The sequence below is a fragment of the Manis pentadactyla genome, chromosome 10 (assembly GCF_030020395.1).
Source record: "Manis pentadactyla isolate mManPen7 chromosome 10, mManPen7.hap1, whole genome shotgun sequence".
NCBI lineage: Eukaryota > Metazoa > Chordata > Mammalia > Pholidota > Manidae > Manis > Manis pentadactyla.
In genome coordinates this window covers 96,147,295-96,215,895 of record NC_080028.1, presented here as the reverse complement: position 1 = coordinate 96,215,895, position 68,601 = coordinate 96,147,295, and the positions used below count along the sequence as shown (strand labels likewise).

Sequence of the window (68,601 nt, the reverse complement as noted above, 5' to 3'; positions counted from 1 at the left end):
CTCTTCCCACTCAGTGTCATTTTCTCTCCCTGCAGCCTTAAGTTAGGGACAGTCCATCAACTTAGAAGAAAACAGCCAAAGGCGAGCTGGTCCCACCGCAAATCCAGTGAGGGGCTGGGCAGGGGGTCCTGGGTCCACATGCAGAGGCACAGACTGCCTCTCCCCTCGGCGCCCGCTTGCCCATCTCGGCAGCCCTGATCACATCTGCGCTTGGGTTATTCACATACAGCTCTCTCCTCACATGCAAAACGCTTCAGGACCAGAATGTCTGATTCACACTGAGCATTTCCAGAAGCAGGTGTTCTGTAAGTATGTGCTGGTTGACAGTGCAAATGAGTGAATTTGTGCTAAAACTTCGTCACCAGCATTCTTGGGAAATAGAACATTGGGAGGGACTGGCAACTCTACCTCGGGGCAGCAGCCCCTGAGGCAAAGAGGCTCTCCCTTTTCCTTAGAAGGGAGGGAGACATGAATAAGAGCAAAGTAACCGAAATTCTAAAAAGATAGCAATCTCACTCTGCTGCACTTTGCTGTTTTCTATAGCACTTTAACCTTCTAACATACTATTTTTGTTCATGAGTTCTCCTGTTTATTGTTTGTCTCCTCTCCCAATTTCCACCCCAGGTTGGAATGCCAGCCCCAGAAGGGCAGGACATTTTGCTCATCTTGTGCACTGTTATACCCTGTCCCCCGTAGAACAGTGCCTGGGATAGAGTAGATAGTGAATAAATGAATGGATGAATGAATGGTATCTACTGAGCATTTGGTCCGAGGCAGACCCCTTGACACTGCTATGCACTTCACATGTATTATCCCATTTAGTGCCCTCGACAGCTCTAGCAGGTAGCTACTGCTATCATCCCTGGTTTAAATATGAAGAAGGTGTATTTAAACAGATTATGTAAGAAGCCCAAGATCACCAGGAGCTGGCAAAGAGCTGGGTTGCCAAGCCAGCCTTGGCCGGCCTGGGGCCACCTGGCCACTACTCCCCAGGAAGGCTGCGCCCTGGAGACCTTCTAGGGAAGCCACGCCCCACTTCATGTTTTCTGATTGATGTTTTTCTTTATCTCCCTTCCCACCAACTGCCAACATGCCCTCATTCCACCCTTCCCCCACCCCATACCAAAAGATACCTCTGCCCTGAAGTACAGCTTCTCCTGGCAGGAGAACCGGATGCCTGGGGGCAGAAAAGGGACTGGGGAGCCTGGGCCTGCCTCTCCCGGACCAGGCGCTGCAGAGCTGGGGCAGGTACTGTTCCTGTAGCATCCACTCTAACACCTTCCACCCTGCCACCCATGGACTGTGTGGGAGGCTCCCAGGCCCAAGTCCAGGGAAGGTAGAATCCCCAGATCACTTTTCTGTGGATTTCCTGCTGCTAGGAGCTGAGCTAGAACATAGGGAGACCCCCGCCCACCCCAAGGTGCCAGGGCTCCAAGACACTGTCTGCTCTCTAGGCTGGCCTTGCAGGGACCAGGCAGGGAGAGCCAGGCCCCCTCACCATCTGCCTCACTCCCCAATTCCTTCTCTGCCCCCAAGCCTCCGTGGTTCTCCTGCCAATAGAAGTCTCCCAGCTGAGAAGAAGGCTGCACTTTAGGGCAGAGTTATCTCCTTGGGGGTGGAATGGGGTTATGTGGGAAGTTGGTAGGAAGGGAGATAAAGAAAAACATCAACCAGAAAAGATGAAATAGGGTGTGGTTTCCCTAGAAGGCCTCCTGTGCAGAGCCTCCCCAGAGAGTAGTGGAGAGCTGGCCTAGGCTGGCCACAGCTGGCGCTGGCTTCTGCCCAACCTCTTGCCCCTAAGTGATTCCTGGAGAAAAGAATGGCAACCTAAGAACATCAGGAGCAGGAAGAGGGCTGCAGAGAATGAAGGGCACACATGTCCATGCTCAGGGAGACAGGGGGCCACATATCCCCACCCAAGGATTAGGGTGGCATGGAGAGGAAGGGAAGGAAGTTAGGTGTCTGAGCAACAGCTGGAAGTGAGTTGTCATGGGAGGCAGAGCTGGACTGGGGTTTGTCAGGGAAAACTGTGTCCAGATGTTGGAGAGGCAGCGCCGTGCCTCATGAATGGGTTTCTGCATGTGGCTGGGGCTGGCCATCTTCATTGGTTTTTAGATCAGGGAAGGAGGCGTATCTCTGTTGTAAGTACACGGGGGCAGGGGACATGCTGTCAGGGTGTTCCCAGGCAGGGCAGCATGCCAGCTTCCACCTCATCAAAAAATCAAGCCTGGAATTTCCCTGAAGCTCATTTCCTACCATTTAATTCTGTCAAGGACCTTAGCTGCCGAGTCTATCTCCCAAAGTTAAACACTGGGTGCCCGCAGGGAGCGGAGCCTCTCAGGGTGCTTCCATGCCCTTGTCCACCTCTCTACCCACATGCACCCCCTCCTAATACAAGGCACATGTGTCTTCCCTCGGGGGTCCTTCTTCCCTCCCCTCCAAGAAGGGATTCAGGGTTAAGAGAGCTGCCCCTCTCACTAAACATGTGACCTTGGCATAGGTGCTGGACCTCTCTGGACCTCCGTTTCTCATCTGTAATATGGGTGCTGCAACAAATACCATGGGGCTCCTGGCAGAATAAAAGAGATAAAGAATGTAAATGTGTTTAGCCAGCGCCTGGCACATGGCTGATGGCTGATGTTCCCTTAATGTCTACTCATTCATTCCTCCCCTCATACCTCGGGAGCACAGCCTTCTCCCCATACCTTCTGGAGACAAAACACCTGGGCTGGCCTGTTTCCCTCCCACCCCATGCATCAGTCAATCAGTCCAGCATGCAGAAAGTACTTATTGCCCCCTGCCTCTAAGAAACCCATGCAAATGCCAAGTGCAAAAGAGTCAGAGGGAGACACAGCCAGCTGGGGAAGGAGGCTGATCACCCAGAGAAGGCGGCTTCATTGTGGTGCTTCAGCATAGCCCAGCAGCTGGTTCTCAACTAACCCATGCGCACTGTGGACAAGCCAATCTCAGGGCCAACAACCACGAACTGAATGCACAAAGACTAGCATACGGAAACTGGATGCAACTCCTTAATCAGCAGAGACATAGTCCTCAGGTACCTGGACACGTCCCTCCCGGAGCCCTCAGAATGTAATCACCGAGCAGGGAATCAGAACAAGGCCAGGGCATTGGATGCACTTAATGGATGAATGACAGACAGCCTGAGGCTTCCACACCCCTTTGGGACACTTCTGTCTGGTGGCCTGGCCCCTGATTTTTCAGGACAGGTCACCAACTTTCCTGTACCACCTGGAGACCCAGCACCTTATTGTAAGGAGGAACTTCCCTCTTGTGCTGGCATTTTCCATCAGGCAGAAGACAATGCAGTTACTTCATTAAAATGCCATGGCAATCTTATTTGCTCCTCTGAGGTTTCACCCAGGTCTCCTTAATTGGATCTGGGATATTCACAGACAGTCAGTCTCCTAGGTAATTTCTAAAGAGGGCTGATACCCTCTTCTAAACCGGGTTTCTCCGTAATTGAATTCTCAGAAGGCGATGTTAACTTGAAGGTACTTGGCTGTCAGGCCCAAGTCCCACCCACATGGGGCACTGTGAAAGGGACATAGGAAAGAAGTGTAGACCCAAACCATTCCTACCTTTAAATGGTGTACAACCCATAGGAAAAAACACGACAAACACATGTGGTACAAAGAACAATCTAGCGCTGGACGGTGTGCCTGACCGTGTGGGTCTGATGAGTGTTCAAGTTCCAAGGAAAGACAGCTTGGGGTGGCCTGGAGAAAGCTGGGAAGGCCTTGGGAGACTCTGTGGACAGCTGATTTATGTAAGAAAAGCGGGGGGGGGGGGTGGAACATTCCAGGGGCAAGCTATGCGTTGAAGAAAGAAAATTGGATGGTGTGGATGGAGGGGGCAGAAATGGCAGATGGAGAGCCTGGCCCTGTCACAAATGCCTGGCCAGTTCCCTTTTCACCCACACTGCTCTGGCTGATCTTTCCTGTACAGGAACTGAGTGTGTCGAGAAACTCAGAGCCCTGGTGAGGCCCTGCAATTAACACAGACCTGGCAAATGCCCACCTCCCCACCACACGTACACACAAACAAACACACACTCATCCAGATGCAGAGTTGATGGTCCGCTTCCGTCCGGCGGGAAAGCCCAGTCGGAGACAGAGGGCACACAGCCTCACCCTGCACGAGGAGGGACACCCTGGGCCTTCCACCTGCTGTGCTGCCCATGTGCCTGATTCAGCCCGGAAACCAGCCCCGGGTGCTAGACACAACACAGTCTCTTCCCTTCACTTAGCCCCTTGGGGTTCTCAGAAGTGATAAGAGGGAGTTCCCTTGTCAGGGGCTTTCCGAGTAGCTTAGGCTGCTGCCTCCCTCCTCCGCCCCCACTTCCCTGAGTAAGCTACTAGCCCAGGCGACAAGAGCAAAGCGGAGTTTGGCATGCCATTTCCTGAAAGGACTTGAGGACAAGACTCTCTGTGCCCATTTTAGGAGTGTAGGTTCAGGGACAAGACATTCAATCCATCCAAAGCAGAACGGTTTCTGTTAGCACGAGTGAAAGCAGGAGCTCAGAAGGAGAGGGGGACCCCAACTAGACCCCAAAGCTCCCCTGTTAGTCTCTCTGTAATTCCACTGGGGTCCTTTCTGAAGGAGCTCCATCGTGGAAACAAGACGACTGCCCCTGTGCTTCCTAAGACCACTGATCTGTCGGGAGAGCTGCAGTGGGGGGCTGAGGTCTCAGGAATGTGGGGGGTCTGTGCTCCTGCTGACCCTGGCTGTCTGTGTCTGGGGCCAGCCCCCTGGGGTGGTGAGCTGGCAGGCCGGGCTGCACCCTGGGAAAGAGGGAGTGCGCCTGAGGGAGCCAGCCGTCAGTTCATGCCGTGAATAACGGGGGCCTCATCACCGGCCCAGAGCAGCGAGGGCAGGAGTACCCGCACAGGGCTGACTAAGAGAGCAGGTCGGGGCGGGTGGCTGATGAACAGGGAGGCTCTGCCAAGCTCCCACACAGCAATTCCCCTGGCCTTCTCGTTGGTGTCCCTCCTTTCCAAGCCCTTCTCCCACAGGACTCTGCTTCTCAGGCTGACACAGCCTCCCTGCCCACATCCATTCACCTTATACCAAAGGTCTGTCCCTGGACTCCTCCCCACCCGCTCGGGGCCTCAGACATCCCTTAGCTGGAGGCCTGATCTCAAGAGGCATTTGCCACACCCCTTCTTAGAAATCCTTATCTTAATAAAGGCCTGTCTCTCCAGAACAGGGCCACAGCCATATCTCCAGCCGCAGCACCTTTACATGCCCCACAGGCAGAAGACACAATAAACACAGCTCTCCCTGAATGCACGCAGATGGCAGTTATGATAGTGACTGTCATTTTTGCAGGTCCAGCTCATAGGCCAGCCCCCACAGGGTACTTCCTGAGCATTTCATGTGGAGTTCTTTTGAGGCATTCGAGGCATGTTCTGGCTCTTCTGGCCCTGCAGGTGAAGACAGTCCCTCCATGCCCTGGCCCAGCTTCTCATTTTCTCTCGGCCTTCTCCAGCCATCTCAGTATAGAGGCTGAAATCCAAGATCAACAGAACACCAGCCTGCAGATATGCACGGGTCACAAAAGCTGCTCACTGAGCCACTAGGTCAAAGGAGAGTGTTGCATATCCTTCTCTCCTGCCACCACTAACAGCTGCAGCTCTCAGGTATCAGGACACCCAGGCTCAAGGCCTCAGGGAAGACTGCCCAGCCTCAGCCTGTTAGGTGGACTCCTTCTAGTGTGATAAGAGGTCCCCTAACTCCAGTGTCCACCACCCCAGGGGTGCTGGTGCCTGAAATGCACACCCTCGCTCACATGGTCTAAAGTCATCATCTCAATTTCAGTGAAGAAGTTGCCAGTACAAAACCAGACCAGCATCCCAGGATTCTCCCTCAAGATTCAAATCATCAGAGGTAGGAGAGGGTCTCAGGACTTCTCAAAAGCTCCTGGGTGAGCCTAACGCGAAGCTGGGGCTAAGAACCAAGGTGCAGAATGTCACAATTCCAAAGCAAGGGTGACAGGAGGGTTTAAAACAGAAACCATTAAGGCCTGAGTTGGAATCAGCTCCTTCTTAGCAGCAGATCTCAGGGGAGGAGGGGCAGGACCTAGATGAGAAGAGTTCAGAAGGAAGGAGTCAACGGTCGGAAGGCGAGGAGTGGGACACGGGGAGAGAGGGACCTGGGCCTGTCCTGGGGTGGGCAGGGACTGCTGAGGCACTGAAAAGCAGAATGGAGGCTGGTTAAGAACTGGGGGTGCTGGGGCTAGCTCCTCTGGTTGGCTGCATGACCCTGAACAAGAGAATCTATGCATCTGTGTTGGTTTTTTCATAGGGAGAATGGGGTTAGTGCCCCTACCTGTCTCTGGGCTGTAGGAGAAAGGACTCAAGACAGCAGTGTGTAACAGGGCCTCGCAGACAGCAGCTGCTCAGCAGTCTTAGCCATTGTTGCTGCTGGGATTTGGGGAAGGGAGTTTTTCCTAAAACTCTAAAGAAAAGGCCTGTCGACCCCAACATCATAGAAATCAATGTATTTGCAGATCGGAACCCACCCGAATAAATTAACAGGGGCAACTACAAATCTAGATTGCCTGGCACAATTTTTGGACTCTTGGCATCCATCCTTCCTCTGGCCTTAGCTGCGTGGAAGGCCAGGATGGATCTCAGGGGACCAGCAGCCAGCAGCCCTCTCAGTGGTGGGAGTGGGGGTGTTCTTGCTGTCCCTTCTGCACATAGGCTTTTTCTGGGCCTTGCAAGAGGCCCAAACTTTGCCCTCTGGCACCACACACAGAGGGGAGCCCTGGGCTGACCTCCACCCTGCCCTGGCCTGCCCTGCTTCAGCCCAGATGGAACTCTCATAGGCTCCAGCTTCTGGAAATCCTGCCCCGGAACCTAGTGCTGTCTTACTTGGTTTCTGGCAGCGGCTGGCCTTTCAGAGGTCTATGGCTATTCTAGCTGGCCTCAATGGAGCTGGGCTTCCTTGCCAGATGCTCCTTTTGTTCTGGGCAGGGAACCTCATTTCTCCCTGTAGGAGATCATCTGCCTTAGAAGGCCAGAAAGGGTGCAGGGGACATTTCTCTCAGTTGGTCCAAAGGCACCCAGACCTCCAGCATCTACACTTGGAGGACAGGTCATTACGGGCTTCCCCAGGCCGGGTGGGGGCTGTTTACCTGCTGGGGGCAGGAAGGCTCTGTCCTCTCCCTGCTCCCTGCTCCCTGGAGGGTGACTCTCCCCTGTGCTTTGTTTTCTTTCCGGTGGAATTCCTGCTCTTGAGGACTTCATGTTCTGTGTTACTCCCGCCGCCGCCACCACCATTCCTCACATCCCGTTTTCCTCCTGTCCAGACAGTGCTGGCCATCAGCCAGGACCTCGACCATTCATGGAGAGGATGGGGGCCAACGACAGCAAAGGGGGAAAGCAGGAAACACGAAGCTGACACTCCTCCTGGGTCAGGGCTTCAGCCTCTTCTGCAGGGCCTGCAGCCTGTCCACATGCGTGGGCAAGCCCTTCCCCCTGCAGTGGGGAGTGTAAGTCCAGGGACGTGAGGTGCACACATGAGGAGGCCCCACACAGTTGGGGACATGCCCTACAACCTCGGACTTCATACTCCCCAATCAGCTTCTCGCTGGATTTGGTGCAACACCCTCCTAGCTCTAAGGGAGGCAAAGAGCCCAGACAGTCAGGTGAAGATGGAAGCCAAATTCCTATGTGGTTGTAGGCCAGGGAGTGAGGGGTGGGGGAAGCGGCCAGGACTGCTCAAACCATGCCAACTCCCCTGCCATGGCACATCCTGTGGGGGTGCACAAGGTGGGGGAAGGGGCAGGTGTGGAGGGAGACAACTCTGCCCTGCCTCTCCTGTCTGAGACCCTGGCCACATGCCAGTTCCAGGGAAGAGCCCAAGTCTGATCCTGGGGTGTTAAATGTGCCCCGGGTCAGCCTGCCCTTCCAACCCTGGAGCCCTTTGTCAGCCAAGTACCTAGGCTCCCCTGGCCCTGAACCCCCAGCCCCCTTCCTCCAGCACTCTCCCCTCCAAAGGCAGAGCTATAATGTAGCTCTGCCCTGCTTTAATCAGCGTCTGCCCTACCCCCACACGTCAGCCTTTACTCACACAGTTCTGTTACTTCCTGACACAGATGTGGGGGTGGGTGGGTCTGGGGGTGCACAGCAAGGCCCCCCAGGCAAGGGACTCAGGAAGAAGCCATGTGATAATTCAGGGTCCTGGAAATGGAAAGGCCAGTGGGCACCCCCAGCCTTGAGTACCTGCTTTAGACTGAAGGGGTTTTGTTTTTTGCTTTGTTTTTTAAAGAAAATTATATGACTTTATTTAAGGATATAGAAGAAGATAAAAATAAATGGAGAGATACCATGTTCATGAGAGGAAGACAGGACTGTAAATAAGTCAACTGTTCTCCCCAGTTACTCTGTAAATTGCAGGTCAGACCAATTAAAGCCAAGCATGATAGTTTTCCGCAGAAGCTAGCACATTTATCCTAAAATTCAGATTAATGAGTAAAAGGCCAAATATAGTGAAGAAAATTCTGAAGAAGTAAAAGGGACATGTGTGTAGATGTGTGGGGGTAGGGCAGATGCCGATTAAACCAGACTCCTGAACCCATCCTGTTTGTATACAGGAACTGGTATATTCTTAGTTCAGATCACTGGGGAAAGGATGGCCTAACCACCAAATGGTGTTGGAACTATTAAAATGGAAAAAGAAAACCCAAACCTTATCCTACACCATCATCCAGAATAAACTTAGATGGATTTTTTGCTACCTCAAAAAATTTTAGAAGAGAATACAGGCTTGTCTTTGCAATCTTAGAATAAAAGTGATTTTCCAGAGACCAAAATACACAAGGCCCAAGGGAAAGATTGATGAAGATGACCTTTTAAAACTTTCATACTAGAAAGTACACTATAAAAAAAGATTGTGAGATGGTCAGATAGGAAGAAGATATTTGCAAGCCTATAAAAGTGACAAATGTTAGTGTGTGGAATTTAAAGATTCCCTTTAACTCTTTAAACTGATCTTTAAATTGTTAAGAAAAGAAACCAATCAGAAAGATGAGCTAAGCATATGTATGAGCAATTCACACAGATATGTAAAGCAAATAATCAAAATGTATATACTTTTATGTTCAGTAGTAATCAGGGAAGGTAAATTAAAAGAATGAGGTACCATTTCACAACTATCACAGGTGCTAATGTTTAAGTCTGCCGATTAGGCATTTTTCTAAGAATGCTTGGGTCTTAGCTGCTTAGTCCAAGTTGCACAGGAAAGAGCAGCTGAGTGGCCCAGCACATGGCCAAGGCTGCCCAAGCCCCGTGTCCTCCTTCTCCCTTTCCCATTCCCACATGCACACCGTGGTCTTAGGAGGCTCCTCAGGTCTCCCCACCAGCTGTGCTGTGGGTATCCTTAGTAGGGGTCCCCCTGAGGAGGTGGGCACAGAACCATCAGACCAGGGCCTGGCTATGGTGGAGGGTTCCCTGGTTCACCGGGCCCTGCAGAGTGTACCTCTCCCGTCCGTGAATGGGTTGGACACTGGTGTGGTTGGGACATGATGGAACCAGATGAGACCACACCTGCAGACATCCATACCTGCCTCTATGCGAATGAGCAGTTCAGGGGGCACCTGATATCGTGGCCACCGTGAGCATGGAGAACTCCCTAGATACAAGTTCTTAACATGGTGCTAGTGCCTTCGTCAGGCATCTGCAGAAAACCCAATTCCCCCAGCACCGGACATGGGCCAGAGCCCTTGGTGGCCCTCCTTGGGCCAGCCCCGCTGAGCTTCTGGGTTCCTTACCTGAGGACCTAATTAGTTAACCCCACCTCCAGCACAGGAGTCCTGGTCTCTACCCTCAGGAAATCAAGAGGGTCAAGAGAGAACACACCACGCAAAAAAAAAAAGAGGAAGAATACCATTCTCAAAGTCAACTGAAACCTACGAATAACTTCTCTCTATGACTAGACACAGTGGGTCATTTCATTCAGGCCATCTTTTGAAATCCTAACAATGTGGTTATGAAAGTGGCAGCATTCTTCCCACTTGGCAGAAGAGAAAACTGAGTCTCAGGTAGGTGAAGGAAGTTGCTCAGAGCTTCCTGCTAGTCCTTGGGCCAAGTCTGCCTCTTTCTACAGAAAGTTCCTGATTTGCACCTGTGGTATCTGTCCAGGCGGATGAGGTCCTAGACAGGACAATGACTTGCCCCCGACAACCCAGGCAGCTGGAGCCAGGACCGTCTGGTCACGCTGATGACAGGATAAGAATCCTGTGATCTCCTTGGGCTGACCCTCCTAATCAAGGTGGGCCCTCTGGGGTCAGAAGGGTACAGCAATGGGGACCTGGAGAGGTAAAGCAGAGCTCCAAGGGCCCCTGAGCAGGCGGGGGTAGGGGGCGCAGAAACAAGGCTTTGGAGAAGAGAGTGGGCCCAGGAAACCAGGAATTGGGGTGGGTGTGGGAAGTGGGCAGAGTTGGGAAAGTCCTTCCAGGCAGGCCCAGCCTACACGGGGTGGAGGGCGCTGCTTAGGAAGGTGATGCAAGGCAGGCCGCTTGAAGCAGCACGGTGCTCACCCTCCATGTCTGAAAATCACATCAAGCCCATCCCTGAAGAGTCGGAATATCTGCTCTAGGAACAGCTGTGTTGGAGGAAGAAGGCAAGGCAGTCATGTGTGCGACCTCCTGACTAGGCTCAGGGCCTCCTGCTCCCCAGCTCAGGACCACACGGGGAACATGGAAGGTTCTGGGCCCCAGCTGAGCCAAGCAAGCCAGCAGCCCAACTGCACTGCTGCTCACCAAGCCAGCTGAGGTATCCAGGGTGATTCAGATGGAGAGACATGTGGACAGCCTGCTTCCATATGGCAAGGAAGTAAGGGAGAAGGAATGGCGGGTGACTCGGGATGTCACCAGCGGCAAATTCCATCTGTACTACGTCACCCACGCTGCTTCATCCCTGGGACCTCTGCCACCCTGGGGTCAATGTCTCTCTGGGCATCTGCTCAGTAAGACAGTGGTGTCCAGAGCCAGGATCCAGACTGGAACAAGAACATTTTTTCAAGGAAATGGGAGGAGGATATAGAAAGAGCAGAGACCTGAAACACCCAAGCCAAGGCAGAGATGGGATGCCTCAGCCAGAAACAGAAAAGATTGTTCCCTAGAGATGAAGACGTGGTGAAGGACAGGAGTGTCTTCTTTCTCACCCTGTAGGGCTCTGTGCCTCCTGATCCCCCATCCATACTGCCCTCCCTGCTTCTCTGCCAAGGCCATCTGCCTTCCCCCCACCCTGGATCCCAGCATTATTCCCTCATCCTCCAGGAAGCCTTCCCACCACATTCAAGCCTTTATTTTGAGAGCCCAGGTCTTACATCTTAGCACCCAGACAGTATTACATGTTTAATTACTACATGTATGTTAATCCTCTGTCCCAGCATGCATGTTCCTTCAGGGAAGGGGGAAGTCTATATTTCTCTGAATCACACCATCGGGTGTTGATTGTCAATAAATACTTTGGGCCATTTGGGGAAAGGCAAGATTCACACAATAGCCAGGGTTCAGAGAAAGTTAAGAAGGGAGATTGAGGAATTTAGAGAATGAGGAACAAGTTCTGGTAAAGGTGAAAGTGAATCAGAATTAGAGAGCCACAAATGTGGGTAGAGAGAAGAGGACAGTGGCTCTGGGCTGCCCTGCAGGCCTCACTGCCTCCTTCTGGAAGCTCCATCACGCTCTCTAGTCACACCAGGAATTGCACACTCCACCCTTCCCTGTGCATTAAACTTCCCCTTTGGCCACACTGGGCCCTAATCGTTCAGCCTCTTTCACCAAGAGAGGAGGTTCCTTCTTGCTTGGGGGCTGTGCCGACCTCTGGTGCTCACTGAACACCGACACTATGAGAACCCCTCGCCACCCAGGGGATGCTGCCCCCTCCCGTCCCCTTGGGAAATATGGATAAATGAGACATGGCAATGGCCACGTTTAATTAATGGCAATGATAAGTTTAATTAACACAGACATGGCTATAAGACAAGGGGCATGGATAAACGTGCTTTAAGCGTTAGAGGGTACTTCAGGGGGCTCAACAGGAGATGGGGACATGGGAGGCAGAGTATGGGTCAAGAGGGCTAGGACTGTAGAGCAGATGAAGCTCAGCTCGATTTTCACCTGTCAGTGAAACAAGCCCCCCTCCTTCAGTGGGGTCCACAAGTGACCGGCAGCCCGGAGAGGAAAATCTTCCCCAGATCGAAACCTGCAGTCAGCCCATGGGGAGCGTGTCAGGGTCAGGGTGGAAGCAGGAAGCTCCGGCCTGAAATGGACAAGAGGGGCGAGAGTCTGTCTTTCAGGTACCAGCTGATCCATGGCCCAGGCACTCAGCAACCACACTAGAGGGAAGTGAAAAAGAAAGCCTACATCAAGGAGCTTGCATTGTATGTAATTACCAGCTCAAGCTGTTTGGGTTCCTGTCCTGGCTCTGCCCCAGCCGAGAGCAGCTACCACTAGTGAGAGCCTAGAACATGCCAGACGTTTATAGACAATATTTCCTGTAATCCCACAACCACCCTGAAGGATGGGCATGTTTATCCATCTATCTACAAATTCCTATCTGCATAACTATCTGCAAGTCAGAAAACTGAGACTCACAAAGGTTAAGTTTCGCCTAAAGACACATAACCAGCAAAATGTCAGGTCCCACACCAGGCTGGGTCTGTCTGCTCTGATGACCACCGTTGTCCCATTTATGAACAGTGATGTTTGAGGCCACACAGTGACCAGTGTGGCCTCAAATGCTTCATGTGGCCTCAAATGCTTCATGCAGCCTCTCTGGACCTCAGGGTCCTCGCTTGCAAATTCTAAGGCCTGAATTAAACGGTCCTTAGCACCTTCCTCCTCTGAATCTCTGTGATATAACTGGAGAAAAAAAGCAGCCTCAGAGAAGCAGGGCCATGCTGGGGGCACTGGGGTTTTAGAGTTTCAGTAGTTCTAGAAGACACGGCGGGTGGGGGCTGGAGAAGGCAGAGGAGAGAGGGTTATGGAGCAGAGGAAGGGGATGTCAGGCAAGGTGCCACTGTGAGGAGGGACCCTGGACAGACTGAGGCGGCCTGTGTCTGTCGGGCTGTCCCAGGGCCATGATCTTAATTCAGTGAGAAGGGACAGAGACACACAGCACAGGCCCAGCTCACTCCTACAAGAGGGGCAAAGGGAACCCAGCCCAAACATAGGCTATTTTTGGTGCTGTGTTGTTTGGAGCTCAACCAGGCCAGAAATAGTGCTGTGAATTAGTAGGACCCAGGCCTTCTCCCACCCCCGGCTCTCCCAGTGAAATCACCAAGAATCAGGAGGCCTGCTCCAGCATTCCAGGGAGCGTGTGTAACTGACAGGAGGCAGCACTCTCCTCCCCACAGGAAGGCTGGGACCTGAGCATTTGACTGTAAAAGGGATTCTGCAATTGAGGAGAGGGAAAGGGAGACTGAGTCACAGAGAGTGAAAAAGAGAGTGGGAAATGGGGAGATCTCCTGGGGCCAGGACCAGAGACCAGAGGGAAGAATGGGAAAGCAGGGGACCAAGAATTGAATAGTAGAGAGCAAGAAGAGGAAGTCTCAGAGGGAGAAAGGGAAGATGAGGAAGAGAGAGGGTGGCTGTGTTGGGAGCAAAAGAGAAGCAAAGGGGAAGAGCAGAGGGCAGGCAGGAGGGTGGCTGGAGGGCAGGAGGTGAAGGGTTAGAGGGCAGACAGGCGCAGAGGCCCAAACTGAATCAGGGCTACCAGGGGTGGGGGTGGGGACAGTCATGGAAAATATGACTCTGTTCTAGTCACGAACCACCTGCGGAAGGACAGATGGAATCTCTTTCCCAGCTGGCTGGACCTGGAACTTCCCCCAGAAATCCATGGCCCTGTAACTCACTCTTATCTCTGACCCTCTGAGAGTCAGAGGCAGCTATTTCAACATGGGTACTTTTCTCTTTCAGTTCTTTTGACCCATTACAAAAGAGCCAAGGCTTGAAAGAGGAGATTGGGTCAAAGCTATTCATGCGGGGTTCAGGGAAAGGGGGAAAAGTGACAGTCCCTGAGTCAGGCTGGGTTCTGAGAATGGAGGCCCGCTGGGGCCGGCAGGTGATTGGGCTGCACGGTGCTGTGTGGAAGGACTCCAGGGGGCAGATGAGGTGTGGGTAAGGCCACCTCACTGACAGTGGCAGCGGGGACCATGATTGGGTCCCAAGGTCATCTGGCAACCCCAGCTCATCAGAGAGTCAAAGGAAGAGTCAGAAACCGCAGCAGGGGACTCAGTTACACTAGGCTTTGCCTCAGTTTCTCATACCCACCCACCACACGTTCCCTCTGGTTTGGGAAAAAACAGTCCATTCTATTTCAAAGTAGAGCATGCCCCCCTCTGTCCCTGACAGGACACAGACATCTCCCAGACCCCCCTGTGTCCAGGAACAGAGTGTCTTCCCTGGAACAGCATCAGGTCCAGGAGCAGGGACTGAACTGGTCGCTGCCCAGGCAGGACCCAGGCTGTCCATAGAAAAGAGCAGGGGTTTTTACAGCTGAGGCCTGGCAAGGGAGGGACAAAAGGAGGGGAGGAGGCTCAGCTGAAGTGGCTGGAGAGAACAGATGGCTTTTAGCTGCTTCTCAGCCACCTGCTCTTCTAACCTGGGGCTTGGCATTCCCAGCCCAGACTCCCTGGTCCCTGTTCCCCTGTGATCCCCAAGGGTGGAGGGCAGGGCACAGGGCCGTTTCTCAGGGGAGAAGGGTGGGGGGTGGCACTTCTGTGTTCTCCCTCTGAGAAAGGCAGGGGTAACTGCTTCTCATGGCCTGCTGCTCTCCAAACCAGACGAAGAGAGGGCAAAATACATAAACAAGTAGTTATGTGGGAAGAGCCTTGCACTGGGAACGGGTCTGTGATCCTGACTTTCCAACTGAGGTTTCCCCTTCTTTCCCTGCCACCCTGCATCCCCACCTGATTCCCAGGAGCAACAGAGCAAACAAAGGCAGACGCAGAGTAAAATTGGAAAGCCATCCAGCTGTGGTTGCCCTTGGTATCTGTTTACTAAAAAAAATCCAAAACAAATATCCCCAACGCTTCCACCCACTTAAACTTCCTGTGATTCTGCTATTGGCCATCTCCATGGATACACCCAGTGGAACCCCACCACCTACACAAAGCATGACAGTGTGTGGGCCCCCAGATCTAGTGCACCATCTGCCCCCACCCCCCACCAGGACCCCTCTGGCACCATGCCAGCCACTCATCTGTCCACAACATGCTGGCCACACGGCCAAGGGCGCCTGACTCCACCAAGCACCCAAATGCACTAGTCTGGTCCCACACACTCACCTGTAGCCCATTTCCACCCTCTCTACAATTCCTCAGTCACTCTTCCACCCCAAACCCCAATGCCCTAGACGCAGACCACCCAAAGCTGCCATTAATTGACTCTCTCACTTCTATTCCTACCCGGTCCCGCAAGGGTCTGTGTCTGGAAAAACAGGATAGGCATTATTCTCCCCAGCCACAGCAGGCGGCTCAGAGAAACAAAACTTACACATTGGCTCATAACACCTTGCCAAAGCTGCCTTGGTAAAGCTGGTCCCTTTCAGCCTCCACGCCTCCCTGCCCCCGACCCAGCGCACCTCAAACCTCAGCTAAACAGGGCTGTTGACACAAAAGAGGAGCCCTGGGAGCACCACGGGAGTCTGGACACGTGGGGGAGTCAGCCGTGCATCATCGACGGGCAGGCAGCCCTCAGCAGGAAGGAGGAAAAGACGGAAGGGAGTCCTCTGCAGGGCTCCTGTCCTAGACAGTCAAAACCCAGACAAACACGTGGCAAGCTCCGTGCCCTCCGGCTGCTGGGATGAGGCCAAGAGGAGGGAGGGATGTTCTTCCCGGGGTGAAACACACTGGCAGACAAAAGTCTGCTGGATTGTTACTTCTTTGATAACTCTGTGGTGACCCATTTCTGCAAAGGAAAGGGAGAACTTGTGGACTGTTTTTCCCCAAGTTGAGCACACGCGGGAAGATAACCCCAAACACTGGGTGTTTTTTGGCTGTCTGGCACTGCCAGGGGTCAAGCTGGCAGAACAGCCACAAAGAGAGAGGGACATAGCCAAATCAAGGGAGGCTCCCAGGCCAAGGCACTCAGGGTTTGCTCGATTGTTCCTGCACCCGCTCACACGTACACACTCAGGACAGCACGCACACACATGCCTCAGCAAGTCCTGTGGAGGGAGGTGCTCAGGGGGCGTGGCCTGCTGTTCAGACAGACTTCCAAAGCCAGAAAGTGGGTGGGGCTGAAGCATGAGTTCATCTATTTCCTGTCCACATCTGTATAAAAGGAGGCAGCAGTGCGCTGAGGAACACAGCTGTGTTGTCCACAGGGTCCAGATCCCTGTCAAGAAAGCCACACCCCTTCTCACGCTGCAGAGCTGCCAGCCCAGCACAAAGGACAAACTGCCAGTCACAAGGCACCTTGGAGAACTTCAGGTAAGAGAAGATACTTTCTCCATCTCTCACTTCCAGCTAAGGCAGAGAAAGCGCCCTGGCCCCTCCACAGAATCTCCTCCATTCACGATCCCCACAGTCCTGAGCTGACCCCGAGGCAGTGGTGATCACAGGGGCCCAGGAAGGTGTGCAGGCCCCACCGCTGACCCTTCCACAAGAAACAAGGGCCTCGACTCTCCCTCCATCCCTCTCCATTAAGATCCTCCCTCTCCCTTTCCACCTCAGGAGAGGGTTATCTCAGGCCTGCTAACTTGCACGAGACAACAGTTGTGAAAGCTGTTAAGACAATTACAAAGCGCCATGATGTTATAAGTTTGCCGTTCAGCTTCCTGGCAGGAAGATAGATACACAGGAGGGTGGTGCCTTCAGTTTCCAAGATTCCCACAGGTGAAAACTTGTTTAAGACTCCCTGGGGCTGAGACTGAGGGTAAAAGGCTCAGAATCTGAACCCCATGGTTTCTTAATGAACTTTGCCCTGGCGTCCACTTATCACCTGCCAGCAGCAGACATCGGGAACCTGGCCCACGGCCGGGGTGCCAACTCACCTCCGCACGTGCTCTTCCTCCAGATCTACTCCCTCATCAGATCCTTTCCCACTTGTTCTAGGATGAGGATGTCTGCAGCCTTTGCCTGCCTCGCCCTGAGCCTGGCCCTCATCTTTGGTGAAGGGTCTGCCTCCCACAATCGCCAGTCTCAGGCAGCCCAGCTGGCCACAGACTTTGGAGTGAAGGTGTTTCAGCAGGTGGCACAGGCCTCCAAGGACCGCAACATGGTTTTCTCGCCCTATGGGGTTGCCTCGGTGCTGGCCATGCTGCAGCTGACAACAGCAGGAGAGACCCAGCAGCAGATCCAAGCAGCGATGCAATTCAAGATAGATGGTGAGCAACGCAGCAGAGTGGGAGGCAGGCGGTCATGCAGTCTTCCTAAGACAGGGCTGTAACCGACCCAGCACAGGAAAGGCTGACTCCAGGCTTAGCCGGGCCAGCTCCTGTGCTGCCATGCCACAGGGACAACTGTGTCTTCTCCCACCACACCCTGTGTCACTTGGCTCTTAGCAAGTGACAAGGTGTAAGGCCAGTGGATTTGTTGTGAAACAGCTTTGCCTCACCACTTATTAACTGCGTGACCTCAACCCTTCTAAACCTCAGTTTCTCATTCACAAAATGGGGATGATAAAAGTATTTGCCACATAGGGCTGCTGTAAGGATTACGTAGAGTTATGCATGTGAACTGCTTAATAAGAGCTGTTATTATTATAAGGAAAAGTTTAGGGTTCATGACTTAAAAACAGAGAAAGATATTATAACCCAATCAAAGGGTTAGGACTTTTGAGATTTTTTTTGAGGACATGAGAGAGATGCTGAAGATTAAGGTTTGGTATAAAATCTCCCTCCAGAGATCCCTGGGGGAGCAGAAGGGCCCATCCATGTGGGCAGGGTGGGCCTGTCATGGGGGAAGTCAGGCTAGCTGGGAGCCCTTTGTTCCACATGAGCCTAACACGTCCTTTCCTCCCTGCCTGGGCACAGAGAAGGGCACGGCTTCTGCCCTCCATCAGCTGTACAAGGAACTCATGGGGCCGTGGAACAAGGATGAAATCAGCACCGCTGATGCCATCTTCGTCCAGCGGGACCTGAAATTGGTCCAGGGCTTCATGCCCCACTTCTTCAGGCTGTTCCGGACCACAGTCAAGCAGGTGGACTTCTCAGAGGTGGACAGGGCCAGGTTCATCGTCAATGACTGGGTGAAGAGACACACCAAAGGTGAGCAGGCAGGAAAGGGAGGCTTAGTCCCAAGGGCCTGCATAGAAGGGGATTTGGAAATGAGGCCGAGTACCCCAGCCTCTCCCCCACCAGCACCCACCTAATCTCTTCTCTGTAGACAGAAGGTCAAGTGCTTTAAGATTCACAGCATGTTTTTCATAATTAGGCCTCCTCATCTTAATTATAGCCTTCCCCAAACATGAGGACAGTTATACACTAATAACCAGGACAAAGAGCATATACAGCCCCTCAAGATTGCAATGCAGGGAGCAGAGTGAGGGGAAAGGCAAGTTTCCGGGTCTGATGCTGGACAGGCACTCAGGGCCAAGAAGCTATGGTGAGCTGGAGAGCTTTCTGAAACTGTTAGGAAGATGGAACAGATTGGAAGCAGCTAGACTGGCTCACACTCCCAATCTGTCTGCTGATCGGATCCCTTCAACAGGTGCACATCCACCTGAGGACTGGGAGCTAAAGGGGACCATGTAAGAGAATTAAAAATTATCTAGCCTCCTAATCACCTGGCTCTCCCACAGGCATGATTAGTGACTTACTTGGCGAAGGGGCTGTGGACCATCTGACACGCCTGATGCTGGTGAATGCCCTCTACTTCAACGGCCAGTGGAAGACGCCCTTCCCAGAGTCAGGCACCCACCGCCGCCTCTTCCACAAGTCTGACGGCAGCACCGTGTCTGTGCCCATGATGGCTCAGACCAATAAGTTCAACTACAGTGAGTATAAGACACCCTTGCCTAAGCCCCGCCCCTCAGCCCCAGGGTGCTCCCCTCTCAGCGAGGAGAGAGCCTAGGATACACCCCAGCTTCAACAAAGACTTCCCCAGGAGGAGATCCTAGGATAACTGCAGCAGCAGAAAGCTTTATCTCATGCAAGATGAAGCCGACATCCAGAAACCCACTCAGGCCCCCATTTGACCACTTGAGCCATCTCTCGTCCTCATGTTTCTAGTGTGGTTACTGGGGGTACACAAATCCCGCTGGGGGAAGAGCTTCATGGAAGTTGAGAGTTAAGGAGATGAGTTAGTGGCTGTGTGAGGGGGAGAGAGGAGTAAAGGTAAAGAAGGCCAAAAAGAGACAGAGAAACCAGAGACACTGTGAATTGGCAGAAGTATGGGAATAAAGTGGGCATAAAAACAAAGAATAGGGGAGCAAGGGGAGGGGGCTGGGGGGGTCTCAAAAGCCAAGATGGAGAGCTGGCTTCCAGAAATAGTGGAGGGGACAGGAGACCTAGCTGAGAACCCAGTGTTGGGTGAGAATCAACAGGAGCTGGGGCCATTTTCAGTTTACCTTCTTGGTATCTTCACAGCTGAGTTTTCCACCCCTGATGGTCATTACTACGACATCCTGGAATTGCCCTACCATGGGGACACGCTCAGCATGTTCATTGCTGCTCCTTATGAAAAAGAGGTGCCTCTCTCTGCCCTCACCAACATTCTGGATGCCCAGCTCATCAGCCAATGGAAAGGGAATATGACCAAGGTGCCCCGCCTCCTGGTTCTGCCCAAGTAAGCCACCTCTTGCTCGCACCACACTTGCCAATACCCTAATCCCCTCTACCAGCCCGCTCCCCTCTTGCCTGACTCCCTGAAAGTAACATTCCTGTGGTGAGTTTCCAAAATGCGATGTTTGCAGGGCAAGGACACGTGTGAGAGGCTGATGGCCGACACTCTAGCCTGGGTTTGATTGAGATTCCTCTTGTTATCCCTCCTTCCATTCCGTTTGGAGGGCAGGCGGGAGCTTTTCTAGACCATGCACCCACATTTGCCACCTTCAGAATACCTGGCAAAAGCCAGCCAAAAGGAGAGCCAGAGAACGAATGGGCGGAGGTGGGGGGTAAGCCGGTCTACACTCTTTCATGAACAACCCGCACTCCTGCCCCCACCTCCTTAAGTCAACAGCCAAACAATGGAGACAAAAGGAACCACTTCCCCAGATGGAATGGCCCCAACTATAGCTTCTAGCTGCTTCCAACAACAGATTTTTTAAATTCTTCCACAGAAGCAAAGAGGGTGGAGAAGGCTGAGGCTGGGTAATTCCAGAACTGGAGGGAAGCCTCCCACCAGACTTACCCCAAATTTCCAGATGCTATAATGCCAGGCTTGGGGAAAGAGAATTTAGTGGGTGAGCACGCTCTCTCTCTCTCTCTGTGCCTCTCTCAAATCCCGAGGTAGTCATGCCCTGCTGGGAGGCAGAGAGCACCCCAAAGCCTCTCTGCTTGAGCCTTCTTCAGGGTTAGCTCTCAAAAACACAATCTACAGACCAGATTTGTGTTCAGATATCCTTGCAGGAGAATTTATACTGAAACTACTGCCTTATTTGAGGAAAGTAATTAGTCATAGGTTCAAGGGGGTGGGGAGATTGCAAAAGGATGTTCATTAATATGAGAAACCTCCAGCAAAGAGACCTTGCTACAGATTTGAAAAAACAAGCCTTCCCTTCACATCAGTCCCCATCCTGTCGGGCTGCTAGGGTGGGGGAGTCACCTGGCAGGGGACTTGGGGGCGGGGGCGCTGGTGGCAAGTGACCGCTGAGCTTGAGCTGTTTCCTGCTCCATCTGCAGGTTCTCCCTGGAGAGTGAAGTTGACCTCAGGAGGCCCCTGGAGAACCTGGGGATGACCGACATGTTTAGGCCAAACCAGGCAGACTTCTCTAGTCTGTCAGGTAAGAGGTTTTCCTCTCCCTTTCTTACCTTGGTGGATGGTGGGACCCCTTGGTGACACAGTGGCTTTTCCCTGAGAACCATGGCTGACCTACTCTTGGATCTGCCTGTTTCAGATCAAGAGCTTCTCTACGTATCACAGGCACTGCAAAAAGTGAAGATTGAGGTGAATGAGAGTGGCACGGTGGCGTCCTCCTCTACAGGTGAGTCAGCCTCAGGAGAGAGCTGGCAAGTCTTGGCCCAGTGCCTCCAGGCTGGGCCACTGTTTGGCACCCAAACCCGGAGGGAACCTGCTGCCCTTCTCCACTAGGCCTCTCCCCTCAAACTGCACTCCTGTGCACACAGCATCATCCTTTCCCCGCCAGCTAGTGTTTCTCAGCCTAGAAAATGGGCTGGCTTTCCCTGGGATCCCTCTCACCTGATGGCTTCTGAAGTCCCCTGAATGTGAAAAAGCCTTCTAAAAGAAAACCTGGGTTGTTCCCACAGTGGCTAGTCAACTTTAGGAACTTGCTTATCAGTGTGGCACAAAGGGGTCTAGACAAATGTCTGTCTGTGAGTAGCTGTTGAATCTCCACCAAACTCCTAGAGGACACCAGGCCTCAGAGGACCTAAACTTTTAAGGTTCAGGTCCAGGAAAACAACCAAGCCCTAATCATCCCCCAGTGCTGTGTCAGACTCGTGCCAATGGATCATGTGACATAATCCAGGCACCAGAGCCAACCTCCCTCTGCTCTAAGACATGCTCCCTTCTCTTCCAGCCATTATAGTTTCAGCCCGAATGGCCCCTGAGGAGATCATCATGGACAGACCCTTCCTCTTTGTGGTGCGACATAACCCCACAGGTGAGCAGAGGCCCATGAGGCTGCACTGCCCTCCCCCTATTCTCCTTGTCTGGGGCACCAATCAAGACAGGTGGAGAACTCCTCATACCCCAAAGGACTCAAGGCAGGGTCTCTCAGGGCGCTGAGCCAGACTCCCAGCCCTAGCTTAGTCACTGCAGCAGCTGTGACTCCAGACATCTCACTGGCTTCACACCTCAGCTCATCCGTAAACATCCAGCTGGGTGAGGTGGGCCCTTCCTCCCCATTCTTATCTCCCGTGACTCTTCCATCCCCAGGAACAGCCCTCTTCATGGGCCAAGTGATGGAACCCTGACCATGGGGAAAGGAGCCCTCATCTGGGACAGAACTGGAGATGTACCAGAGAAGAACTCCAGAGAAAATAATTTTTATTTTCACTAATCTTTCTGGAGAAAGAAAGGACATTTGCCTTTTTTTTTTTTTCTTGTAATGGTATATCCTTCAAATCTGCCTCCTAGACCTCAACCTCTCCCAGGAGTGGGAAAGAGGAGCTTTCGGTAAACCTCCCTAGTGGAGACCCTGGAGAAGAGACTTCCAAAGCACACATCCAGGAGAGTCTCCAAGCAGGACAGTAAGATGCGTAGAACCACTTGTGTAGCTGCTTCTGCCCACTTGGGTCCTCAGACCTGTATCCCGCTGAGGCCTTGGCAGGATGGCACCGCAAGGCTGCTGTGCACTCGGTAGAGACTATTTGTGTTCTGCTCACGTTGCCGTCACTCTTGCACTGTCTGCCACTGCTGAGGAGGCTGGCGGCAGGCCAAAGAAGGCCAGCGGAAGAAACACCCTTTCATTTCAAGGGCCGTCCTTGCCCGGCTCAGAGGTGCTGTAGACTGGCAGAGCGACGGCCTGCCTGGCGCAGAGACCCACCCTCCCCTGGCCATCTCCGGCCCCAGAAACAGTGTGCATTTAGTATCTTGGAGTGTAGGTGACTTGTTTACTCATAGAAGCAGGTTTCTGCTTCCCACAAACTATATTTTGCAGGCATAGAAGAAAGGTGAGATGTATGCCTGGCTCTTGGCTCCAGTCTTGGGGTGGGGAGGGTGGGATGCCAAGGGTGTGCTTGAATATTTATCACATCCTTGCCCTTGTGTTTGTAGAGAGAAGGAGGATGATAGTAGAAACAACCCGTATTATTGAAACCTGTTCACAGTACTCCTTTGGTTTGTGTCACTGCCAATCCAGGAGTCTGGCCACTTGGCTGGCATGCCCCTCTGGGCAGCGAGTGCAATGGGGCCCACACTGCCACCTTGTGGCTGCCCAGATGCCATCACGCCTCTCCTTGCCTTGTCTCTCCACTTAATGGTGTAGGACCCCTGCCAAGATTCTCTCACTTCAACCCACTTTAGGGGTTGGTTGGGGTTGGGGAGAGGGACAGAGCGAGGACAGAGTGGTTCCAAAATTTTCCAATATAGTCAGGAGCAGGAGTGTAAGGGGCTGCTTGACCTAGCAGGACAGAACTTTCCCCAATTACAGGATGATTCACAGCCGCACTGGTGACTCACTTCAATGTGTCATTTCCGGCTGCTGTGTGTGTGAGCAGTGGACACGTGAGAGAGAAAAAATGAGAGACTGAGAGAGACAGCGAGCTTGGCCTCAACTACCCCAGTTAGATAATCTTTCTGAAAACCAGCTAGCTAGAGGGTAGGGCACAAAGACCACTTTATTGAAGAATTGCACATACATGTCGAATGAATGTAACCCAACAGAACCCTAATCACCTGACCGTGCTTGTCAGTGAACATTTTTCGTTCTTTGTTTTTGTTATTTTTTCATTATGCACTGGACAGTGACAGCCACACACAGCACCCCAAGGACACCCAAGTGTGGGGTCCAACGTTCTTGAAATTGTGTCAAATTATATGCTTTTTCACTTTTGTTACATAAACAAGTAAAAATGTTTTTTAATAAAATAAATAAATGAAAAGAATATTCTACAAGAGTCCCTGCCTTATTTCACACAGTACAAAATCAAAATCCCACCGGCTCCTAGACTTCTCTGGGGAAAGGGGTCTTTATGAAATACACAGTCATAAGCCTGAGGCACACTGATGTCTCTGCAGGAAGGCCCCAGGGCCACTTGGTACAGGGCAGGATTCTCCCCTGAGCATCATCTTCAAAAAGGAAAGAGGCTTTCCCAAACACCTGCCACCCACCCGATGGGCCAGCTCATGGCCACTGTCCCTGTGGACATGTTCATGCCATTTCCCTGTCAAATGCCCCCACTCCCTGCGCCTATTCCCACTCCCCATTTCTCAAAACCCAAACGAAGTCCCTTGCCCCAACCTAGCACTCCCCACAGATCCAGTCCATGCCATCACTCTCTACTGGGCATTCACCAGTCTTTCTTCTTCTGGGTGGGTAACAATGCTTGTATCCATGTATGCTCACCAACTCTGAGTGTGCGTGTATCCTCCCCACTGCCATCTACACATCAGGTTCCTTGAAAACAAGGCTCTTTTGCTAATAGATTCTTAATATCCTCCTCAAAGTGGCACCCTAAAAGTCTTTTATTCTCTTCCTCCAGTAGCTCGAAGCTCTTGCCAGAGGACATACTTTGCACAACGAATTCCTATTCATATATTTAAAAATAATCTTTTAAACTGAAAAAAAAACCCAAAAACTATCTGTCCAAACTGTGCTGTACAGCTCTGAAGCACTAAAGATACGATTGTTAGGTCCAGCTCCCTGGAAACCTAGGTCATGACTTACTAAGAATTAATTTCTGTCTGGGGGCTCTTGGTCAAAACACTGCCTGATAGTTATAAGTAACGAATTCTCCATCACTGGAAGTGTTCAAGGACAGCCAGGAGGACCTCTTAGTGATGATGCTTCAGAGGTTGGGGTATCAGATGAGGTGACTTTTTTAAATGATAAAGAATACGTGCTCAAGGTAAGACATTTGTTTTGAAAGGGTAAGCCTGGGAACTGAATTTCTTGGGTGTTCTTTGAACTCTGCTAAGCATTTATAACAATATCTAAGATATAAATAAAGGTGAAACTAGGTGATGCCTAGAAAAAAAAAGAATATCTAAGATATTCTTTACTTTCACACATATATATGTATATTTACATGCACTAGTATACTAACATACATATTAGTGCTCTGCCATCTACACATCAGGTTCCTTGATTCACCAAATGGTATATCCTACACACCTGTCCCTAACTCTTTTTGCCAGCTGCATATATGGATGTACTATAATTCCTTAATCACTGCTGAGGGACATTTTGGTTGTTTCAAGGCTTTTTTATTGTCATGGTTATTACCAACAGCGCTGAGGTGGACATCGTTGCCCAGCACATTTATCCCAGGGCACATGTGCTTGTGCACCCTCAGGGTAACTTCCTAGCGATGGGCTTTATCTTTCAAGAAATTCCCAATACTGCAGTTAGGTGATTCTGGTAAAACAAACATTTTCAAATGAGACAAAACAATCAGAAGTGATCAAGTGGCCAGGTTAGAACCTCATCTTTTCTCAAGCTTAAATAAGCCTTCGAGACTTCCCTAAATAAGCCCACTGCCATGAAATAGAGATTTTAGAACCTGAACTAAAAGAACCTCCACATTATCATTTCCTCTAAGATTATGTTAGAGTTCCTTGGAGGAAATTTTGATTATAAGGTAAATCCAGAACAGAGTATTCATTCATTTCCTCACTCCCCCATCATTCACCCTTTACTAAAGGCCTTGCTGACCTTCCCATTCCTGTTTCTCTGGCAAAGGTCAGCTGGGGGCTTTCTTGGGTGGTGAAAGGAGATACAGTTGTTGGACACCTCTTTGTGGATTCTTCTGTTTAGATTCACCTTCATCAGGCTTACTTTTCTCCCATGAAGCTGATGTAGTAAGAGGGGCCCCGAAGACTGATCAAGCCTAGAAGGAAGGTCTTCCTCTTTCCTTAGAAAGCCAGTGGGTACCAGGAAGACCCACAGAAAAGGAGGGCCCAGAATGGGCAATTCACTAAAGCTACCCTCAGCTTTGGAGAGATGCTCTCTTTCAACCTCAGTAAGTTCTTCCCCTTCCCCTGTTCTCACTGTGCACCTGGCAAGCTCTGTAGGTCCAAGATATGGTGTGGAACTAGACAAAAAAGGCAATAGAGGTCACTTGGCCTCCTTCTAGCTGGCTCAGACCAGAGATGCAAAAACTAGTTGTGGCCTGATCCAGTTTCCAAGATGCTTCTACACTGAGAGTTTTGCCCAAAATATCAGCTGGTGCTGAAGTACTCCTCTTCATGTAAGAATACTTAGAGTGGGTAGCTGAGCATGAAGGCAACAGTTCAAGAATTCAGGGGCACCGGGACCCAGATATATCTTTTGTCCTCCTTATGCCCTAAAAATATGACAATTCCAGGCCCCAGGCTGCTTGTTGAGGAGTTACCCATCTGTGACAGCTTTGCTTGGAAACAGAAAGAGCCTCTTTTTTCCACAGATGTTTTAAAAAGCAGAACAAAGTTAGCCTCATTCTACAGTTGACAGTTCAAAAACTGTCCCTGCATGCTGAGAAGACTCAGAAGAAAAGACTTCTCCAGAGGCCTCATCACCACAGAGAATCTGCTCTGGGAAGCGCCCCATTTAGCCATGCCCTCTGCTTCTTTCAGTCGTTTCCAGGACAGAGATGATAATGCGGCCCCACAGTGCCAAGCCCGCCCCATCCCCGCTCGGCTTCGCGAGGGCCCCCTCCTTGGACATTCCAAATCTCTCTTCCTCTCTGTTTCTTTAGAAAGGAAAAGCTAACAAGATCTGCCTCCACCCATCATCACAGCAGATTCCTTGTAAACCTCACCCAGTGGTATTATTTCTCTGCCCACATGTGGGAAGAGAATATGACTCATTTTGTAAATCCCTCGCTGGTAAAAATAACCTATCTGAATGAAACGTGTCAAGGAGACACCATCTGTTTTTCCAAACCAGTTTTTAGGAAGCTCCTCAAGTCAGTTTCCTTGGACTAATAGTAGCCAACACTTATGCAGAGAGGAGGAAAGTAAGACATAGAGAAGTTGAGTAACTTGCTGCTATTATTCCTTAACATCTCTAGGCGTCAGGAATCTCCATACTCCTCACCGTTCCACTGTATCATCCCTCTCTAGGGCATCTGTCTACACAGGTCTCCCTGAACACAGAGAAGGGCTCAGATGCGGTCGGAAGTAAAGGTGCTGCCCTCATGCGCGGGCACTGCCATGTCCCACATGCATTTCCACCTCTGCCTTAGCCGGAACACAGGAGTCCTGAACGTAGCCTTTTATCCCCTAGCCACCAGATGTCGCTTTGACTCCAGTGGAACGCTCTTCTCAAAGCAAAGCAGCTGTGGCTTCAACGAAAATCTTGCCAAGTTTGAACTCCATTTAGTTTAACAAGAATTTATCTGAAAGCCTAACTTTATACTGGTGCTATGGAGCACTTTTAAGAAAGTGTAAGTGATGTTTCTTATTATCAAGTACCTAAGACGAAGAGACACCAAAAAGCTGAAATGCTAATATAGTTGAAAGGAATGTTGTAGAAATGATCACTATTGTCTAGACTAGAGTGCAAAGGGTCATCGGGGCAGATGCCTGACTGAAACTTAAAGGGTGAATAATTTGGGTCTGTGGGGAGGGAATGGCAGGGCACTCCAGAAAATAGTGTGAACAAAATCAGGAGGAAAAAATAATAGCAAAGGCAAGTTCCAGGGCCACACCTGAGGATGAACTCCCAAGTCACCGGGTTGGTTTTCAGATGGTTGGTCTCAGATGGTTACAGGTTGGTGTAGAGATGAAAGGCTTCAGAAGCCATCTGCGCCATTCCCCCAACCACCCCCAGGAGCCATCTCTATGAGAGAAGGCTCAGGGAGGTGCCGGCATGTTTCGTAAGACAACAATACAAACACTATCTGCACCTAGGAAGGAGAATCTCACCCCTTTCATTTTTCGACAAAGGAGGATCTCATCCCTTTCGTTTTTCCATTAATTCAAAGGGCACCACTAATCGTACAGGCTTATCTTTGGTCTTCCTTCTTCTCTACTCACAGATGAGTTATCAACTGCAGCTGACTGGTCCATTATAGGTATCCCTCTGATTTGTCTCTCTCCATTTCCTCTTTGTGGCTATATTCTCAACACTGCCTCCTAGATGACCTTCCAGCCTTCCATTTGTCCTTTCAAATTGTCCCCCATAGTACTATAAGCTTAACTTTCTCAAAAGTTATTCAACAGCTCAGACAACCATAATGACTCCCAAATGCCCACTGCATGAAACCCAAGCTCATCTGCAGACACAGCCATGCTGGGTCCACTAAGCCACAGATTCTCCACACTCATCACTCACTAACAATGAAGACATCCAGTCCTTCCACCTCACTTACACTACTTGAAGTCCTGAATTCAGCAAAGTTGCAGGATACAAAATTAATACACAGAAATCTGTTGCATTCCTATACACACTAAAGATGAACTAGCAGAAAGAGAAATCAGGAAAACAATTCCATTCATATTTGCATCAAAAAGAATAAAATACCTAGGAATAAACCTAACCAAGGAAGTGAAAGACCTATACCCCAAAAACTACAAGACACTCTTAAGAGAAATTAAAGCGGACACTAATAAATGGAAATTCATCCCATGCTCTTAGCTAGGAAGAATTAATATTGTCAAAATGGCCATCCTGCCTAAAGCAATCTACAGATTCAATGCAATCCCTATAAAAATACCAATTATTCAATGAACTAGAGCAAAGAGTTCTAAAATTCATATCGAACAACAAAAGACTCTGAATAGCCAAAGCAATCCTGAGAAGGAAGAATAAAGCAGGGGGAATTACATTCCCTGACTTCAAGCTCTACTACAAAGCCACAGTAATCAAGACAATTTGGTACTGGCACAAGAACAGACCCATAGACCTTCTGGAACAGAACAGAGAGCCCAGATATAAACCTAAGCATATATGGTCAATTAATATATGATAAAGGAGCCATGGATATACAATGGGGAAATGACAGCCTCTTCAATAGCTGGTGTTGGCAAAACTAGACAGCTACATGTAAGAGAATGAAACTGGGTCATTGTCTAACCCCATACACAAAAGTAAACTCAAAATGGATCAAAGAAGACCTAAATGTAAGTCATGAAACCATAAAACTCTTAGAAAAAAATACAGGCAAAAATCTCTTGGACATAAACATGAGCAACTTCTTCATGAACATATCTCCCTGGGCAAGGGAAACAAAAGCAAAAATGAACAAGTGGGACTATATCGAACTAAAAAGCTTCTGTACAGCAAAGAACACCATCAGTAGAACAAAAAGACATCCTACAGTATGGGAGAATATATTCATAAATGACATATCCAATAAGGGGTTGACATCCAAATTATATAAAGAGCTCATGCACCTCAACAAACAAAAAGCAAATAAGCCAATTAAAAAATGGGCAGAGACATAAGAAAAAAACAAATCCTACCATTTGCAACAACATGGATGGAGCTAGAGGGTATTATGCTCAGTGAAATAAGCCAGGCATAGAAAGACAAGTACCAAATGTTTTCACTCATATGTGGAATATAAGAACAAATAAAAAACTGAAGGAACAAAACAGCAGCAAAATCACAGAACCCAAGAATGGACTAACAGTTACCAAAGGGGAAGGGACTGGGGAGGATGGGTGGGAAAGGAGGGAGAAGAGGGGGGAAGAAGAAAGGGGGCCCTATGATTAGCATGTATAATGTGGGGGGTGGCACGGGGAGGGCTGTGCAACACAGGGAAGACAAGTAGTGATTTTACAGCATCTTACTACGCTGATGGACAGTGACTAATGGGGTATGCGGGGGGGACTTGGTGAAGGAGGGAGTCTAGTAAACATAATATTCCTCATGTAATTGTAGATTAATGATACTAAAATAATAATAAAAAAATGGGCAGAGATGCTAAACAGACACTTCTCCAAAGAAGAAATTCAGATGGACAACAGGCACATGAAAAGATGCTCCACATCGCTAATCATCAGAGAAATGTAATTTAAACCACAATGAGATATCACTTCACACTAGTTAGGATGGCCAACATCCAAAAGACAAACAACAAGTGTTGGCGAGGATGAGGAGAAAGGGGAACCCTCCTAAACTGCTGGTGGGAATGTAAACTAGTTCAGCCATTGTGGAAAACAGTATGGAGGTTCCTCAAAAAACTCAAAATAGAAATACCATTTGACCCAGGAATTCCACTCCCAGGAATTTACCCTAAAAATGCAGCAGCCCAGTTTGAAAAAGACAGATGCACCCCTATGTTTATCACAGCACTATTTACAATAGCCAAGAAATGGAACTTAAGAGTCCATCAGTAGATGAATGGATAAAGAAGATGTGGTACATATACACAATGGAATTATTCAGCCATAAGAAGAAAACAAATCCTGCCATTTGCAACAACATGGATGGAGCTAGAGGGTATTATGCTCAGTGAAATAAGCCAGGTGGAGAAAGACAAGTATCAAATGATTTCACTCATCTGTAGAGCATAAGAACAAAGAAAAAACTCAAGGAACCAAACAGCACCAGACTCACAGAATCCAAGAATGGACTAACAGTTACCAAAGGGAAAGAGACTGGGGAGGATGGGTGGGAAGGGAGGGATATGGGAGAAAAGGGGGCATTACGATTAGCACACATAATGTAGCAGGGCGGGGGGAGACACGGGAAAGGCAGTATATACAGAGAAGACAAGTAATGATTCTATAGCATCTTATTACGCTGATGGACAGTGACTGTAATGGGGTATGTGGGGGGAACTTGATAATAGGGGGAGTCTAGTAACCATAATGTTGTTCAAGTAATTGTACATTAATGATATCAAAACAAAAACAAAAACAAAAAAAGTAAAGGAATGGACCTTAGTTAATTTCTGTATGTGAAAGAATAAATAAAAAACAAAAACATAGGTTATCTCTGAATATTCTGATATATAATGACAGACACACAAAGCAAGTACAGAATTGCTGGTAGGCAATTCAGCAGTCCCTGATACATTTCTTTTGAGATGTGTTTGGTTAATATTAATACACTAAATTATATCTCTTTCTCAGGCAAAACAATAGCAGCCACTGGATATACATTAAGAAAATAGTGTTTTCTAGAAGTATATTTGTACTTCTTTTTACTCATTTAAAAATGGATTTTAAGTGAAATTGTTTAAAAAAAACTACTTGAAGTCTATGATTTTACATGAGCAAAACCCATATTTCTAACATTTCTATCATGAATCTTATCTTCTCTGTGGCTAGGCATACACGATTAGATAAGGAATAGTAGAAAGTGCTAGCTTTCCAAGGAGTGTAGGAGTTTACACCTCTAGAGCTTCCAAACTTCCAAGGATGGTTGCCCTGCTATGCTTTATGTTTTTACCTTTTCCTTCATTACATCCTTATACACAACTTTCTCATCTCCCCTATGAGCACATTTCTCTTTATTTGCTTTGCCTTCTGCCCTTCTTACATGTTTTCATTCCTTCTTTTCACTCTGGAATTATTTACTGTTTCTAACTCTAACAACTTGCTTTATATATATTATTCTTGACCTAAACAATAACAGCAAGATAGTTCAGCCAATGTCTAAGCCATTGGCAAGCCTTAAGTTACTAGCAGAGGAGAAAGGGAAGTAAAAAAGAGGAAAAAGTAGTAGAAGAGAGAAGCTGGGGAAGGGAAACAATGATAATCCCTACCATTATCAAGTGTTTGTAGTGTGCCAGATACTTTCTAGACATCCTCAGAACAACCTTGCAAGGCAGGTATCGCTACCTGCACTTTTATAATGAGGAAATGGAGGGATAAATGACTCTCCGGAGGCCATACATCTAGTATGGGTCAGACCAGATTGTATTCCAGGTGCGTCAGGCCCACCCTCTTGCTACTGAAGCATATTACCTCCATAACAAAGAATAAGAAAAAAAGTAATGTGGAGACCGGTAAGGCCTTCCCAACAATTGCTTCAAAAATTATAGCATCATTAGTTAATAATTACCAAGAAATAGCCATTAAGTTTTCAGCATAAAATTTAAGATGTTCTCATATCCTTATGCAAACTCCTTACTGCATGGACACACACACAGGTGTATCCCTCATACACACACACATCCTCAGCCATAAAGCTCAATTACCATTTACATCCTCCTCATTCTTACACTTGTGTCTGGGTTACATTTATCCCCTTTTAATTTTGACCTATGCTAACCTTTAAAGATTCTGTATTTCTTCCCCTTTTTGCCTTAATTCATGCTTCTCTCCCTGTTCCTTACATCACTTATATCAGCCCCTCCTTTTCTCTTATTTTTCATCTCCTTCGTTACCTATGCATCTCTCTTCCTTTAAGTAGTGTTGCACCTAGCAGGTTCTTGGTAGATACCTACTTTGAGCTCCATATACTTTTCTCATGTCTGCCCTCCCACTCCCACCCTTTGTCTTCATCTTCCTCGTCATTTCCTTCCCTACATCCAAATCCCCACCTGCTCCCTCTCAGTCGCCCAGCCCCTGCCATTAGTCCTCCCTTCCTCACGACTCCAGTGGCCGTCGCACCCACCTCTCACCCCTTTTCCCGCCTTTTTCCCCCAAGGTTCCCAAGCACGAGGACCTCATTGTCCTCTCTCCCAACCTCCAACCAGCCCACCAGACAGCCTCGTTACCACGACGACAGGGCTACTCAAAGCTGAAGTCAAGGACCTGGTTGCCATGGATTCCGCTTCTCCGCCTCCAGCCCCGCCCGCGCGCGCCCCGCAGAGTCAGCGCCTGCGCAGTTCGCCACTCAAAGGGCTCCATGACCTAGGCGGGACGGGGCGTGGCTTCAAGCGAGAGGGAGGAAAATAAAAGAAAGGATAGGAAAGGGAGTGGAACTGGCGCCTACGGTGGCCGAAGAGGGACGCGCCGAGCCGGAGGCTGCAAGATGGTAGGCTGTGCGAAGAGAGAGGGGAGGAGGAACCAAGGGGCGTGAGCTGCACCTGCGGGGGTCTTCGGGGGCCGCCCTCCGTGGGAGCCGCTCTTCCTGTGGTCCTCAGAGTCCCTCACTTACCTGGGCGGGTGGGCGAGCCGGCCTCGGAAGGAAGAGCAGCTGGAAATGGCTTTAGGGAGAAGGGGCGGGGAGGGGCGCATTTGTAGGGTGAGAGGGGGCTGTCTAGGGGGCGGTGGGCCTGTTCAGGCCGCGGGGAGCGCGCGGGGGACGATCTAAGGGGGCCCGACCACCGCCGCAGGCAAGTCGCCCGAGGACTAGGGGTGCGGGAGGCCTGTTGGCGGAGGGAGGCAGCGGGGGTGGCGGGTCATCAAGCCACTCTGTTCCCTGCAGCCCAGAGAGGAGCGGCGGCCGGCGGGGACAGCGGTGTGTGGGAGGGAATAGTTTCCGGGTCCAGGAGTGAACGTCCTGCCCCGGTTATTGCCCTGCTCTCCTAGAGGCTGGGGTGAGGTGGGAAAGCCAAGTGGGCTCGAGGTCTTGCTGACGGGGTCCCAGGTTTCTGATCCCCTGCTCCGGTGCTCTTCGCTCTCCGTCCGCATCCCATTCTCTTTCCGGAACCCAGGCCTTCCGTCTTCCTGCTGGCTTCCCGCCCCCCACCTGCCCCATTTTAGACGCGCACGGCTCCTTTGCGCCCCTCTGTTACCCACCTGCCACGCTAGCAGCGCTTCCCCTATCCCACCACCCAAAACCCCTCGAATTCTGATTTACCCTACTGAACTAGTACTGTTCCACACACCCAGGGATTCCAGCCCTGGTACTGCCTATGGAGAGGAGAGCTGCAGAGAGAAGATAACTCCAGGATGTGGCCTGGTCCCCCTGGAACTGGGAAGCTGGGTGTGCGTGGGGTGGTACTTCCTACTCTACCTAGCTTCCACTTTGTTGCACAAACATTCCCTAAGGGATCCTCTCTGGATGGCTGTGACCTAGCTGAGGAACTGAAAGAGAAATTGGTCACCTGGTATCTGGTGGGAAGTGGGTATGTAGTAGGAGGTGCCCTAAAAGGAAAGGAGAAATACCAGTGGCCAAATGCCTATATGGCTAAGGAAGTGGAATTTTGGGGGATACCAATACCATGTGCTAACGTGAGGGATACCCCTGGGCATAGGATTGGCGCTGGAGGGCAGTGTATTGGGGACATCAGCAAGGGCTATGGCTAGGATGGAGTGGATAATTCAGGTAGCTTCTCCAGGGAAAAAATGCCCGATTTCAGCATGGTTGTGGATAGGAGCATGGAAAAAATCAGGCATCTCTTTGACATCAGCCATCACTAAAAGTTACTTTCAAAATGGTTAGAAAACGGAGGTCAGAGAATAGCAATAGTGATACCTAATGTATTACAGTACTTGCTGTGTAACAGGCAGTGGTACATATTTCGACTTATTTAATCCCTCCTAGTAACTCTAACGTAGGTACTTTTATTATCTCCATCTTACAGACCAGGAAACTGAAGCCTAGAATCATAAAGTCATTGCTCAAGGCACATTACTCAACAGGAGAGCCAGGATTTGAGCCCAAATAACAGACTCAGAAGCTCTGACAGCCCCCAGCAGGAAAGGCACCTGCTGATGGGAATACCCAGAGTTGACAGCAAGGGCTGAGTTTTGAAGGAAGTAGGAGCTGTGAGGAGAGAAGAGGTAGATGGGATGAATTGGGGGCTGTGTGGTTTTGGAGGAAAGAAGCAGAGAATCAAATCTCTGACCCTCAGCTCTGTCTCCTCCCTCCAGATGCGATTCATGCTGCTGTTCAGCCGACAGGGGAAGCTGCGGCTGCAAAAATGGTACCTGGCCACATCAGACAAGGAGCGAAAGAAGATGGTTCGGGAACTTATGCAGGTGGTTCTGGCTCGCAAGCCTAAGATGTGCAGCTTTCTGGAGTGGAGGGATCTCAAAGTCGTCTATAAGAGGTGACTCCCCACCTACTTTCAGACCTGCCCAGATCCGTCTTGGTTGGGGTCTGGCAATGAGTTCAAGTGGCTGAACTTAGGGCAGGGAGAACTGGGAGCCAAGGACATCTGGACATCAGTGATGAACTCCAGCTTCCTTTACCTTCCAAACTCACCTCGAAGAAATTCTCATTCCTCCCTTGGTTTTACTCAAGCGTGACACCTGCTTCATGCACATGCCTCTGTCCCAAAGACCCTGTCTTGTCCATTGCATATGTCCTTTGCAGTCTCATTCAACAGTCATAGATCCTGTGCTGCTTTTCTCAACACCACATGCCCTTTCCAGCTCCTCTGAGCAGGTGAATTAGCTGTCTCAGGTTTTTGCTGAGTCAAACTGAACACATCAGAGGGCAAGAGGAAAAGAACGTGCATGTCTTTGCTTGTATTTATGAGAAGGACTAGGAGGTGGAGTGAGTTACTATTTCCATATCATGGGACCACCATGCCTGCTTCCAGTAGGAACACAGACTCTTGGGCTGGGAATGAGGAGAAAAGGGAGGTTTGAGCAGAGTGCCTGGGCCCTGAGGCAGGCCCAGCAGCACCCCCAGCCACCCCTGATGTGTCCCTGTCCTCAGATATGCCAGCCTCTATTTCTGCTGTGCCATCGAGGGCCAAGACAATGAGCTCATCACATTGGAGCTGATCCACCGATATGTGGAGCTCCTGGACAAATACTTCGGCAGTGTAAGTCTCCCCACCCACTTCAGCGATCCCCTCTTTTTACCAAACTCTGGGACCCTTCCAGTCTCTGCCCTGGAAGACTTGGGAGAGGTGAAGTTGGAGCAGTGAGAACGGTAATAATTTCCTTCTTTAAGCCTAAAGCATATTAGCCATGTCCATTAATCAGCCCTGGGGAGATGGGAGCGAACCAGAATCTGCCACTTAATCCATCTGGAGCTCAGCTCAGACTTCTCATACAAGGACAGAGGCCATGTTCAGATTTTATCAGTGGTTCCTCCTCTTAACTTCGCAATGGAATCTTCTGGAAAGTTTTTTTTTTAAATAGCACTGCCTGGGTCCCGACCCCAGAGATTCTGTGTTAACTGATCTGGTATAACCCAGGTGGTGTTGGCAGTCAGCTTAGACCTTAGATGGGGAACAGTAATAACTTCATAATCTTTATTCCAGTTAACAATTTACAAAGTGCTTTCAGGTTCCCTTGTTTGTTCCTCATTCTATCCTGTGAGTAGGTGTTATTATCTCCATATTCAGATGAGAAAAGGGAGACTTAGAGAAATTAAATGCCATGTACATCTACTTGGTTAGTGACAGAGCCCTTCTTGGAACTCAAGTATTTTACCCCATGGTCTAGAATCTCCTCTTTCCCTGCTTTCACCCTTTTTTCCCCCACCATGTCCAGGGAGGGAGGCTAGCCAGCCTCTGGTGGGAATAGTGCCACAGCTTTGGGCATGGGAGGATGCAACTGTAGCCACAGTCAAGGGTAGATCAAGGCAACTAATATTTCATGATCACAGAGAAAGAGGCAAGAGGAGAAGGAAAAGTCAAACCAAGCACTAAGACCTAAAGGTCGGGAGGACATAGACCCAGCGCAGGAGCCCAAGGTGGGAGAGTAGTCGTGAAGGAGACCATGGGGCCAGGAGGAGGAGATGGATAGGGGTTGGGGTGAGGGGCTGGCAGCTGGGGTGCAGGCAGGGGCAGAATACACCCTGACACTCAACTCTGCTGCCTCCGCCTTGTCCCAGGTGTGCGAGCTAGACATCATCTTCAACTTTGAGAAGGCCTACTTCATCTTGGATGAGTTTTTAATGGGGGGTGATGTCCAGGATACCTCCAAGAAGAGTGTGCTGAAGGCTATCGAGCAGGCAGACCTGCTGCAGGAGGTATGGGCCCAGGACAGTGAGGAGGGCCAGGACAGAGGACACACTCCCTTCTCTGGGCACCTTGCCTGTGGGCCACAGCTGCCTGGCCGCCCACTTGGCCAGCTTGCCCTCAGGCACGGACTGCTTAGAGTGGGAGCTACTCTCCCTTCCATTCCCCAGTACAGATTGTGTAGTCCCATCCAAACCTCCTTTGTCCCATGTTTCTGTTGGCCTTTAGGGTTGCTTAGAGAATGGGAGAGGGGGCAGAAGATAGATCATTTTCTTCCCCTGTTTTTCCCACACACATACTCAAGAGCTGCTTCTCAGAAGTAAAAGGTTGTGGGGATTTGGGGATGGGTTAGAGGGTGCCTGGCTTAATTCTCTCTGCTCTCCAGCGCCCCTCACCCTCAACCCATCACTGCCTGCCTCCTCTCTGCTGTGCCACTGCTGAGACTTGGTGCAGGGAGATGAGTCACCAGAATCTGCAGTGATGAGCAAGCTAGCCTGAGCTAGTTCTGAGGAGGGGGAGAGATTGGGGGCTAGTCTCTGCAGCAGGAGAAAGGGCAGAATTGAACTTGCCACCTCACTGGTCCAGCTTCCCCTTGACACACACACACACACACATACACACACACACACACACACACACACACACCCCTTCCCCTTACTAGTGCTCTGCTTAGACCCTAATGACTCATCTCTCTGCAGTCTGGTTCACCTTCCCTCAGGGACCTGATGCCAACTTCTTACTCCCTCCCCCAACTCTGAACAAAAGAGGACCGTCATCTGCCACCCCCGCACCACTGGAAAGCAGCTTCCCACCCCCCAGTCCTAGCTTCACTCCCTGCCCACTCAGATACCAAGGCTGAGCCCCCTGCTCACCCAGTGCTGGGCTTTGGGTTCCCTGGGTGGTTGCAGACTCAACCTGGACCCCCCTCCTTGCCACAGTTGGCTCTGTGGGTGGTCCTGGGAGGCTGGGGAGCTCCCCTGAAGGGTCCAGCTGTTCCAGCCTTGGCCTCACGTTGGCTTTCCTCTCCCCTACCCACATGTCTCTGTGCTTCCCCACTTCCCTGACTATCCTGTGACTGCCATTGTCTTGCCCACCCTTCCCTCCCTCGTTTCCTGTCTGTCTCACCTGGTGTCTCTGTGTCAACCCGTCTCTGCCTTAGGAGGATGAGTCGCCGCGCAGTGTGCTGGAGGAGATGGGTCTGGCATAGCCCCCGCCGGGCCGTGTGGAGATGTGGGAAGCTGGTGGACAGGCAGGGCACGCGTGGCCCTTTCCTTGGTGGGACCCAGCTGCCCCTCTCTGCTGCCTCACCTTTTGGAGTGAGCTGTGGGCTCAGGACCCAGAAACAATCTATCCCTCCACCCCCTATCTCCTGTTTTCCCTTCTCCCCACAAAGGTGTTAGGAGGTAGGAAAACGTGACCAAGATGGGGGTGCTATTTGGTTTTCATTCCCTGCCTTTGAAGAACTCAACGTTACCCCAACCTTCTCCTTCCCTTACAACTGTAAATATATAAATATGTCAGGTTAAAGGGAAAAGGGTTTCAGGACTCTTCTCTTCTTGCCCCATGACCTACCTCCACCCTCCCCACAACCAGCCAGGGCATCCTCTCTGCCTCGGAGGGGGCTTCTGTGTGGTGAGAGGGAAGCCCTTCCTCTCACCTGCCCCCTCCCCTTCTTGGCTACACTGGGGCCACTATCCAGTGCCAGGGGAGGAACAACATAGTTAATTTTTTTCTAACCTTGCCACTTTGAGGGAAGGGAGGGTTGGGGGAAGGGCAGGCTTTATGGGACTGGGCCCTTTCCCCTTCTACTCTGTGTTCTGGGTGAGGCAAGAGCTAAGGGGGTGGGGTAGGGAAGTGTCTGACTTTATTTCTTTTCCTCTGAAATAAAAAGAGAAACATTTCTGGACTTTGCCTGCCTTAGGCTCTGTGAAGGAATGCAGGGCTGCTGGGAGTCAGGAGGGGAAGGAAAACACTGCCAGTTTGCCTCTTCCCTGGAACAAGAGCTACCAGATTTAGGGGGGAAAAATGAACAGCCAGTTCAATTTGAATAATAATTTTTTTAAGGATAAGTGTGTCCTATGTGAATGCACCTATTGTTTATCAGAAATGAAAACATAACTGGGTGCCCTGTATTTTAAATGGTACCCCTATCGCGAACAGGTTTGCAAGCTCAATGCATCTCCCACCATAGCGCCTTCAGCAACCTGAACTGCCTTCAGTCAAGGAGGAGCAACTCCTAGGCACATGGTTCCACTCCTCAGCAGTTGAGGGAGGTGGGGCAGAGACTGGGGAGCCATCAGCACTGCCCAAGGATCATGGAAAGAAGAGTCTTCTCAGTGGCTCAGAGTTGGGGCACCTCATTCACTGCATCGCTCTGCCAGGCCCTTGGGAACCAACGACTTTGACCACCACCACCCTCAAGCCAGAGGTGGAATTTAGAATGTAGGCCGTATTCTCCCAAAATACCGTTTAAAGTGGTTATACCACTCAATTCCCACTTTTGAGCAGGGAGAGATGGATGATGTCCTAGTTGGCACTGACTTCACTGCCCCTTGGGAAGGACCAGGCAGGCCCAAGGGGACGAGTGAATAACGGAGAACAAAGTCCTAATAAAATAGTCACTTATATTTCTTAGCAAAACTATTTCCTCCGTGAGGGGTATTTACAACAGGGAAAGGGAAGTAGGGGTGAACTCACAGCCATCTCGGGAGAGGGTGGAGAGGCTCATGGGGGGCCCAAAGGGCGGGAAACAGACACACTTCACACGATTAACTGGGACGGCTTTTTCCGGTTTCGGACGGGGACAGGGCCCCGCGGGGGTTCTCGTACACACCACCCACCCGTTGGCCCTGGGACATCCGTGAGTGAGCCTGGGGAGTTCGGGCTTCGGACCCCGTGAGAGGTCCAACAGGTTCCGACACAGCCCGCGGGCGGAGCAGGGGCGGGGACGGGGGGCATGCAAACACCGAGTTGGTGGGGATGTGACACGGAGGGCGTGGTGGCAGCTGCGGGGGCGGGGCCAGGGCGGGTCACGGGCGCCGGAGCAGCACGTGCTCGACGTAATTCTCCAGCTCCTCCTGCTCCTGCAGCCGGCGCTCCTCCGCCTCCGCCGCCTCCTGCGCGCGCCGCGCCTGGGCCGCCCGGCCGGGATAGTGGCGCGAGGGTGGCAGGGCGTGGTGGTAGTGGCGGCGGCGCGAGCCAGCGGGTGGCTGCAGTGTCCGCTGCCGGATGTAGTTGGGAAAATGGTGGTAGGGCCCTGGGGGAAACACCTCGTCCTCCTCCCGATCCCAGGGCGGGAGCACCTCGTTCCAGTCGGGCAGCTCGTCTCCAGCGGGAACAGGGTCGGGGGGCGGGGGCTGCGGGGAGCGCACATGGGCGGGGGCGGCTCGTGGGCGCTGCGCGGGCTCGGGAGGGGCGTTCTTCTTCCGCTTCCGCTTCTCCTCCACCTCCTCGATGATGCTGACCACGTCGTCCGCTGGCAGGTGGAGTTTGGTGGACAGCTCAATGAGACTGTCGATCGTCTGCGGGTCCATCTCTTCGTCGTCGTCCTCCCCGCCCTCCTCTGCGCCCTCAGCCTCCTTCTGCCGGTGGCCGGGCGTCTCCTCCTGGGAGCGTTTGTCCTCGGCTCCGGCTTCTCCGTCCTCCTCCTCCGCGAACAGCAGCGCGTTTTGCCGCGCCCTCTCCGCCTCCGCCGCCTCTGCCTCCGCCTCCTCCTCTTCCCCCACCCTCTCCGCCCCGCCTCGTCTCTCCTGCTCCGCCTCCTCCTCCTCCCTCTGGCTTTCGCGCTCCGCCGCCGCCTGCAGCCCCCGACCCCCTAGGCCGCGCTGCCGGGCCCCACCCTGCAGCAGATACTGGAGCAGCAGGTCGGAGGCGAGGTCCGCCAGCCGCTCCTCCTGCGCCGCGGCCTGCCTCGTGGCCTCCGCCTGCCGCCGCCCGGCCTCTACCTGCGCCAACCCCTGCTGTAGAAGGCGCTCTCCCGCCTCAGAGCCTCCCAGGAGCGAGCTCTCTGGCCGGCGAGCCTTGGGGAAGGGGGCGCCCAGGTCGTGGTACGCCTTGGACAGGGGTGCCAGTGTCTCACCTGGGTGCGTTTTAGGGGAGGACAATCCTTCCCCGAAATGGTGGGCTTCGGGAAGGGGCCCGCTCTCGGGCATACGCGCCTGGAATTGCGGGGGAGCCGGGGGAGATAGGGGCGAGCGCTCTGGGACGCGCGCCTGGAATTCGCCCCACGAAGCGCGCCATACGCGCTCCGGCCCGGGGTTCTCCAGGTTGACTCGGGTCAACGTGTGCGTGCGAGTTTCCGTCTCTGCTGCCGCCGTCTCTTGCTGGCGCTTGGCGCTGCTGGGACTGAAATCTCGCAGTTCCTGGAGCAGGGAAGCCAGCTCCTCGAGCTCCTCGGAGGGATCTCCCGCCTCAGCACTATTCTTCTGAGTCTGAGGGCGCGGCAGCGCCGCGGGCTTCTGGGTCTCTGGCGCCGGAAGGCTGTGGGTCTGGCTGCGCACGGTCTCGGTCAAATCTTCAGCTGCTCCTTCCTCTGGCCCCTGCTGGGAATCGCCGGGCGCCGGGGACGAGCCCTGGCTGTCGAGTGCCTGGAGCAGCACCGCGGCCAGCGCCCGGGGATCCACACCCTGGAAAAGCTCTCCCTCGACCTGCGGCTCTGAATTTCGAGCGGCTCGGACCTCTGAGGTGCTATCATCCTTTGGTCCGGGCGCTGCGTCCCCAGCAACCGTCTCTTTATGCTCAGAGCTGAGGGGAGGTGGCTGCGCGTCAGGATACCCCGGGGGCGCTGCTCCCAACCCCTTAATCAGTAGAAGGAAGCAGAAGAGGGCGGAAGCCGGCAGCCAGAGCGATTTCATGACCAAAGCACTGCCTGAGACTGTGAAAAATAGAAGGGACCAAAGAAAAAGGATTTCTATAAGAATTTTTTGCCCTCTGATTCTATATTCCCTCCCCGTACTTTTAATCAACATATCCGGGGCTTCCCTTATTCCTCTAACCTTACCCAAAAGAGGGACGTTTAGGAGCACAAGAGGAAGATGGTGTTCCGATCTCTGGAGTCGTGTAAATTGGAAAACGCCTGCAACCCGCTCCCCCAGTGCCTCCTCGCCCCCTTCCCTGAGCCATCTCACTGCCAGCGCCCACGTACTAAGCAGCAACGATGGGGGATGGGGGGGGCGAAATCGCTGCTCCCTTCCGACAGGACTCCCCGGATGGTGCGTGGGCGACTTCAGCAGCAAGAGAAAAGCAACTCCCGCATTTGCGAAGGACCCTTACCGGGGGCTCCCCGCTGTGTTTTCAACACCCCTATCCGGGAGGAGAGAGAACCCTCCCTGACGCCCACAGCTGCCGAGGGTTTGAGGGACAGACAGCAAAGTATTTACCAGCTGGTGTCACGATGCGGGAGGTAGAAAGGAGGGTCGGGACGGGGTGGGGACAGGGGAAGATCGGGACGCGTCTAGCCTCGGCTCCGAGCGGTGGCTGGGATACGAGCGACGGTCGAGGTCTGGCGTCCAGTAGGCTTGGCTCCGCTGGGTCGGCGCAGTTTCGGGCGGTTCGCTCACTCCGGCTTCAGCACGCTGGACAGCGCCCGCGCCGCCACCGCTTTATAAAGGGAAGCGCGTGGGGTCACGTGGGTTCGTCCCGCCCCATTGACGTCAATGTTCATTCATGGGGAAGCGGGCGGGCGCCTCGAGCTGGGGGGACTCCCAGTGATTGGAGGATGAGGTCCTCTCCCGGCCTGCGCCTGCGCGCTAGGGTCCTTTGCTGGAGGGGCGTGAGCTAGTCGAGCGCCGGGGAAATGAATGAATGAATGAATGAATGAAATGCCGAGGCGGGCGGGGCAGGGGGGCTATGAATGAATGAAGGAGGGACGAGGAGAAAAGGATGAATGAATGAATGGGAGAATGAATGGAAGGGTGGATGCAGAGACGCTGCACCGCCCGAGGGTGGGTTACAGAGCAACTTGCAGCGGCGGGAGCCAGTGTCGCTGAATGAAATAGGATGGGGCACCCCTGCGTCTAACTGGGCACCAGTAGGAGAGTCATACTGGGGAGGTGGAGGATAAAGATTCCAAAGCCCAGGAGGGAGCCGGGCTCCTCATCCCGGGACTGCACGGTCCATGGGGAACACGCCCAAGGACAGAGTGAACCCGAGAGCCGAGGAACGCATCTGCGCGCCTTAGGGCGCTGTCCGCGGATCTGCGGTGCGGGGTGCCGGCCCTGGGCGGGGGTAGATGGGTGGAACGTGTGGTTGGGTAATTCTGTCGGAAAGGGTCCGAGTCGGAAGAAAGGGGAAAGATTGAGGATGTATGTGCCTGTGTCGTGTCTGTTCACTGTCGATGCGTGTCTGGAGAAAAAGGTGTGTCTGTCCTTCTGTCCAGCTGACTATAGCGTATGCCCCGCTTTGCCCCTTTTCAGCCCACCTCTCCCCACCTTCTTCCTGCTTTTTTCCCTTCTGCTGCTCCACCGCCAAAGGACGTTTGGAGGGCGAGAGCAGACCAGGTGGGGAGGGGGTTGAGCAGGTGGGGGGGGTGACTCAACTCCAGCTCTCTCCACTGCTTAAAGGGAAGGTTTGGAGGCGATACGGGGAGGGGGAGGCATGCAACGTCAGAGATCTCCCCTCTCTGCCACCAGACTCCTCGTCCGTATCTCCTGCCAGAGAGGTTGGGGCTGGGGGCTTGGACAGCTGAAGGTTCCGGGGGATGGGGGGCGATGACGCACAGATTGCGCAAAGAGAATCCATCAACTAGCCGGGTCCAGTGAAGGGAGACTAGCCGTGGGCGGGGTGGGGGGGGAGGACGGAAATGGGGAGGGGGTGGGGAAGAAGGGAGGGAAGCAAGGGGAGCAGCCACTGCAGGAATGAAGGGGAGGGAGAGAGGCTGGAGGGGCTGCGGTGCAGGCAGAGAGCTGTGCGGGGGCGTAGGCAGGGAAAGGGGGGAGTGACAATGACACACACCAGACACACAAGAACTGCGGACACAGAGGTGCCTATGGGCACACGTAGGGCACTCATGCCCTAAGACCCTGGAAATATGGATCAGGGCCGCGTGTCAGGGGCTGAGAGACTCTTTCCGAGCCAGTCCTCAACCCCCTCCTCATCTCTTCCTAGCACTGGCCCTCCTCTGTCTCTCTTTCACACTCCCTCTCTCTCTCTCTCTCACACACACACACTCACGTGCTTTCCCTCTATAGCCAGCAGTGGCTTCTCGGTTCCATCAGTGGTTCGACTTTCCCAGAAGAAAGCCCGTCAGCTCTGCAGGGAAAGAGGTGGGGAGTAGAGAGAGAGGAAAGAGAAGAGATGGGTGCAGGAGAGGGTGGAAGGGAGGAAGGGTGAAATCTGGAGCAGGTAGAGGAGCGGGCTATAGGAGAAAAAACAACTGAGACCCACGGTGGCTGTGGAGACGCCAAGGAAAGGAGGGAGAGGAGGAGCAGCAGACCCGCAGGCTGTGCCTCTCCCCCCCACCACACACACATACACAACTCTCCAGGGCCTTCCCCTACCCTTGTGGGCACCCCTCATTCCTCCTCCCATCTCCCCTCTAGCTTCCCAGCCCACTGGAAGCAGTGGGATGGGGAGGGGTCACGTTACCTTCCTGAGGAGGATGAATCAGAGATGGCTCAGGCAGCTGGAGGGCGGAGGGGAAGCCATCCGAGAGAGAAGGAAGGGGGAGGGAGGGAGCCCAGGGGGCAGACAGAGAGGCTGATGGGGCTCAGAGACTAAGTATGAGACGAGGGGAGATAGGCAGCTAGAGAAACTGTTCCCGTGGGCACCTATGTGTGCATGTGGGTTTAGGTGTGTTATATTAATGAAATATAGAGGGGGAAAGAAAAAGAAAGGGAATTAGGGGGCCCAATTGTATATTTAATCAGGCAGAAAGCGGATAGGCATGACAGTATTCCAGTTTAAATATGTAATCTTCTCTTCCGATCTGTGTGGCTGTGGTTTTGCTTTTTTCAGGTGTCTGTGTGTAAGTATGAGTGCGTGTGGGTTCTGATCCCTCTGAGTGCACATATATCTGTATGGTTGGGCATCTTCAGGTGCATTCAGTCTGGGAATCTGCTGGTGTCTGAAAAGTGTGCTTGGCTTGGTGTGTCAACAAGGTGTGTGTGCGTGTGTGTGTACATGTGTGTCTTTGTGCATTCCTATGTGCCCTTCTATGCCTCTTGCTATATGTTAGAGGTTATGTGGACTTTCCTGTACCTTTGATCTTGCCTGCCCCTCCTCCATTCACCTTCATCTCTAGGTTTCTGTGCAGTAAAGCCTCTCATCTGCAGCCCCCCAGTTCAGGTCTTTGCCCCTTGTTCAGAGCATGTCCCCATACCTCCATTCTTTTCCAGCTCCCCACCCCTTCTTCCCTTACTCAGCCCAGAAGCCCAAGGGAGCTTCTCAGAAATCAGCATTCCCAAGAGTCTGTCATCATGGAGTGGAGAGGGAGCAGTGATATGGAAGCCCAGGGCACAGAAGGCAATAGGCTTGGTGATTCCACAGTCCGGCTCCTGTCTGCATGGACTCTAAATAAATCTCTGGGTCTGTTCCTGCCTCTCTCCGTCCCAGATCCTACCTGGGTCTGCTCATTCACATACACCCCACCTCTTAAAGACATGCTGTGCCCTTCAGACCCTGCTACCTCTAGGGCTTGTGTAAAAGAGCTGGACTGGGGATGGATGGGTTCCTGGGATTGGGAGGAGGAGGGCGATGGCAGGAAAAAAAGGGGATGGAGACAGAGCTGGAAAAAGCAAAGATGAGACGGGCACCTGGAGGGGATGCTTGGTGTTTGCTTTGAGTTGTTTGTATAAATTCATCTCTCTTTGTCTTTGTTTCTGAATCTCTCCTCTCTCCAAGAGGGTAACAGGAGAAGATGGGGTCCGCTGAGTAGGGATACAAGCTGAAGATTTTTACAACAGGGGAGGGGTCAGAGCACTGGGTGTTTTTCCTGAAAAGGTTTGGGAGAGAAGAGGGCAGGGGCTTGAGGCCCCTGCAGTTCATGGTACCCCCCTCTCCCTCCCTTCCCCCCAGCCAGTGACTCACCTCTGCAGCCTTCCATTGCGTCAGCAAGGGGGCAGAAACGGGCAGGGAGAGGGGTGCTTTAGGAGAGGGGCAGGGGTCTCCACTTTGAACTGAAAGAAGGTGCTGAAGGTCCCCCTGAAAAGAGCTCACATAGAACGCTTCATTGCCCTATCCCCTGTCCATCCCAGTTCAGTAGGGTTTGGAGCCCTGGGACGGGGACAGGGAGAGGGCTGGGGGCCACTGGTGGGTCTTGGAGTGATAAGTAATAGGAAGGGGATGCTCACCCTGTTTCACTCCCTGGGGTCCCATGCCTTCCTACCCCCACCCACTTCTGAGTGGGGGAGGGGAGACCCAGCAAGCCGATTGGGAGGGCAAAACCGCATAGATGAGTCACCAAGAAAGGGAGACAGAGAGACAGAGATAAGGAGAGACACAAAGAGAGACAGCTCCTGGAGAGACTGAGAAAGGAAAACACACACACGCACTATGAAGGTGGTATCCACAAGACGAACAAGAGAAAGGAAATTGTGTACTTCCATGATCCTGACCCAGCCTCCTCCAACATCCACCTTTCACATACAAACACACACTATTATTCAGTTCCACTGATATCCTGAGACACACCCACTCACACAAACAAAATATCACACCTAGCCTAGCAGGGTCACCCAGACACATGCTGAAGATGTGTCCAGAGTAATGGAGATTCCCGTTGAGAGCCCTCATTCCTTTCACACCGGATGAGGAGAGGTAGCAAAAACCCTGAAAAAAAATGTGACTTCAAACATCCAAGATGCAGTTTCAGGGACTCAGAGGCTATGCCTTGCACACGGGAGGATACACAGTCGCCTGCTTTCCCATCCACACGTACATAGTAACATATCAAGCATCGTCCTCATCAAAAAACCACTTGGAGTACCAATTTCTGGGGTACACCAAGCACACTGTCCCGAATACATCCCACCCAGACGCCCCCTGACTCGTACACACATGTACGAACGCAGACACACAAAGACGCCCATGGGCACACTCACACGGACGGAAACCACCTTGCGCTGCCTCGCCCGCGTCCGCACGCGTCCTGGCGCCCCCGCGTGTTATCTTTCGGGATCGCAGTCCTCGCCGCTTCAGAGCTCAGCTCCTGGGGGGCGGTGCCCCGACTCCCTCCACCTTCTCCCTACTCCGCGGGGCGCCCACCCTGGAGTGGGAAAAGCGAGCGCGCTGCCCACGAGAGCGTAGAAAACTGGGAGTTAGACGCCTGGATCGTAGGGCTGAGGGAGGCTGGTCCTAAATGTCAAGGAGAACTTGGGAGAATAACCCACAGAATAGCAGCGGACTCCCAGGTCCAGGGAAAAGCGAAGGCCGGGGCTAGTCAGGGCTCCCCGCTGCTGCTCGCCTCCATTCTGAGCGATCGCTTCTTTCCGCCGCTAGGTTGGGGTGGGAGTGAGGAGGGGGCACGCAACGGTCAGCAACCTCCCCAGCTCCAGGAAGTCATCAGCCCCATTGCCACAGGGCTTAGAGATCCTTTCTAATACAGGCTGCTGGGATAATGCGCCTCATCCCTCCCCCACTGAGAAGTGAAACAGACACAGAGGGTGGGCTAAGGGTCCGTTTTATTGCAATACAGCCATGGTAGAAGTGACAGGGAGGGTGGCCGCAGGAGGCAGCCAAGCAAGGAAGAGCAGCGCAGCAGAAACCCAGAACTGGGGAAAGTGATGAAGCAGCAGCAGTCCTCTTTGCCCACTTTCTTCCACATCTTGGCATCCTCCTCTGCCCACATCTTTGATGCCATCCCAGCGAACCTTGTGCTTGCTGCCAACAAATATGTAACAACTGTCCATCGTGCAACAAAAAGTTCAAGCTACCGCCGCTACCACCGTCACACAGAGTGAGGTTCTGAGGCATGCTTTGGGCTTGGGACACTTCAGTTCTAGTATCTGCCAGGCTCCCAGCTATGTAAATGACTTGGAAGTCACTTTGATCTTTCTGAGCCTGCTTCCTCCCCTCTGCGGTAGATGTGAGGATCTGGTGTTAAGAGAAAGCGCTGTGCAATTGCAGCTATTACTTACTTGCATTCACACAGAAGACTGTCCAAGTCCAGAAAGCATAATGGAACCAGAGGAAAGCGGGGTTGCCCAGAAATATCTGGAAGTGGGGGTTCCAGTCTCATTAGAAGACAGCTTGGTTAGAACTAGGAGACAGCCCCACACTGGGCTAAGGGACCTGCCCTTCACTACAGCAAATTCTCCAGCCTGAACGCCCTCTATTCATGGCCTGGTTCAAGCTGCTGGTTGGGAGCTTACGCAGGAGCATGCAAAATAGCAACGTGGTACAAAATTAGAGGAAACCCCACTGGGGGGGGGGGCAGGCTCAGAAAGGTGCATCATCAGAGCACCCAATAGGGGACAAACTGGGAGAGGGGCATTATAAATCGATTCACTTACAGGGTTTCTTCCGTACTACACACAGGGCAGGTGATGAAGAGGTCACGGAAAAGAGGACGGTGGGGCTGACAAATGGGTAATGAAGAGGTAGCTAAGTATTGGAAAATCCAGGAGTAGCAGGATGGACCACAGAGAGAAGGAGGGTGAGAACGCTGACTCAGAGGCACAGGAGGCTAAGAGTGTGGCGAAGATGGGAGCGCGGGACAGTTGGGGGGGCTTAAGAAAGAGCAGGAGGAAGGAAAGTCATACGTACTGGGCAGCTATGCTCCGGCCAGGTGAGGGGCACTGCACCCACCTCTGTTTCCACCCACCAGGAGGCAGAAGGAGAAGCCAAAAGAGCAGAGTTCACTGCCAGGCCAGGGTGACGGACAGAGAAAGGCTCTGAAGACTGTGAAAGAACCCATTCTTTGGTCAGAAGGGGAAAAAATGGACAATAGCAGAGCAAGGGGCTCCCGCAAACAGAGGTTCAGATCAGGACCCAGCTTACGGCGTTTGGTGGCGCTGGAGGAAAGGTGGCAGAGCGGTAAGAGGAAAACGGGAGGGAGGCACGAGCACTGGGTAAGGGTAGGCGTCGGAACCCTCTCCCCAGGGCAAGGGGAGGGGCGGAGCCTGCAAATAGTGGGGGGCGGAGATTTCTGGGGATCTGCAGAAGAGGGCGCGTCTAAAGTGCTTCTTTCCTCTGCGGGAGGAGAGGCTTCGGAAGTCCGCCTCCAGCGATACCTTTCAGTATAACCGTTGGCCTGTTGGAGCCTCAAGCCACCCTGGCAGAAGTCTGCCAGCTGTGACCACAACCGGGGCTCCAGGAAGAGCTGGCACATGACACTGAGGCCGGCAAGCATGGGGCCTGGCGCTGCAGGTGCCATAGAAGCTGGCTCTGCACCTGCGCGCCGTCGCTGCAGAAGGCATCTATGTTGAAATAGCTCCACGTGCCGTCGCTGCAGTGCGGGATGGGGAAGGGGCACGTGCACAGCGTGAGCACGCGCGGCTGTCCACGCACCACTCCGGGTCCTAGGCCGCCAGCAGGCGCAGGTTGCTCTCGCTCGGCGGGTAGGGCTGCCAGTCCTAGTTGATGGTTCCGCCCAGAGCACGTCGCGCTGCACATAGGGCGACAGGAGGAGCCACGTCGCCTCCTGCCTCCTACATGGCCTCTGTGGGCAGCGGGGAGAAGGTGCCTGAGGCCCACGGCGCTGCGCCTACTGTAGAAACGGGCCAAAAAGATGCCTGTGTGGGGCACGAGTGGGCGCGGGACGGGCGGCGGGAGGGCTAGTGAGCCCGGCGCCTCTCTGCATCTTCACTCCCACATCACACCCAGGGGCTCCCTCCTGAGGACTGCCTGTACCAGAGTGTCTGAAAGCCTGGGTGCCTGAGGTAGCATGCAGGAACCAGGGGCAACGCCTCTGAATAGGTACCTGGATCTCCAAAGCGGAGATCAGTGTGGAGTAGCCAGGAAACTGGGGCTGTAGGCTCCTGGGTCTCTGTGGGGCGTGGAAGCCAGGGAAAGTAGACAGTCGGTAGGATGGGGGAGGTAGAGGAAAGGACAAAGGCTCAGATTAGGATGTTTGGATCCCTGAAGGGTGGCAGGGTCACAGAAGTCCAGAAACTTGGGCTCTTCAGCCTACTGGAATGAGGACTGAGGGTGTGACAGCTGGGAGTCGGGGGCTGTTTGACTTCCCACGCAAAAGTTTCCTGGGTAGGGACTGGGAGGCCTGGGATAGGGCTCAGGAGCTGCCCCACTCGGCAGAGCCGTCAGAGAAAGCAAGGCTGTGCCTGGCTGTGCGTCGGGGAGCACGCCTGGAGACCCCCCGGGGAGAGGCCGGGCCGTGCGCGCTCCCTTGTCCTTCTCACCTGCTCAGTGAGTAGACGGTATTTCTTCAGCTCCCGAGGGCCCAGCTGGTCGTCCCGGGTGAGCGGTGCCACCCTGACCCCCGGTGCTCTCTCTTGACCAGCTGCCAGCAGAAGCGCCCGAGCAGCCGGGCCACGCCCATGCCGCTCTCCCAGGGCGCCAAGCGCAGCCCCTCCACCAGCGCCGTCAACCACGTGCACCGACTCCAGTGCCATCTGCGGACCCAGGCGGTCGGGCTCCCCCACCCCCTCGCTCCTCACCTCCGCCCGGCCAGGGTTCTCAGCACCAAAAGCTAACCTCTTCCCACACGCTGAGCACTCTGTCCTCACCACCCCTGGCGCCAGGCCAGTCCCGGGCCTGCCCAGGGAGCTCTCCTCAGCACTTCGTCTCGTATTCCAGAGCCGGCATAAGGGTCATTCGCCAGGGTATCTTCAGCCTCCGGAGATGCTTCAGCTCCGCGCCCACCGGTCCCGGACCTCTTGCCACGCCCCCTCTCATTGGTCCCATCTCTAGAGCTCGCAGCGCTGCCTAGTACTCCCAGCCCCCAACTTGGAGCGGGTCCTGACCTCTGCAAACAGATCCTCTTATGTCAGAGTTCAGTCTACAGAGGAGATCTGGACCCACTCCAGTTGTTCTCACCCCGTCCTATCCCCTCCCTCTTGCCTGCTCCCCTCTTTTTTACGCTCCTGCCTCCAGAAATTCCTCAAACGAATCCTCAAACACGTAAGGTCTCTCCGACCCCTCCCCTCGGTTCCTCCGGTGCTCCTAGTTCTATATGTACCCCACCCCACGCTCATTGTCTAGACCCTGGATCCACACACCCTACCCCTTGGCCCCAAAGCCGACTTCTGTTCCTCAGATCAGAGCTGGAGGAGAGGTTTGCCTCCTCTCTCCCGTAAGATCCAAGCAGCCAAGCGTGGCTTCACCCCTTTTCAGCTGGGCTCCGCCCTCTGGCTCTCACCATTCCTCCGTTGCGCTTGGCCAGCACCGTGCTGCGGTCGGGATCCGGGAGCCAGCTGTGGTAGCGCTGGGAAGGTAGTCAAGGCCACCGTAGATGCCCCCCGAGATGGCTGGCACCTTCTTAAACTCCCTTTCTGTGGCCGCCACTTAGTGCAATGGCCCAGCCTGGGCTCAGGCCTTGATCTGAACCTGAGCTTGATCTTCAAGGACTTGGGGCCTTGGCCTCAGACCCTGACTCCTCCTGCAGGGGCTCGACTTCAGCATCAAGCCCTGAGCTGGAGCTGGACGTGGCCCCGGGCTCCTGTGTCTGAAAGTGGCTCTGTAACTCTGCCTCTTTTTCAGGCTTAGGGACCTCTGAGGTGGCTATGCCACTGCTGGCTTCCAGCTTCATTACCCTGCAGAAGAGAGAGAACCCAGCATCAGGATCAGAGTCCCATTTCACATCTGGCCCACTACACACACAGTCCCCACAGCCCTTCCTACACAAACACCTCTTTTCTGTTCTCCAAACAGACCCTGGGAATAGTGGGCCTCCAGCTCCCAAAGATTCTGACTCTACTCTTCCCTGCCCTGCCTGGATGCTCCTCAACAGCCACAAATGAATGCCCATAGCTCCCCAGAGCCTAGCCCCAGATTCCCTCCACCCCAGTCACCCTCAGGGACTCAAAGGAGAGAAGACCCTTGAGAGAGAGTAAAAAATGTGGGAACATCCACAAGGGTCCCACCACCTCTCCAAGACCCCTGCAAGAACAACACAAGAAACTCCCATCTCCCTTCCCCCTACTAGAGCGGTCCCCAGGAAAAAGCAGAGGGTTCCATTACCCCACCCCTTTCCTGCCACTTATAATCCCAGGGCAAAGGGAGGGGGATGTAGGCCCCAGATATCCTCTACCCAGTACTGCCTTCAGTCCCCTCAACACGCACACATATTTCAAACATAAACTAAAGGAGTGGACAGATCCATTAGAAAATGTCAGGCCATTCTTCCCAGGCCAACTAAAACTGCCCTTTCCTTCCTCCAGTTGGAATCTGTTCCCTCCTTCTTCAGAGGGACACTTGGCTCCACTCCAGGGTTAGGTGATCATTTTGGAAAAGTCTCTGTTGGGACTCCAGCAAACAAAATATTTACCAATATTACCCATGCCTCTTTCCCTATTTACCTCCCCATCACAGATGGAGTCCCTCTCCTTCTCCCTCAGTCCTATTCTTTCTCCTCCCTTTCCCTCCTCTTCTCCTCCTTCTTAATTTCTTCCTGTAATTCTTGCCCACTCTGGCTGGCATCCCTTTAGCACCTGGATCTTCCATTTTTCCTGCCCAGAGACAGGGTTAAAGAGACAGCCCCCTCCCCAAGTCCTGATGACTCCTCATGTCCAGACCAGTCAAATAAATCAATTAAATTCCCTCTTCTCTCTTTCAGCCAATTATGAATGTCCCCTCACATAACTTACATTAAGCCTCATTAACCAACATACCAGTTATTTTGTTGGGGGTGTGTGTGTGATATTGCCTTGGGTGGACTTTTTTTTTATTAAACAACATGACCAAAAGGGTAGTTTGGGATGATTTTAGCTTTCATGCATGCTTGTTGTACAAGCAAGGCTATAAATCAAGAGCTCTGTCTCCCTATTTGTTTTCAGTCTGATGTCAATGCCTAAGGCTCTCCCAGGTAAGCCTGGGTGAGATAAGACAGCCAGTATCATCAGAGAGCAGGGGAAGTTCAGGTCAGAAGATCTTAGACCCCTGCTAGAGCCATTGGAGACCACCAGGTTCAACCTATTCCTTTTACAGTTTGGAAACGGAGGCCCAAGGAGGTTAAGATCTTGCTTATGGTGACTTAGGTTGGGCAGAGCCAGCCTAAAAGTTAAGTTTTCCTGGTTTCCAGATCGGTGGGGCAGATCTCTTTTTGATATATCTAGATCTCTAAACCTAGCCTGAAGAGCAACGGTAGGAATTACTGGGCCCTTGGCAGGATTCAAACATACAAGTGCTAACTAAGGGCTATGCTGACTCAGAACCAGAGATGGGATTGCAGAAGGAACCTCCTCTTACACCCACTCCCTCCACCAGCAATTCCTGTGCCAACACCAAGCCTGGGTCCAACTCAAGCACTAGACTCCTTGTGCTCATCCTCCTCTGAGGATAAGCCTGGGAGATGAGCAGGTTAGCCTGTGACTCCCATCTGCATCCCCAGGCAACCTCACCAACTGTTTGTTCATGGGTCCCTGGAAAGTCCATGCTGTTAGTTCAGCAGTGACTCCAGCAATTCCCTACTGCCCCAAAAGGGGGCAGAATGCAAGCAACTTGTAGACTGGAACACATCCAACTAATCCAAGTTATTAGGCTTCAGCTGCCCTCCTTTGCTTTCAAGATGGTGAAACTATTTCCGAAGGGTGTTTCCACATCTCAGATAAGGCTGTAAGGTGTGGGGGAGTCCCCGGGATCACAGGGAGGAAGGAAGAGCTTGACAATTCATCTCCCACCTTTTCTCTCCAGACCCTGCTCTACTCCTATTCCCTTTTTGGGGTCACAAAAAAGTTCCAAGGCCCTTAAATCTTGGCGGAGGTGGGTGCTGGAAACAAAACAGGTCAGGGTTCCAGGCCAAGACAAAGCTGCTGGCTTGTCCCACAACCCTTGCTCCACTTTCTGATCCCTTCCCACCCCAAGAAGAGAGCCCTCCAACCTGGCTCCTTGAACTCCCCTAACACCCATAAGGTATCTGGGCAGAGCAGAGGCAGCCCTGTGCCTCCAGGGCACTGTGGGAGATGTAGTTCAGGCATGTCCTGGGACAAGCTCCAGGAAGAGGGGCTGCATTTCCCTTGCCATCCACCCTCACAGACGTGGATCCATTCTTTTAGTCTCACAAATATGAATGATCACTATGAATGATAGTTGGAGTCATGGCTGGGCATGCTGGGAGCCCCCTCCCCACCTCCACTGCACCCCACACACCTGAAATATGGATGCCCTTGAGGTCGATAGCTTCTCCAAGCTGGGAGAGGGAGGAGAGGGAGCAGAGAGCGGAGAGGCGGAAACAAAGAGTCCACAGTTACACAAAGCGCCCAAAGAAGAGAGTGAGGAGGACGGGAACGGAGGCAGAGCGGAGACAAAGGCAGACAGGGAGGGGCAGGGCGGGAGAGGATAGGAGAGGGGAGAGGGAGAAGGCACGGACCCCCGAGTGACAGACAAGGCACCTCGTGACTCAGAGCCCAACAGATGCCAAAAAAGTCCTAGCACGCACCCCCTCCCCAGAGAGGCCTTAAATAGAAAGCGGAGTGACACACCCCCTTCTTCCCGCGGTGAGCGGTGGGGGAAGGGGTCAAGGGGAGGAAAAGCCAGAAAAGAGGCTAGAAGACAGGAGAGACCTGAGGAGTAGAGGCAAGGCGACAGGATGAAGCAGGGCGGAGGCAGGGAAGGAGGAAGACGGACCTGCGAGCTGTGTGTTCGTGTTGGGTGGGGGGCCCCTAGAGGACCGCGGCCCTCCAGCAGCGGGTGGTGCTGGAGGGGAGTCCCGCTCTTCCCTCAGCCCCTTTCCCCGAGTGGGGCGGAGGAAGCAGGAGGGAGGGAGATTCCGAAGGAAGTTGTCTGTTTGGCAGGGGTCCCCCTGGGCACTTGACTCTGGGGACAGATGGAAGCTTAATGGCGACGGGGTAGGGAAGGGATGAGGGGAAGGCGCCTCTGAACACCTAGGCAAAGTCCGGGTGTCAATTTTCTAGGTCACAGGCTGGGAGGGGGGCGGTGGCCTTCCGCCGTGGAGGAGCTAGCCAGCCCCCACCCTCCAGGCCTGGCGTCCCCCTACCTCGCCGGAGCCGGAGCCAAAGGTGCCGAGAGAGGGGTCACCCCGGAGCCCTGAGGGTCAAGCTCGGATGACTCGCGGGGCCCGGAGAGAGGTCCCAATCCGGAGTGCGAGAGCGAAAGTGGGATTTGAGCTGCGACTCGGTCCGGCGCGCGGGCTGGGCGCCCAGCGGTCGGGGTCCGGCGGGCCTGTGGCTCCCGCCGGAAAGCTCGGGCTCAGCTACCGCGGTCGCTCCGAGGGGCGGAGACCCCGGCGACACGGAGGAAACCCGGCACGGATGCGGAGCGGACTCGGGACCAGCTGGAGGCTGGCGGGGCGCGAGAGCAGGTGCCGGGGCGCTGCGGTCCCGGCGGCAGGCGCGGTCGGGTGGGCTCAGGTCCGGCGGAGGAGACTGCGTCGCGTCTCAGCGGGGAAGCGGGACTGAGGGTGGGGAAGTGTCTCGAGTTTGGGCGGCGTGGGTGATTGCTGACTTAACTATCGCCCCAGGTCCCGCGTCTGTATGCTCGGTCCGGGTGTCCTTACCGCCCCGCAGTTCTCCTGCCCCAGGGGCCACCCCCTCAACGTAATCCCCTCCCTCCGCCAGACAAGTTAGAGCACAGCAGCTGGAAAGAGGACGCGGAACCGATGGCCCTGGGAACCGGGTCGGAGAAACTGACAGAGGAGATTAGAAACCCGCACAGATCGGGAGGAGAGACTCCCAGACACAGAAGCAGAGCGGCGGAAAGGAGAGGAGCGACGCGCCAGGTCAGAGGGTCACCACTCCGGGGTCGTAGAGCAGCCTGCCCCCGGGGGCACCGGCCGGCCCAGCTCACACTCGGCCGCCCACCTAGCACCTGCCGTCGGGCAGGAAGGCTCCCGCAGGGCAGCACGCAGATAGGCTCCAGGGACACCCGTGTACACCCAACCGAGCACACGCACGCCCTGGGGGTGGGTCTTGGCACCCCGTGCTAACCCGGGTTGGGGGAGGAGGGGTGGGAGGAAGGACAAAGTGTGGACCTGGAACGGAGTGGTGGCAGCGCTGCCGCTGACTCTAATAAACAGGCGGCCGGCCCCCAGCTCTTAGCTCCACACCTCTACGAAGTGAGCTAAATACACATGCAGTTCTGCTCTGTAAGGAACAGAGAAAATGATGGATACAAAAGCGCTTTAGTACCTGAAAAGTGCTTCAGAACATCAAGGTCTGCTGAGGATGGGAGCCCCACCCCTTTGTCCTCCCTCCAGGGCCTGCCCAGCTCCCGCGCTTCCCCCTCCACCAAAGTTGATCTTTCTCCTATCTCATTCCATCTTTGCCCGTTCCAAGGTGATAACTCTATAACCTGGTAAACAGATCTCATTGGCTATGCTAATGTAATAAGGTGGAGGATCATGTTCCTGGGCTAGTGCACACAGCCACACCAGGGACTACAGGATGAGTGTCATCTCTTGAATTCGAGGCGCAGTTAGGCCAATAAGTAACCAAGTCACTCAACCTTTTTGCTTTCAATAAAACTTCCTATTTATGATTTTTGAAACTAACACACTGTGTATCTCCCAAAATTCCAGTTAAGGTGGAATATGCTCATTGTACAAAAGCATCTAGAAAAGTTGAAGGTGTTGGAGGAAAGAGTCATGAGTGGCAAAAGGGAGAAGCAATCATATACAATCCCTCCCTCCCTCTTCCTAAGAACCCTGGCCTTCTGCCCCCAAAAACTCTTGGATTGGTCCAACATTCACCCATGTCCCTTTCCCTCAGCCAATCAAAATGGAAGGTTTCCCAAAGCTCCAATCCCCTCTTGTCCAATCAAGACCGTCACTTCTCATTGGGCCAATCAAAAGCCCTCTGGTTCCATGCCCACACTTCTTCCATCCCAATTCCCGGGGAGGATGGAGGGCAGTGATAGTTAAGAAGTTAAAAGACAACTAATCTTCTGGGTGCTGCTCCCAGCAAGAGAGAATAAGAATCTTTCAGTATCCTTAAGTGCTCTGAGGATGCCAGGAGGTGGGCTATCACCCTGGGCTACAAGGTCAAGGCTGGTGGGGGAGGAAGATGATCCGCTGGTTGAGAGGTGAAAGCACTGGCTTCGCAGGCCTGAGTCCCACTGGGGGTCATGTCATGTGAGCCACAGAAACACCCAGAATGCTTACAAAGCACTTCGCTTAATCCTTACAATACTGTAGAAGGGGTGGGATTGTTTAGTCTCTTTAAAAATGAAGTGAGTGGATTTGGAGAGGTTCCACAACTTGGGCTAGATCCCACAGCTTGCAAAGGACACTATCATTTAGATCCTCTGACTGCAAACTCAGGCCCTGCTGCCCACTACCCCTCAGAAGTCAAGTGTACTTTGCAAACTATAAAACATGAAGCAAATGTCCGTGCTGTTAATGCTGGAGATTTCATTCTTAGTCATTCTGAATTTTGTACACACTGTCTTGTACCTGGGTCCTAAGTTTTGGCTTTGACCCTTATGTTGGGCTTGTCTCTTTGGGCCTTTCCTGGGGGTGAGCCTGCTGTTTGTCTCCTCTCTGGGTCAAGTATGCCTTACTGGCAGCAGATGGTACTGCTGCTGTCGTTTCAGTTGGGCCCACCCTCTGCTGCCCTTCCCATCTCTCTCTTCCTCTCCCTTCCCTCCCCCGCAATGGGCAACCTTGGATTTTCTTCCCTGGTCTTATGAGCACCTCTGCATCGTGGGATTCTGGTGCCCATGACTTTCTCCTCCACATTTTTGGTTTGTGAGTGTTCTCCTCTTTGACTCCTCTTCTCCCTCTGGCTCTCCAGCTGTGAGACAAGGCTGAGTCCCCTGGCCTCCCCCGATCTAGTGATTCCCCTCTCTGGGCAACTCCCCAATCTGTGAGTCAAGTCTTGTCTTTCCAGGCTGTGCTTAGACAGGAGCAGTGAAATAAAAGATGTGAAAGTACTTTACAAGAATGAATCTGGATGCCTCATACACTTCCTGTTGTACGACCTTCACAACCAGTTCATTTTGCAGATAAAGGAGACCAAAGATCAAAGGGTTAAGTAATCGGCCCAAAGTCACAGAGCCAGTGAATGCCTCAAAGCCTTACTCCAAATTATAGCACTGAAGAGAGAGTCATCCATATCATCCCAGAAGGCCAGGTGTCACAGATGCCACACACTCATGGGGACTCACGGTTTCCTCTTCTGTAAAGAGGGCATAGCACCTAACTTCCAGTAACTGAATAAGATAATGCATGTCATAGCACAGAAGTTCAATTAATGGTAGATGTTATGATGTGGCCAGCTGGAGCATCACTTCTCCAATGGGGTGCATTACAGTTGCACACTGGAATTCAGACATAACCAGAAGCATCTCTTGTTTATTTGTTCTTCCATCAGGACTATCAGACTGTAGGAACTTCATGAATCAGGGGATGGAAAGATGGAAAACCACTGAACTTGACCGTGAACTCTTAGAACAGGGTTAAAGCACCGTTATCTATATCTCTGGCACTTAGTTCAAGACTGGGCACATAGTAGGTGCTTATAAATATGTTATAAATGAATGAATGACTTGAATCTACTTGTGCATTTAGGGAAACTGAGACTAGACTGATCATTTATCAAAGGTCACCCAACTGGATAGAGATAAAACCAGACTCCTGGTACCCTAAACCAATACACAACCCAATCTACAGCCTCACACTGCATTTCTAAAGGTCAAGTGTGACTGCATGCTTCACAGTCCCTGCAAGCTCACATCTCTCCCCTAATCATCCAGTTCCTCTCCAGCCATAAACCAACACTGGCTGTAATGTCCCTCATTTATTCATCAAGGATTAGTGCCATTTTCTATGGACCTGGTTTATTCCACTTCTGCTCTCAAGGAGCTCAGTCTATCTGGCAGTCAAAAAAAACACTTTTATTCGGGAGAATATCTAACACACACAAAAATAGCGAGAAGGGCATAATGAAGCCACGTTAGCCTATCATCAACTTCAATAATTATCCACTATAGTGTTAATACCCTAAGCTACTTCCACTTCCTGTAATATTTTGAAACAAATTTCAGACATCGTATCATTTCTCCAGTATTTCAGTAAGTTATTTTAATATCACTATCACAGTGATATGGACAAAATTGTACCCACCTCCCCCATCTGTATATTGAAGCCCTGACCTCCCGGTGTGATTGTATTTGGAGATAGGGTCTTTAGGGAAATAATTAGGGTTAAATGAGGTCATAAGGGTGAGGCCCATGTCCTTTTAAGAGGAAGAGACACTAAAGATCTCCATCTCTCCACCACACACAGAGGGAAGGCTGTGTGAGGAGGTGGTTGTCTACAAGCCAGGGAGAGAGCCCTCACCAGCAACTGACTCTGCCACCACCTTGATCCTGGACTTCTGTCTTCCAAAATAGTGAGGAAGTAAATGTCTGTGTTTAAGCCCTCCAGTCTGTGGTATTTTGTTACGGCAGCCTGAACTGACTAATACACACACCTAAAGTATTTCTCTCTCGCTTCTGCTCTCTCTCCTCACTTGCTCCAGGGGAAGCCACCTGCCTTTCCTTGAGAAACTCAGATAGTCCTGTAGAGAGGCCCACTTGACAAAGAACTGAGACCACAGTCCAACCATTAGGAATGGAGGCCTTCCAACAACCATGTGGGTGAACTTGAAAGTGGATCCTTCAACCCACTGGAGCCTTGAAATACTGCAGTCCCAGTCAACAGTTTGACTGCAGCCTGAGAACCCTCTGTCAGAATCTCCCAGCTAAGCCCCTCCCTCAGAAACCATGGGACTCGTGGGTCTTGGTGGCACTAACAGGTAACTGACACGGTTGGTCTCCATTTTAGGATTCTCTTAAATCTGTAGGTTTCTGCTCCATCTCTCTCCCTTTTCAACTTATGTATTGAAGAAACACAATGGTTTGTCAGGTAAATACCCTCGCTCTCTGGAGTCTCCTGATTACACCTCCATGATAGTGTTTCACCATATTCCTCTTGCCTCTGTTTATCCTGTAGACTGACAATTCAATCTACCTGCCCTGTCTGATATGATACTGTGATATATGGAGTCATAAGAAACACGTATTTGGTCATTCAGATGACCAAATACGTGTTTCTCGGGTACATTTGGTCTTCATCCACAGTTCCTGAAAACACTGCAGTCTTAAAGGTGAAATGGATGTCTTGTCACGTTAATGAGAAACTTTTGGACCCCCACCCAAAAGTGGGGGCTGGAGGTTAAATCAGTCAATGGTCCATGATTTATTCAATCATGACTATGCAATGAAGCCCTCACAAACACCTCTGAGAAGAGCATCTCTCTCTTGGATCCAACTTCTCTGTTGGGGAGAGCTTCCAAGCTTGGGGAAGGAGAACGCGTCCACATGCCACGGAACCAGGCCCCGAGCTCCACAGGGATAGAAGCTCCTTTATTTGGGACTAACCCTATGTATCCCTTCATCTAGCTGTTAAGTTGTATCCTTTGTTAAACTGATAAATGTGTTTCCCCGAGTTCTGTGAGCAGCTTAGCAAATTTATAGAACCTAAGGGGTATGTTGTGGGAACCTCCAATCTGTGATAGTTCAGAAGCACAGGCAACTGCCTGGGGCTTACAACTCGTGTCTGGAGTCAGGGGGTGGAGGGCAGTCTTGTAAGATGGAGCCTTTAACATGGGGTGTTTTGTGCTGTCTCTGGGCAGATAGCATCAGGATCATATTGAGCTCTCGGACACCCTGCTGCTGTTTGAGAATTGCTTGGTGTTGTGTGTGTGAGAAGACCCCACCTCACGCACACACACACACACACTGGAATCGTGTCCAGGGACGGGAAAGGCATTATACTAAGTGTATACTAATACTATTATTGTTGTGTGGGAAAAAAAAACACAGGTAGCCATTAGCCATGTGTGGTTGTGGGCACCTGAAATATGGCTGATGCAACTGAGGATCAGAGCTTTTTATTTCATTTAATTTGAGTTAATTTAGATTTTAAAATGGATAATTGATCCAGTTATTGGAAAACTTTTAGGTACATTCAGAACAACTTTTTCAGTTGTGAATCTACTTCTTCACTTGAGAATTTTATAAGTTTTAAATATGGATCAAGCATTTCCAATGGATGTTTAGTATCCAAATTGAACTATGGCCTAAGTGTAAAATACAAACCAGATTTCAAAGACAGTCCAGAAAGAAAGTATGGAAAATGTCTCATTACTATTTTTATGTTGATCACCTATTGAAATAATATTTTAGACATATTGGACTAAAGAAAACATTATTAAATATAATTTCACCAGTTTCTCTTTGCCTTTTGAAAGTGGTTACTACTAGAAAGTTTCAATTATATATGTGACTCCCATTAAAATTCTTGCTAGCAGGTTGCACTTTTTGGGAAACACTTTGGTAGGTGATGTTGCATTTTTTCCATTAAAGACTCAAATCTGGTTGTCTTGTTGGAATCTTATCAGGCATTGATGCTCAAGACTTTAAATCCAGTCAATTTGTACGGGCTGCAAAATGTTGTTCGTTTTACTGGCTGGAATATACCTATAAAAGGAAACCTCTCCTCTGCTGTAATCACCCTGAAGCACAGCTTATGAAGAGAAGACAGAACAAGTGCTTAAACTTTCCCTGTATTTGTTAATTCTCAAAATGATGAGTCAGTTCCTCAGCATCTTTCGATGGCGATCAATTATTGTTTTAAAAACTCTCATGAACCAATGGGTTTTAAAGATGTTTGATGTGATACAATCCAATGCAAACACTGTCATTATTAATGCTCGAGTTATCAAGCTGTCTGGATAAATTGGTGTTTTAAAGCAACACAGAAGGGTTGTGGTAGATCTTTAGGAAGAGTGACCAGGAGGCAGAGGAGGGGACTGCGTGGACCAGCCTGGCAGGTCGGCAGGTCATGGGGTGTCCAGGTACTGGCAACTAAACCTGAGTCTTAAAATTTCCCTCCAGATGATAAAGAAAACCAGGGTGCCTCCTGCAGGAGGGGGCAGGCTGAGAAAAGCCCAGTGCTGAGAAACAGCCTGCTTTGCCAGAGCAAGCAGTTCTGGGTTGCATCCATTCCCGTAAGCTTCTGCTCGCCAGCCAGAGGGAAGGCTTGAGCAGGAGCGACTTGCCTTGTGAGTAGAGTCAGCCCTCTGGTGGCCAAATGAAGGATGGCAGGCAGGGAAGAAGCCCCAAGGGGAGGCAATGAGCTGAGCTCCTAAGACTTCTTTAGCTCATATAAATTAGATTCTTCAGATCATGAGGAGAAACCAGTGTTGGGCTTATTATCCAGCTACATGGGAGGAGAAATGGTACAGAGAAGCTCCTTAACGGCTCTGTATTGTGGGGCCCAGGCCTCTTGAAAATAAAATGCAGAATTGTCTAGTGATCCAACTTCTCTCTGAGCACCTGGCACGTGCTCCTCTCCAAAGAGAAGATCCCATGGCCAGTGCCGGCCACACCCAATACGGAGCATTCTTTTTCTAATTTTCACAAAGACCACCTCTGGGTGAGGGTAGCCCCCAGGACCAAGCAGACAGCACTTTGGTGTGAATTTTTAAAGGCATCTCTTGTGGATTTGTGTCCCTTCAAAAGACAGGTTGAAGCCCTCACCCTTAGTACCTGTGAAGGGGATCCTATTTGAAAACAGGTTCTTTGCAGATGGAAATCAAGTTAATAGGAGGTCATACTGAATAAAAGTGGGTCACAATCACATATGACTGGGAAATTTGGACACAGGCACAGAGGGAGAAGGTTATGTGACAACAGAAGTGGAGACTGGGTGTCGCAGCTGCAAGCCAAGGATTGACAGCCACCACCAGGAGCTAGAAGAGGGAAGGATTTCCCTTCTATAGGTTTCAGTGGCAGCATGGCCCTGCTGACACCTTGATCTGGCCTGCAGAACTGTGAGTCAAGACATTTGTGTTGTTTGGAGTCACCAAATGAGTGGTACTTTGTTATGGCAAAGCTTCTTCTGGCTCTGTGAGGGGAACTCCCCTTTGCCCCCATCCCCAGTGGGACATCCTGGCAGCAGGGCACAACCTGCAAACCACGTGGCTGATTTCCTCTGCACTAGGGCTCTTGGACGCCCTTCATTCATTCAGAACCCACCATGTCCCAGGCAGTGTAATCACCATGACATGGTCAAAATGCAAAAACACACAAGCCACATTTCCTGCCCTTAATCTTGGCATTGAGTAATAGGAGATGAAAGATAATGAATAAGCCCTGTTTGGTGTGGCATAAAATAATGTGACCACATAATGTAATTCTTGTGATGTATTAGGCAAAGATTTTGTGGAAAAGAGGTGGACCAGGTAACAGTGACAGAGGCTAACATGTATCGTGCACCCTGCCAGGTGCCATGTCATAGTGAGGATATTATGGTGTGCCTGGCTGGCTGAGGCTCAGAGACATTCTGTGCGCCTACCAAGGTCTGCACAGAGGAGGAGCTGATGGTGTGACTTGATGGTCAGAGTTCCAAGCATGGTGGGCAGGACTCCAGTTAGAAAGGAGAGCAGAGTTAGGGATGCTTGGGAAGCTGGGCTGGGCTCTGTTTGGGGGGTACCTCAAATGCTGTGCTGAGGTTACACCTTCTAACAACAGGGATCCAGTGGCAGTGAGTAGGGAGAATGACATGATGAAAACAGGGTTTTAGGAAGAGCATCTTGATAGCATGAGAAGGTTTTAGATGGGAGATAGGCAAGACCTCTGATCTCTAAGGAGTGGAACCAGAGAGTCCATGGGAAGGGGCAGAAGAGGCCAGAACATCTCATGGGCATTCAGAAGTGGGAAGGTGATTAGGTGAATCTGGCATTTCCAGCGTGTAATTGGGCAATGATAACTGGTGACAGCAAGCAGTTCCGAGTACAGGGTTCACGGGCTATGCAGATGCCATGTTCTGTCTGCAGACAGGCTGACTTTTCAGGGCCAGAGGGATGAGCAGCGGGGAGGACGCACAGCCCCTCTGACCACTCTGTGGCCTGCTGCTCCCCCATGGTGCTGACATGACCCATGGGCCACTTTGGGTCCTCAAATCCAGATCCTGTGTCAAGCCTCCCCTTGAAATATGTGCCTTCCAACTCTGTTCTATTTCTGTTCCTGATAAATGACCATTATCACACAACACCAGGTCAGCCATGTCGCACATTTTGCCTGTGAGGACCTAGGACCTGGAGGCTAGAACCAGAAGGGACAGTCGCCTGCACTGAGTCCTGGGCTCAAGCTCATCCTGTTTAGGGTCTTGATTATTCCTGGGGCCTCCAGCATTGATCAGGGTCTGTCACCCATCAGCTAAGCTCAGCCCAGCCCATGGCTAAGTGTATGGTTGAGTTTGGGGAATTTAGTTCCAACTTGGAACCCACATGACAGTGGCTGCTGGGAAATAGTTGACTGATGAAGGCCAATCTGAGTGTTTCACCTGGCTTCAGTCCAGCAGGCTGTACCCCTTGCTTGGATGTTTTGGTCTGGGGTCTGCACAGACTGATGGGATGTGTGTGACATGTACCTGGTACCTGGACTCTCCACTCTTCTCCATACAAAGCTCCAGCTCTTTAGACTAAATCCCACCCAAGGCAGAGGCCTGATGAGAGAGGGATAGAAGCCAGATGACAGAGGGTAAACAGGACTAGGGGGTCCCCTACCCTCAGTGAGGCTAAGCAGAGCACAGCCTGCATCAGAGGCCACCTGGGGAGACTCTGGGAATTGTGGGAGACACCGGAGGCCCCCCTGAAGCCTGTGGCTTCCTCCCATTCTGGGATGGCTCCCTGGAGAGGATCACACACTCAGAGGAAGGTGGGTGGTTGTGGGTGGAGGCTGCCTGAGGTCTGTCACAGAGGACAGGAAGGATGCCAGGCTGGCATAATGAACAGGGAAGTGATACTCATCTCGCCACTTAAATTATTAATGGGGGTGTGTGTGCACACCTGTCTTTGCCCAGGGTGTCATTTCCTCCTCCCTCCTTCCCTCACAGTCTTGGTGTGACCCTCAGCAGTAACAACACATTCTACTTGCCACATCTCATCTCCAGCACCCGCATATGGACGCCAAGTCTCTCTCCCAGAGACAAAAGCCTGATCATGACCATCCTGTACCTTTCTGGTTTGTGTTGTGGCCTCTTTCCCAACCCGAGTGTTTCCATATGGAGGCTAATGTACCCATCTGATTCTTCCCCTTTCCACTGGGATCAGACCTGACCCCTTTCCTGAGAAATTCGCCCAACTGGCTTCCTGGGTACTACAAGCACTTCCCTCCTTTTGACCATCTCTCTGCCTCTAAGGCCAACACATTTCCTAAATGGAACTTCTTGGCTTCTCCTGTTCCTCCCCAGCCTCAAGCCAATCCTGCCCCTGCACCCCATGAATTCAGTAGTTTGGGGTTTCAGACAGGGGCCTGATGGGGAATGAACCCCCCCAAATCCCCACCAGTCCCACACAAAGGTCCCATTCCTCACCTACCACCCAGTCCAACACCACAGCCCAGAGAGAGGCACCCACTGCTCACAGGGAAGAAGGACAGGGGCTTCTTGGAAGAAGGCCCCCAGGGATCCAATCCCCGCACTCCCAGCTCTGGGTGGCCAGTTCTTACTTGAAGCTGGTGCCTTGACCCCCAGGGTAAGAACCCAGAGAAACACACATTATGCCAGCATTGAAGTCTGGGCTGAGGCATAAAGGTATAATAAATAGGTCCTGCATTCCCAAAGGGGCCAGGCCAGACCTATGCAACATTTTCCAAGCAAAGGGTTGAGAAGCGACTCTTGAGCTCCCCACCCATGACAAGGATTAGAGTTTGGTGATGAAGAAGAGGTGGGTTTAGGGGGACTTCAAGAGCTGCAAGCCCTACCTGCAAAAGGCAAAGTTGACCTCAACAGGATCAGTGGCAAAGGTTTCAAGACTCAAAGAACTTGGCATGTCCCCAGGGTTTGAGGGAGGTGCCCACTAGAGAAACCTATCTGCCACATTGTGGCTGACTAGGTATTCCCTTCCAGGAAAGAAGGAAGGGCGTGTGGCTGCATCAAGGCCAAATGGCACTCCAATGGTATCTGGACCAAGGATGCTCAAACTTGGAGCTGTATTTTCCATCTCTCTCCCCATTCCCCCAGCCTAGAAAAGTGATGGGCCTGCTAAGGAGACAACCTATGTTGAGTGCATGGGCAGAAAACCAGGGACACATGAGGAGGCAGAGAAAGCATGGAAGGTGCCAGAGGATCCTTAAAGGGAATACTCTGAAGAATTCATGAGAGGACTGACCCGTGAGGAAGAGATCAGCTTCAATGATCTGGAGACCCAGAGAGCACAAAGCTATCTTATGACGGTGTGGTAAGAACTTTTGGGTTCCATTTTCCTGCCTCTGCCCCACGCTCCAGCCCACGGGTTCAGTAACAGCGCCTAGCAAGGGAGGGAGAGGAAAGAGATCAGTCACACTGCTTTCTGCTCTACCTCCCCTCATCTTCTGGCCAAGCAGGCAGGCTGCTTGCAGTTAGCCTTTGGGGGAGAGGAGAAAATTCCTACCCTTGAATGAAGACCGAAGTGCTCATTACTCCAACTACAGATTTCTGTGTACCAGCTTAAAGTGAATGTAGACCTGAGAATGACCCACATAAGTCATGGGACTGCTCATATTTTTATCCAGGGACAAGAGAAAATTGTTCCACTGAATACATTTTATAGGACAGTGGGGGACAAGTATAGTTGCATTGCAACTGTATGCCATCAAGTCATTCTTGGTTAAGTCCCGGGTACAGACACAAAGCCAGTTGGCAAATAGATCTAACAACAGTCAGCGGATGCTGTGACCACATAGGGACAGTAGACTGCTTGGTCTTGCCCTCCAGTTTGAGATGCCATGCCTATGATCGTGACGGTAAGGACAGCGAGCTCTCCTCAACTCATATTTTGGCCATCTATGCTCTAAGCTCTAAATCTTAATTCTTCGATCTTCATGACAATCCTATGCTTATTGAGCAAGTGAGCTAAGGTCAACTTGATCCTGGGCTCGCAGTCAGGTTTAATTCAGGTAAAATAAATCCTTGCTTCATATGAATGCCCAGCCCCAAGAGAACATGAAGGATGGGGAAGGGGTGCAGAAACAGGCTCTGTACCTATCTCTACCTTTTCTACCGCTGGACATCATTCCAGTCTCCTTATTGTCAGGTATCCTGAACCAAGCTCAGCTTTTGCTGGTGACATTCTGCCACTCACCTTCTCTTCTCTATCTATGTTAGTCTTGCTCACCCTTCAAAGTCGACTCCTCCTTGCAGCTACCCTCCCCAACTCAGTCCTGAGGCCCTACTGGTCTCACCTAAGCAGATGCCTTCATTTACAGGGAGAGAAGGGGCCAAGCAAAGGGAAGAGACTTATGCAAGGTCATGCAGCAGAATCAAGTCTTGCTGGGAGGAGAATTCAGAGTCCTGATACTCAGTCTAAGGCAGCAACTTGGTAATATATTAGGATAGGGGTGGATTAGGTCTGAACACGTTCACTCGCAGAGCAAGAGCATGAGCTCTGCAGGCACCCAGTTCTACGAAAGTAGTAGTGGGAGAAAACTAGCTTTTATTGGGGCCACAGAGCACAGCAGCAGGTGGAGGATTCAGTGCACCAGGCTCAGCAGCTCAGGGACCGGTGGGGTCAGAGCCAGGGCTACATGAAGGTGAGATGCATAGCAGCAGGGACGCCATAGCTTTCCTTGTGCTCCTCAAACAGTTGCTCCAGAGCCTTCATGTAGAGCATGTGGTAGTGGTCAACTTCTTCCTGAGTGGGGTTGAGGCATTGGGGCACCAGGATGGGGCGACCCACTGCAGGGAGAGGGGAGACACATGTGAGGGGAGAGGCCTCTGCTGCCCCCACAGCTGACTGCAGCTTTCTTCCCTGGAGACGGGTACTCACCCACAGTGGTGATGGGCATCGCAAAGGGCAGCAAGCCCCAGGAGTTGGAAAAGAGACTGTGGCCCCATAAGATGCAGGGAGAAAAGCCCACACATTTCTTGAAGGTGATCTAGCAGAGATACTGCCAGGAGTCTGTTGCAAAAGCCTTAAGTCTGAAGATATCATTTTCTCCAAAGTTGTACACAGGCACTAGGGAGGCTCTGGGAGGGGGCAGCAAGAAAGAAGAGGGGTGGTCAGGCCAGCAGCTCTGGGAGTGCCCCAGGATGGGAGGCTCAGAGATATGTATTCCTTGCCATATGTCATGAGTCCACTTTGCAAAGTCTTTTGAAGCAAATGACAATGGCTACAGAGGAAAATCTGGAAGATAGGACTCATGTTTCTTGAGAAATGATTGTGTACTGGGCCTTCATACACCCAGTCTTTACAACTACAACCTCATTGCAAGGTAGCTAATAACCGTTTCACAGGTAAAGAAACACCCAGGGTCTTGCCTTTGAGATCGTGTCAGAAAGGGATTTGAACCCAGGGCTTCTGAGTCCAAGAGCCCATGTGCACTATGGTCCTGCCTTTCAGAGAGGGAGGAATCTTGGCAGTGAAAATGGGCACAGTGCTTGGTACAAGTGCCATGAGCACCCTCCAGGTGTAGGGCACAGTTCAAGGTCTGGGCACTAGTCCTACCTACAAGGACCCAGGTGTGTAGGACAGAGTGTGGACTTCCGATTGCGAAGAACAGGTCTGGGCTAAGAACCTGCTGCCAACTCACCCATGCCTCAGTGCCAGGCGCACAAAACCTTTGTGATTCTGGAGAGTGAGGTAGTGCTGCCCTTGGATGGCATACAAGGACTCTTGGGCACCCCCAACCAGGATGACCACAGCCTGCCCAAGTTGGGGCCTTGAGAGGATAAAGTCTAGGCTCTGGCGGGCCACTGAACACAACCCTGCAGGCATAAGGAGGTAGGGAGCTGTCACCACCCTCTCCAGCTCCCTAGCCCCTCACCACCCTCTAGTACAGGAAGGCTGCGCCCCACATCCCATTCCTTCTAACACATCCCATGCTGCCATGCCCTACAGTGCCTCTTCCAGCAGGGATGCAGGACACTTGCTCCAAAGCTAGTCACTGATGCCCGCTGTGAGCCTGGCCAGTGTTCAGGCCAGGTCCTGCGCTGGGCGGGTGGAAGGCACTCCACCAGGGGGCACCTCCTCCCACTCAGCTCAAGGCTCACCACTCCACAGGATGT

The 68,601-nt window shown here is 51.9% G+C and overlaps 5 protein-coding genes and 1 long non-coding RNA gene across 9 annotated transcripts in view; 3 read left to right on the top strand and 3 right to left on the bottom strand.

The window, feature by feature from the left end:
- The first annotated feature begins 16,329 nt into the window (after positions 1–16,329).
- On the top strand, positions 16,330–23,704 carry SERPINE1 (serpin family E member 1). 2 transcript variants are annotated; one of them, XM_036904540.2, is made up of 9 exons: positions 16,330–16,464; positions 17,051–17,360; positions 18,009–18,242; positions 18,776–18,970; positions 19,563–19,761; positions 20,817–20,917; positions 21,032–21,118; positions 21,674–21,757; positions 22,033–23,704. In XM_036904540.2, the coding sequence occupies exons 2-9, from the start codon at positions 17,090–17,092 to the stop codon at positions 22,068–22,070; spliced, it is 1,209 nt and encodes a 402-aa protein (XP_036760435.1). In that variant the 5' UTR covers positions 16,330–16,464; positions 17,051–17,089; the 3' UTR covers positions 22,071–23,704. The 2 variants fall into 2 exon arrangements, with proteins under 2 accessions (XP_036760435.1, XP_036760434.1); XM_036904539.2 differs by having other exon boundaries at positions 16,334–16,464; positions 17,089–17,360.
- An 8,822-nt stretch (positions 23,705–32,526) lies between these two features.
- AP1S1 (adaptor related protein complex 1 subunit sigma 1) lies at positions 32,527–38,409 on the top strand. 2 transcript variants are annotated; one of them, XM_057487291.1, is made up of 6 exons: positions 32,558–32,671; positions 34,167–34,365; positions 34,456–34,634; positions 35,249–35,357; positions 36,377–36,514; positions 37,663–38,409. In XM_057487291.1, exons 3-6 carry the CDS (start codon positions 34,456–34,458, stop codon positions 37,708–37,710), a joined length of 474 nt encoding a protein of 157 aa, XP_057343274.1. In that variant the 5' UTR covers positions 32,558–32,671; positions 34,167–34,365; the 3' UTR covers positions 37,711–38,409. The 2 variants fall into 2 exon arrangements, with proteins under 2 accessions (XP_036760431.1, XP_057343274.1); XM_036904536.2 differs by lacking the exon at positions 34,167–34,365 and having other exon boundaries at positions 32,527–32,671.
- A 698-nt stretch (positions 38,410–39,107) lies between these two features.
- On the bottom strand, positions 39,108–43,742 carry VGF (VGF nerve growth factor inducible). The gene is made up of 3 exons (XM_036904534.2): positions 43,674–43,742; positions 41,882–42,101; positions 39,108–41,376 (listed from the first exon to the last, which is right to left on the bottom strand). The coding sequence occupies exon 3, from the start codon at positions 41,354–41,356 to the stop codon at positions 39,533–39,535; it is 1,824 nt and encodes a 607-aa protein (XP_036760429.2). The 5' UTR covers positions 41,357–41,376; positions 41,882–42,101; positions 43,674–43,742; the 3' UTR covers positions 39,108–39,532.
- A 3,365-nt stretch (positions 43,743–47,107) lies between these two features.
- NAT16 (N-acetyltransferase 16 (putative)) lies at positions 47,108–54,284 on the bottom strand. Its single transcript, XM_057487290.1, is given in 11 exon segments — positions 47,108–48,788; positions 48,791–48,937; positions 48,940–49,143; positions 49,750–49,878; positions 49,881–49,978; positions 49,980–50,008; positions 50,755–50,822; positions 50,825–50,918; positions 51,010–51,148; positions 53,703–53,742; positions 54,180–54,284. Coding segments are annotated over 9 exon segments (1,482 nt in total). The 5' UTR covers positions 51,145–51,148; positions 53,703–53,742; positions 54,180–54,284; the 3' UTR covers positions 47,108–48,210.
- LOC130679168 (uncharacterized) lies at positions 53,704–61,302 on the top strand. Of its 2 annotated transcripts, none has more exons than XR_008992206.1 (5): positions 53,704–54,049; positions 55,130–55,290; positions 57,398–57,536; positions 58,795–58,900; positions 59,030–61,302. It is a non-coding gene; the product is annotated as an uncharacterized LOC130679168 (long non-coding RNA). The 2 variants fall into 2 exon arrangements; XR_008992205.1 differs by lacking the exon at positions 53,704–54,049 and adding an exon at positions 54,749–54,873.
- Positions 61,303–67,043: 5,741 nt separating this feature from the next.
- Positions 67,044–68,601, bottom strand: part of MOGAT3 (monoacylglycerol O-acyltransferase 3) — a 2,782-nt gene continuing 1,224 nt past the window's right edge. The window contains 4 exon segments of the mRNA XM_057508324.1: positions 67,044–67,272; positions 67,364–67,563; positions 68,127–68,301; positions 68,587–68,601. The exon segment at positions 68,587–68,601 is cut by the window's right edge and continues 190 nt beyond it. Of these exon segments, the coding sequence (XP_057364307.1) occupies positions 67,118–67,272; positions 67,364–67,563; positions 68,127–68,301; positions 68,587–68,601 (545 nt within the window). The 3' untranslated portion in view covers positions 67,044–67,117.

Excerpts from the sequence above, each read along its gene's own strand:
- SERPINE1 (XM_036904540.2), top strand. The coding sequence starts at position 17,090 with ATGAGGATGTCTGCAGCCTTTGCCTGCCTCGCCCTGAGCCTGGCCCTC. Across the intron at positions 17,361-18,008 it reads GATGCAATTCAAGATAGATG|AGAAGGGCACGGCTTCTGCC; the intron begins GTGAGCAACGCA and ends GCCTGGGCACAG. Across the intron at positions 18,971-19,562 it reads GACCAATAAGTTCAACTACA|CTGAGTTTTCCACCCCTGAT; the intron begins GTGAGTATAAGA and ends GTATCTTCACAG.
- AP1S1 (XM_036904536.2), top strand. Across the intron at positions 34,635-35,248 it reads CTCAAAGTCGTCTATAAGAG|ATATGCCAGCCTCTATTTCT; the intron begins GTGACTCCCCAC and ends CCCTGTCCTCAG. Across the intron at positions 36,515-37,662 it reads AGGCAGACCTGCTGCAGGAG|GAGGATGAGTCGCCGCGCAG; the intron begins GTATGGGCCCAG and ends TCTCTGCCTTAG.
- VGF (XM_036904534.2), bottom strand. The coding sequence starts at position 41,356 with ATGAAATCGCTCTGGCTGCCGGCTTCCGCCCTCTTCTGCTTCCTTCTA.